At 44.4% G+C, this 72,089-nt stretch overlaps 2 long non-coding RNA genes across 2 annotated transcripts; one reads left to right on the forward strand and one right to left on the reverse strand.

Moving 5' to 3' along the window:
- Positions 1-26,242: 26,242 nt before the first annotated feature.
- Positions 26,243-34,441, forward strand: LOC123463580. Its single transcript, XR_006638994.1, has 3 exons — positions 26,243-26,276; positions 26,642-27,088; positions 33,542-34,441. It is a non-coding gene; the product is annotated as an uncharacterized LOC123463580 (long non-coding RNA).
- LOC123463579 lies at positions 29,781-33,676 on the reverse strand. Its single transcript, XR_006638993.1, has 3 exons — positions 33,598-33,676; positions 31,416-31,644; positions 29,781-30,065 (listed from the first exon to the last, which is right to left on the reverse strand). It is a non-coding gene; the product is annotated as an uncharacterized LOC123463579 (long non-coding RNA).
- Positions 34,442-72,089: the final 37,648 nt, after the last annotated feature.

Here is a 72,089-nt window from a genome sequence, read left to right on the forward strand (position 1 = left end):
GCATACAGAAAGGTGACATTTGAGAGAACAATTGCTGGGCTGTTTAGCTTCATTTGCTGCTATGAATGAGGCTTAAGAAAAGGTGTCTTTGGATTGCTACTAAAAGTCATCTTCATCATTCCTGCTCTCTCTCTCTCTCCTTCTCAGGTCCCTTATGAAATAAGGGCACACAGGTAATAAACAAAGCACTATAAAAGACCAGATTGAGGCATTCTGTGGGCTCATTCAGTGTCTCCAGCAAGCGTTCTGCACTCCATGCTGGCACGCAAAAGTGACTTGGAGACTGCGAGATAGTGGTGGGATTACACTAGACCCCTCTCTCCCTTCCTCCAACCTTGCTGAATTTAAAAGGACCATATCCTTGGTCAGGGCCACCATACCGATGACCACGGGACAGAGGAGCAGGAGGCAGGGTAGACCGCCTTGGGTTTGCCCCAGGGGCTTTTGGATCTTTACTGGAACTGTCTGTATCCCGGTTCCTGCCAGATTCAGGTGAGTAGCTGTTCAGGCTCAGGGGCTTGTCTGGCGATTCCAGTCTGTCTTTTCTCCAATTTGGAGGACCTGCCTATGATCCTAAATATTTTCTCTTTTTGCCTTGGGTCTCAGGCATTGGTGACCTCCTAGCGGAGGGTGGTCTGAGTGTCACCTAAGACAGAAGCAAGATGATTTTACAAAGTAATTTCCTGGAGCTGGAGAAATCAGGGAGGGTGAAGGGAGAGGACTCATTTGATTCTTGGGAATATCCCGCAGGGGATGAATCTGCTCCCCACAGGCAAGCTTTTTTGCCCCCGGACTTCTTAATTCTGGCCAGACCTATGCCTTCTGCATTCACCTCCTCTGCCATTCTCCTTTGATTTCAATATGCAGCCAAAGAAATTATTGGGGAGCATACAGCACCTGCCTCTTTGCAAATACAAGAGATGAGTAGCAGTGGGCTGTAGATCTGGTTTCCGAAAGTGTGTGGGTATGTAGTGCCCTTTTCTAGAAAGTTCATTCATGTGCAGGTGCTGAGGAGCTAGGCTCCCATAGGCTGAGCCTCTGTGGATGGAGAGGGGGATCCCAGGGATGGGGGCTCTTTATTATTCTTTCTTTGCTCCACTCTGCAATCTGGTCTCCGTTCCCCGGATTTTGAGAACCATTCTTAGGAATATTAGTATGTCAATAGACTTGGGTGAAATGTTCCAGTTTTGCAGGGAATCCAGGGTTGCCTTTGGACAGAAAAGTCCAGCTGAAAGCCATATACATGCTTCACAGATTTGCTCCACAAAGTCTCAAACATGTCTGCACTGTTTGCAGACAGGTGGCTTTATCTGCGTTCAGTGCTCGAGGTGCGGAGGAAACGCTTGCTGTGGCGGTATACATGCAGCTGTCTTTCTGGCACTGAATGACACACCAGTTAAATATGCTCTAAAGACTAAATTCACTTATGTCTACACACTACATTTAGTTTTAGGATTTTCGGGGGCTTTTTAAGTGATCTGTTCATTAACCTGCATTATTTAAGTGGAGAAACTATGTCACCAACGGTTTTATTTACCTTCCTGTTGTTACAAAAAAAGTGTTTTTGGGGTTTAACTAAAATCTTGGAGACTTCCCAGAGGAGAAACAGATGTGTGTGTGTGTGTGTGTGTGTGTGTGTGTGTGTGTGTGTGTGTTGTATTCATTGAAATGTACACAGTATGTGTGTGTATGAACACGATGGCATGTTGCTTGCTCTGTTCGGGTGAGTGCATGAATATAAAGTAGCGGTCTTGAAGAATATTATTATTAGGATTTGAGCTATTCATTATAAATTGAGTTATCATCACTTAGACTTGAGCTCTAGATTTTTTCCAGAAACATTTCTGATATCCTGCTGTGTGTGAAATGAGGGCAAATGGTACTAATTCGTAGGAACGGGGTTATGTTTGCTCCTTTATAAATGAGGCTCCTAGACATTTTCACTTCTTAACAATGATCAGTCGATGTTTGGAAGCTTCCTTAAATCAACACAGCACAAAAAAAGTGTCTCTTGATGTCCTTGGTTTTGTTGATTTTTTTCCCCGTGTCCGTGTTTGTTTGTAAGTGGTGTGGATTTCTCCAGAAATAAAGCTTTACATATGACTGTCAAAGAGAAATCTCCTAGACATCTGGAATCGACTGGTATCTGTCATATTAGGGATATGGCCATTGTTTGAATACCGAGATTATGTTTGCAGAGTTCCTGGGACTGGAGGTACCGATTTGAGTCACACATACCTCTGTGTTCACTTAGACACCCGGTCTGTGCTCTTGAGTGGAATTTTCAGATTTTTCATTCAACTGACAAAAACTTTTCTTAATGTCCCCTTTCCCTTATCAGTGACTAATATTTGCTCAATCAATTGATGGCTTTGATATTATGCAAATATATCAAGTACCTTTGTGTCTTTCAACTATCCTTCATATACCTCTCGCCACCACCCGTGGTGAATCACTACCTATGGGGGTAGTCTGTAATAAGACTGCTTTCTCAGAGACTGTAGCTTGACATATGTGGGTGGTATAAATAACCCCTATGCCAAGTTTTAGAATAGAATTGAATTCCTTTTCCCTTAACTTCCGAAAAGAGGCTTAAAATGTCCAGCTGGGCTAGTGCTAACGCAGTGGTCAAGAGACTGTTACGGCTGTAAAGGAGAGAAAGCATGCCATTGCCTGGGCGTTTCACAATGAACACTTACCACACGTCACAATCTATGGTTGTGTTCTAAAAAGCACTTTGCCCAAACGATGCTGGGTGAGGTGAATACTAGTGATGTCTGGCCCTGGACATCTGCCTTTTACAAAATTATGGGGGCACAGGGACCTGAGGCTCAGACACACACATTATTTCTATGTTTTTTTTTTCTTTGCTTATTAGCCTTGTGGGTAAGGGCGGCATTAACCATGAGCCTGGCAGCCTTTGGGAGCAGCATGGCAAAATTCAAGAGAACACACAGTCTTGTGTTCAGGGCTTTAAGAGACTCTGAGGTGACTAGGTGCTTTGGAGGATTTGAGAGCAGTTTGGCTGATAGCCATGACTGTTGGCTAATAATTGCACTGATCTTTTTCTTTTTGGTGTGTGTGTGTGGGGGGGGTCTGTGTGCATTTCCCCCTTCCCTCAGCCCTACAGACACAGAACAATGGGGGTATTGTGTTTCCTCGCTGTTCCATAAGACAGGTCAGGCTGCTACTGGGTGGATGAGGTCTTCAGCGGATGACCCTTCAGGTATGAGTCCTCAGCCATCATTAAGAAACCCAAGACCCCGGCCTTATAGCTTTGGGTGACTGAGAGGGAAATATTTCATTAGCTGAGCTGTTTGAACAGTAGCCGTGTTGGGGTGACCAGATCTGTTGACCTTTGGGGGATCTGCATAGCAGGCATGATGCTTCCAGAAAGAGCCTGCATTCCCAGTACAACCACTCAACCTTTTTAAGAACCAAGGGCATTACATAAATTTGGAGCACACACGCCCAGGAGAGATGCTCCTGCACCATGAGCCAGGATCACATGTTGTATAAAGCACATATGTGTCTTGAATATAAAAGGCAAGTGGTCAGCCCTAACATGAGCAGTTAAACTTGACGGCCACCGTGTTAATCTGAGATGGACATGCACCTGGTCCTCTATCCACCGGTTCTTAAGCCAGTGATTCAATGAACCTGGGATCAAATACATGTGAAAAAATATTGTGTGTGAGTTAAGCATGTGAAGATTTTTTTTTGTCATTACTATTATTCTCTAAGCAATACAGCATAAGAAATATCTGCATGGCATTCACACGGCTTGAGGCATTACAAGCTGACTAGAGATGAGGAGGTGTGAGAGAAGGGTGAGTGCTGGCTGTCTGCACTCATGATTCTGTCTTCTAGAAGAAACTTGAGCTTCCACAGATTTGAGTGTCTACCCAGCGTCCTGGAATTGGTCTCTTGAAGCAGAGAGGCACCTGTATCACCTGATGTACACATTGTTATTTGGATACTAAACTGTGGTCAGGACACATACTACCACTTTGTTTTATTTAATTAATTTACTTGACTTTGCATGTGTGTATGTGTGTGCACACACGCATGTGGGTAGAAGCGCACATGTTGGGTGTGGAGGCCAGAGATCAATCCGGGGTGTCTTCCTCAGTCATTCTCCAGCTTATTCTCCAAGACAGGGCATCACAATGGACCTGGAATTCACTGATTCAGCTAGACAAGTTAGCCAGCAAATGCTGAGAATACAGGCATATGTTGTGGTGACTAGTTTTTAATTTAAAATTTAAAAAATTATTTTTATTTATTAATTTGAGAGAGAGAGTGAGAGAATGGGCACACCAGAGCTTCCAGCCACTGCAAATGAACTCCACATGCATGTACCACCTTGTCAATCTGGCCACATGGGACCTGGGGAATTGAACCAAGGTCCTTTGGCCTTGCAGGCAAGCACCTTAACAGCTAAGCCATCTTTCCAGCCCCTAATTTAAACTTTTAAAAAATTATATCTTGAAAGAGAGATGAAGAAAGAGAGAATGGGCACATCAGGGCCTTCAGTTGCTGTGAATGAACTCCAGATGTGTTCGGCCCTCTATACACCTGTACGACATTGTGTGCGGGCATCACTGTGCATCTGGCTACGTGGGACCTGGAGATTCTAACATGAGTCCTAGGCTTCACAGGCAAGCGTCTTAACCACTAAGCCATCTCTCCAGCCCATGACTAACTTTCTACGTGGGTGCTGGGGATCCAAACTCAGGACTTCCTGTTTGCATAGCTAGTACTTTGTCCCCTCAGCACTCTTCCCTGCCCTACCACTTAGTAAATACTTGCTTAGCATAGACCAGGAAGCAGAAGGTTTCTGAGATTCCATGGGCAGATGAGCAAATCAGCATGTCTGCCATGGTCTGTATTGATTTCCTGTACTCTCCTGAAGGTGGAGAACAGCAAATATTCACTTTAATATTTTATTTTTGTTTATTTATTTATTTGACAGAGAAAGGGGGAGAGAGAGGGAGAGTGAGGGAGAGAGAATGGGTGCACCAAGGTCTTCAGCCACTGCAAACGCACTCCAGACACGTGCGCCCCCTTGTGCATCTGGCTTTACATGGGTACTGGGGAATTGAACCTCAGCCACCAAGGCTTGCAAGCAAGAACCTCTAACCTCTGAGCCATCTCTCCAGCCCTATTTTCTCCTTTAAATTTTATTTATTTCTTTGAGAGGGAGAGAGAGAGATAGAGAGAGAGAGAGAGAGAGAGGGAGGGAGGGAGAGAGAGAGAAAGGGAGGGAGAGAATGGGCACACTAGGGCCCCTAGCCACTATAAACAAACTCCAGATGCATGTGCCACCTTGTACATCTGGCTAACATGGGTCCTGGGGAATGGAACCTGGGTCCTTTAGCTTTGCAGACAAACACCTTAACCTCTAAGCCATCCCTCCAGCCCCCAAATATTCACTTTAAACTTCCATGTCCTTTCAATGACTTTTCATGGGGCAGTTGTTCAAATGTTACCATTAAGGCAAACCATGTCCTTGCTCAAAAGCCACTGGAATCGACAAGAGGAAATTCCCGTTCCTCTCCAATCCTCTGCCTCTCTGCTCCAGGTTTCCTAAGGGCCCCAGAGCACGTCTGTCTGTTGTCTTCTCTATGTTAGGGAGCTGCTAGGCTCAGCAGTGAGGGGGCTGGTATGGCGGTGGATGGAGCCCACGGTTAATGGTACATGGCCTGCTGTTGCATTTTTGCTCAGAAGGTAGCCAGAGCGAGAGAGAGAAAGAGAGAGAAAATGTTTCCATGAGGTGGCAAGCAGAGGGTGGATTAGGTGAGGAGGGGTTAAGCCCACGGCTGATCTGATCCTACCAAAGTCAGTTTCTCCAGTTCAGACCCTAGGAGTTCTCCAGTCTGCATTTTCCAGTTCCCCACGAACATTTCCAAATTACAAAAATAAAATAAAAATACGTGTGGAAAAGCACAGTACAAGTGACAGCACCCTCCCAGTTTCCGACAGTTCTGTTTTGACTTCACCATCAGCCAAACTGGAGCCCTTGAGTGGCTGGCTTAATTTGTCACCTTGAATTATTAACCGTTTCCCTACTTTTCTCAGTGGGTGTCCTTCTGGCTCCTGGCCCTTGGCTGGCTTGGTGACCTGTTAATCCTGAGTCCTCTCTCTTGGGCTTATGGATCTGACTATAGAGATGCCCTGTCACCTCCCAGGTGGCTTCTGCCAAGGAGTGGCTGAGTCCGAAGGGTGACTGGAGCGGGCAGGAAAGAATGACTGCAGTACCAGCTCTGGGGCAGGGTGCCCTTTAGAAGTTCAACTGTGTCGTGTGTTTCTCTTGGTTAAAGGCCAAAAGGCAGAGAGAGGCTCTTTCTGGAACTGGGGTGTTATAGAAGGCGGTCTACTGGGAAGTGGAGGGCGAGAAATCCCACCATATATTTTATTCCAGCAGAGTTACACTACGTGCACCCAGTCGCGCCCTTTGGATGATTTATCCTCGCTTTCCCCATCACCCCCTTGTGCACTACACACCCGCCGTCGTGTTTCTGGGGTGCTTCTAGTCATCTCGGGCAGCACCATAGATTCTGAGCATTACCTGAGGTTCTCCCTTTGTTCTCAAAACTCACATGTCCCTAATGCCATTCTCCCTGGATCCTTGTGCTTTTAGGTACTGTACTTATGGCTATGTGTTAAAAACCCAAAACCAAAACCCAAATCTTAATGTATTCTTGAAGAAGGCACTGGTTTTATGTGTTCTGGACACGGGTGTATTTCAAAACATCAACAGCTTGCATTAAAAATTCTGTTTGGGGGCTAGAGAGATGGTTTAGTGGTTAAGCACTTGCCTGTGAAACCTAAGGACCCTGGTTTGAGGCTCGACTCCCCAGGACCCACGTTAGCCAGATGCACAAGGGGGTGCATGCATCTGGAGTTCGTTTGCAGTGGCTGGAAGCCCTGGCGCGCCCATTCTCTCTGTCTGCCTATTTCTGTATCTCTCTCTCTCAAATAAGTAAATAAAAATAAAATATTTTAAAAAAAAGATCTGTTTGGGGGCTGGAGAGATGGCTTAGTGGTTAAGCGCTTGCCTGTGAAGCCTAAGGACCCCGGTTATAGGCTTGATTCCCCAGGACCCATGTAAGCCAGATGCACAAGGGGGCACATGCATCTGGAGTTCGTTTGCAGTGGCTGGAGGCCCTGGTGTGGGTACCTCTCTCTCTCTCTCTTTCTCTCCCTTTCTCTCTGCCAGGTATGGTGGTGCAAGCCTTTAATTCCAGCACTCAGGCTGCTGAGGTAGGAGGATCACTGTGAGTTCAAGGATAGCCTGAGACCAATTCCTGCTCCACCTGGACTAGAGCAAGATCGTACCTCAACTCCCCTCCAAAAATTGTTTTATTTCCATAAAATAGATATAGCCTATGCTTAAAGAAGCATAGTGTGTCTGTATAATTTCCAACTTAAAATATAATTGTGATTATGGTGAAAACATATCCTTTACTAACTTCGTTCCTTCTCTGTAGGCAACTGAAATGAATAATTTATTCCTCGTTCTTCCAAAGAGGTTTTATACACATGTGAACAATCAGTTTCTTCTTATTTTCAATTTTAATACATTTCATTTGAGAGCACAGTAGTTTATATCTAAAGAAAAAGCACAAAGATTTTTACAAAATTTCCATATGCATTATCACCCAATTCCCCCTTTTGTTAGGAATATACACACATATAAATATATCTATAAGAATATATATCTATTTTAAACTTTTTAAAAAATTATTTATTTATTTATTTGAGAGTGACAGACACAGAGAGAAAGACAGATAGAGGGAGAGAGAGAGAATGGGCGCGCCAGGGCTTCCAGCCTCTGCAAACGAACTCCAGACGCGTGCACCCCCTTGTGCATCTGGCTAACGTGGGACCTGGGGAACCGAGCCTCGAACCGGGGTCCTTAGGCTTCACAGGCAAGCGCTTAACCGCTAAGCCATCTCTCCAGCCCAAGAATATATATCTATTTATTTACTCAATTTCTTCTTATTATTGCTATTATTTTGGTTTCTGAGGCGGGGTCTATGCTGACATGGAACTTATTTTGTAGCCTAGAATTGGCCTTGAAACTCATGGCAATCCTTTTACCTCCTATCTGGACCTTTCCAGTGCAAAGATTAAGGTGTGAGTTACCATGTCAGGCTAGGTTCCTATATTTTGGGGGTATATGTGTCACATCAATAAGGAACAATTGTAATTTTAATGTTGGCACACTATAGATTAAATTCTCTAACTTACTCTATTTCTTTTGTTTTACCCCAGTGTCCCTTCTCAGACCCAGGATCTCACTGAAGAGACTACTTTAATTTAGCTGGCATGTGCCCTTGACCTTCTCTGGTCTGTCATAGTCTCTCAGACTTTTTTTCAGTGACTGCAGTCTCAGGAGAGCTGGTTGGGTGCTTTGTATAAAGTTTCTCATTGTGAGTCGGTGGATGTTTTTTTTCGTGGCTAGGCACAGGATATGAGTTTAGAGAGGATGACCTCAGAGGTGACAGGGTGTCAAGATGACAGACTTCAATTTGATCACCCGGCCAACACAGTCCATTTGGCCATAGCTTGTCAATTACCTAGCATGCCGGTCACCTGGCCAATGTAGTGTTTATCAGGTTTCTCGTGGTGACATTACTGCTCCTTTCTGTACCGTGATCTTTGGGAGAAAGTCACTGAATGAAGCCAGTATTTAATGGGTATGGAATTATGTCCCACCTCCTTCAGGACCCTTGCACTTTTAAAGACTTGTCTTCTCTTTTAGGCAACCAACTTTTGAGATTGCTTCATGATATTTCTAAATCATGCCATCTTTATACAGGTAGAGATTATCATGACCTCAGGAGCAGACACACACTCTCTGTTAATTCACATTTACTTCATGGATATATTAATATCATAACTGAATTGACTAATCCCTTTGTAATGGGAATTTAAGTGACTTCAATATTTAGGTATTATAAAAATTTCATGCGTAAGTGAGCTTGGTACACAATTCAACTGCATTCGCAAGATAACTGCCTGAAGATTGATTGAGTGGTTACTCAAAGGCTGGTTTGTAATTTCATGACCTGTTGCATATTATCGTTTGTAGTCAGTGAACCTATTTAGGACCCCTATTTAAGGATGTGCACTCAAAACGGTACAGTAGATGGACTTTCAGGTTGGAGGGAAGGTTTTAAAATTAGTGCCCAATTTAATGTTTTTGCCAATTTCCTTAAATCACAACACCCATGGAATAACTCTAGAACACCCCAAAATGGCCAGTGAGGTCTACAGTGTGTGCAGGCGTGTGGGCATGCGTGCAGGCACACATATGCCATGGGGTGCACAGGCAGGTTAGAGGACAATCTTGGGTGTTGGATCTCATTTTCCAGCTTATTTGAGGCGGTGTCTTGTTGCTCAGCACGGTGTGGGTCAGGTGAGCTGGCTCGTGAGTTTTGAAGGACCTTCTCTCCTGTGCCTCATGTCTCGCTGCAGGAGTGCTGGGTCACAGATGAGTGCTACTGCGTCTGGCCTTGTGTGGCTCTGGGGATCCAAACTCGGGTCCTTCTTGCTTGCATTGAGCATTTTTCTCACTGAGTTACCTCCACATTCTGGAATGTTCTTCGTTTTTCTAAGACGCTCACCTTCTATCATGGAACTATCATAAACTCATATTCCAGACTGGCCAATGTGGCTTGTTTTCATCTCAGCACCGATGCACTCCATCTATCTCCATTTTATTTGTCACTGAATATCGTTACTCAGCCTCTTAGGTCACTGCCGCACTGAAGGACGCTAATGCCCTCTATGCGTTTTGTGACTGTACCAGGTTAAAAGACTGTGTTTCACAATTCCCCACAGATTCCTGAGCCCCTATGAAGGGAATACCTAGGGTCAGTAGAGGTTTTGGCTGCCCCTCTTGCTCTCCCCTGCCCCATATATAGGAAAGAGATGCCTGATTGGATTCCATTGTTGTGGAGACATCTTCCTAACCTGCCTCCTGGGTGACAACATGACAGGAGCAAGTATTTTCTTTGTGACTGAGTGATGGTTTTTCAAGGGTAGTGGTAAATAGCTACGGAGATCATCAGAGAGATATAAAATTACCTGGCACCATTGCAAATCCCAGTGGATTAACCCTGGGCCGCAGCAGGTGGTGGGTCCCTGTTTATTTTGATGTGTAGTCCTGGGCTGCCATGAATGTCGCCCATGGAGCTACAGACAACACAGGTGAGGTACTGAACAGTATGGCGAACCGTTGACTTTTACTGGATGAGCTCACAAGCTGTTATACTTGAATAATTGATCTTCCTATATTTTTTTGTGCTATAATTTAAGGAGATTCTCCAAAACATTGAATAATTTACCAATCTGAAAACATTTACTTCACAAACCTGAGATTTACACTTATGCAATCATTCCCTCTGACTGAAAGGGCTACGCCTGGAAAGGCTCTCCTGCTTGACCACCCTGGAATTACCCTGGTTTTGTTTTGTTTTGTTTTGTTTTGTTTTGTTTTATTTTATTTTATTTTATTTTATTTTATTTTATTTTATTTTATTTTATTTTATTTTATTTTATTTTATTTTATTTTATTTTAAGACTGCTTGGGTTGCTACCATGAACTCGGTGACTTATAAACAATGGGCTTTGAGTTCTCATCAGCCAGGGAGTGAACACAAAGAAGACGCCAGTAGATTCAGTTTTGGGTGACAGCTTGCTTTCTGGTCCATAGATGGCACCTTTTCTGTGTCCTCACGTGGTGGGAAGGGTGAGGGGGTGGGGTCTCTCTGCAGCCTTTTCTATGAGTGTAGAAATCCCACACATGAGGGATCCATTACCTCTCAAATGTCCTGCTTCCTAACACCATCATCTCGAGGATCAAGATCTGTGGATCTGGGGAGGGCACACACACCCTGACCGTAGCACAAAGCTCCCTTTGGTGCGAATCCGAGGCCAGGCAAAATCCTCGGCTGTAACTGGCTAGTCTTTCATCTCCTTCTCTGCAAACAGCTTTCCTCCGATCAAGGCAATGAGAGGCCTAGCCCAGTCATCTTGAGTGTGGGGACAGGTTCATTCTCACCTTGCGTGTGGGGACGGGCTCTTTATTTCTGTGAACTTTCACTTTCTGTTCTCATTAGACCAGCCCCATTTTTGTTGGATCGGTTGTATTCCAGTGGTTTCTTACCCACTTAATCTTTTATTCTTATTTTTTTCAATTATGGGATTATAGAACTGGAAGGAATCTCAGAATCCCCAGGTAAGGGTTGCAAAGCTGGCTGAAGATGCCCAGCGTTGGCTCACACAGTCTCTTAACACCCACGAGTCAGAAGCCGACTTCCCTGTACCCCATTTCCTTCCTTATCAAAGCACCCCACCACCACAGCAGCACTAATAAACGCCGACGGTACAGCGATTGTCAGGAGCCTGCCACACGGTAAATGATTTATGTACCTGGTTTTCTTATCACATCTAAGTCAGACAGGGATCATTTTCTCCACTGAGTGGATGTGAATACTTAGGAAATGACCATTAAGTTACTTGCCCAAGAGTGTGACAACACACAGCTAAGAATAGGTGAAGCCAGGGTAGGCAGGCTTGTTTTTTTTGTTTTTGTTTTTGTTTTCCTTTTCCTTCAGAGAGCACACACTTATCTTTGATATTATGTCTTTCTTCACACATTACTGAGTAAAGTCACATAAGGAATGGGCAGGAAAGAGCAGGAACTGTTGTCTTTAACTTTGAGTTTTCATTCTAGTGACAAGCTGTGGAGGAGGCTAAATTATAGCACACCCCTTACACTCGGATTAAAGACAAACACTGAGCATAGAGCATTAAATATTGCTTCCAATATTTTTTTTTAATTTTTAGGGTAAAAAAATATTTAAGTATCTTTTTTATTTATTTGCAAGGAGAGAGAGAGAGAGAGAGAGAGAGAGAGAGAGAGAGAGAGAGAGAGAGAGAATAGGCACACCAGGTCCTCTAAACAAACTCCAGGTGCATATGCTGTTTTGTGCATCTGGTTTTACAAACCTGGGTTGTTAGGCTTTTCAGACAAGTGATTTGACCACTGAGCCATCTCTCTAGCCCATAGGGTTTTGTTTGTTGACATGTATACAAAGCATTTTGGTTCCATTCTGGAACTCCCTGCCAATTACCCTCTTTCATGACCTTCTCCCTCCTACCAAAACCCTCATTCCCATTCAATCTCCATTCCTATGTTCATGCCTATTGCATTTTGACCCACTGAGTTAAACTGTAGCCATTTTCAGGCTCTTGGGTGGGGGATTATTTACAGGAGAATGGGCAGCCCACCAGTGGCTAGATCACTGGAAGAATGTCCCCCTCCCCCAGCAATCACCAGCAGCCAGTATCTACTCTGGGAAGTGTGGAGTCTTGGTCTGCTGAGCCCCTCCCTCCCCTATGATGGAATACGGACAGGCTCAGTCCTGTCTAGGAGAACACATCCCTTGTGAGCTCTTGAGTGCAACGGTCATGTGGTATCCAGACGACAGCATTCCGAAGTTCCCTTCCCTTCCTCCTGCTCTTATACTCTTTCCCTATCCTGAGCCTCTGGAGGGTGTGGCTTAGGTGGCATGGGACATTCTTACAGTAAAACTTATTTTGTTTTTAAAATTTGTATAACACTATGAAGTAGTATTAAATCTGTCCAAGTATTTCATAGATCATAGTCATGCTAAAGACGTAAGCCAGGTGTGGTGGCACACCCCTTTCATTACAGAGCTTAGGAGGCTGAGGTAGGAGAATAACTATGAGTAACCAGCCTGGCCTAGGGTGAAGTCCAGATCAGTCTGGATGACAGTAAGAGCTTGCCTCAAGAAAAGGAAAGACAGCCGGGCGTGGTGGCGCACACCTTTAATCCCAGCACTCGGGAGGCAGAGGTGGGAGGATTGTGAGTTCGAGGCCACCCTGAGACTCCATAGTGAATTCCAGGTCAGCCTGGGCTACAGTGAGACCCTACCTCGAAAAACCAAAAAAAAAAAAATAAATAAAATAAAAAAAAAAAAAGAAAGAAAGAAAAGGAAAAGGAAAGACATAGGTCATTCTGCAGGGGAATATACATATTCTGGAAAGCATATTTCCAAGTTAATCTGAAATTCAGATTTCACTGGGCATCTTGCATAGCTATTTGCAAAATGAAGCAAATTCCCAAGTCCCCAAGGATAGCCCTTTCAGAAAACATTGACCATCTTCCTGTTCCTTAGTCACCAGGTCTCTTCCCTGGCTCTTCTCCCTGCTCTGTTTGCCCCTTCTAGAAGGCCTGTGACAGCCAGTGTTATCTGCCAGGACTGCTTCCCAGGCCACCCAGGAGCAGGCACCTGAGGTGTGTCCTGTGATTCCTCTCCTCTCCTCCAGGAACTCTTCCTTCTGGCTCTCGCCAGCTCTCCGCCCCACCCAGACATAGGCTTTACCAGTGTCCCCACCCCGCCCAGTGGTGCATGCTGGTCCCCTGGTGGCCATTCGCCTTCACCTAAGTCATGGGGTCCGACTGGAGCGAGGCAGCAGGGAGCTGCTCCCTGTGAGGAAGGCTTTCAGGGGAAGGGGTGAGGGCCCTTGGGGCAGGCTGGGCGGTACCGAGCACACTAGCTGCAGTCACAGCCTATGTACACTCTGGGGTGGGGGCGTTTCGTGTGGGCTATTTTAAGGCCGGACTGGTGAAGGTTGGGTTCCCCTTCGTTTACCTAGGCTTTCGATATTTTCCCTGGCACAAACTAAGGTGGTCACAGAATGTGGGAAACCAGGCCAGGGAAAAAATGAACGCTGTGGGATGACGCCCCTGGTAGCTGCTGCTAAATTCCATGGAAAAGCCGGGGGCTTGCAATCTGTGTCCCAAAGCTGTTAGCCGCGTTGGCACCCGCTCAAGTTCAGAGACATGGAAAATAGCAAACTGTCTGCAAAGTCGGTGCTAGGTCTGCCTGGCACCCTGGCTCCACCCCTTCCCGCGGGGTGGCTTTGCCCACTGTGAATGCCCCTTTATCATCAGCCAGCGATACTGACTTTTCGAAACACTGTAGAGGCCTTGTGTCCCAGATGCCTGTGGCCTTGAAGGGTCTGCTTCCTCGCAAGGGTGTTGGCTGAATAACTCACCCAGAAACCTGGAGGAAAATACCTCGCTTTGGCAACTGGGGAGGCTGAAACCAACCGCCTTCAGTTTCTTCGTCCACTGGCCACAAGTCAGTGGACAGTTATTATAAGGGAAAGAGGTGACTACAGTTCTGAGACAAAGCCACAGGGCACACCCCTAAGTCACTTAGAATATCATGAAGATTTAAGTTGTCACATTATGTGATTGGGTTTGAAGGAAGGTCTTGTGATGGTGTGTATGGATCAAACAATTTGACAGGACCTAGAGTTACCTGTGAGAAGTTATGTAGATGAGGTTAGCCTCTGGGCATGTCTGTGAAAGATTCTTTTGATTAGGTTAACTGAGGAAGGAAGACCCACCTTAACTGGGCCACAGTCCTGGACTGTGAGAGAGCTGGGTGAACCCCAGCATTCATCACTCTGCTTCATTGGTGTGTACTGATGGTGACCAGCTCCGCTTCAAGTTCCCACCACCATGTCTTCCCCACTATGCTGGACTGTAACTTGAAGCCATAAGCCGAGATGAACCTTTCCTGCCATATACCTATTTTTTTTGGTCAGGTATTTTTGTCCCAGCATCCTGAAGTGCAGGCATGGCTCTCTTGATTGGCACTGTCTTACTATGGGCTTAGTGGAATGTGAGTCCTTGAATGAGGCTGAACTGAAATGTATGGTTGAGAGTGTTTTGCATGGGTCAGTTGGCTAACACTTCCTGGGTACTCTGGACAGTCACCTTGCATGTGTGGTGACCTTCCACCTCCATGGCAGCACCATGGTAAGGGTTACTGTGCTTACCTTACAGAGCCAGGTGAAGCAGCTCGGCCCTGGCACCGGACGACGTCCAGCTGGTGTCTCTTCTGAGCTTTATCTCCCTTTACATCAAACCTCTGGAATAAGAGACTTCTTATATTGAGTTCTTGATGGCCCATCTGGTTTTTGCTGCATTCTGTCTGGCAAAAATAAGGTTCTATCTATAAGTGAGAGACTTTTCCTTCATTTGACTACACATTGATAATGGCTTTCTTCAGACACAGGACAAGGACTTTCATGACTCTGCCTCGATCCAGGGGCTGGGGAGAGGGCACAGTAGGTAAGGTGCTTGGTGTGTAACCGTGAGGACCCAAGTTCCGATCCACAGCTTCCATGTCAAATGATGGGTGTCCTGTTGCATGCCTGTACACCAGGCAGTCATGGATGAGAGCACCCCCAGGGCTCGCTACCTAGTAAGTCCAATCAAATTGTGAGCTTTTCAAGAATCAGGTGGAGAGATTGAGGAAGCCCCAGTGCCGACCCCTGGCCTCCACATGCATGTGCACACATGTGCCCACACACACACTTGAGCACTGTACCCGTTACTTCTTCACTGCTGTGAAACTGGCCAGAAGCAGTATAGCACAGAGAGGGCTTTATCTTTGGCTTACAGATTCAGGGAGTGGAGTCCCTGCCGGCAGGGAAGGCATGGGGCAGGAGCAGGAACGGAGCTGGTCACTGCGATTAGGAAGCAGGGGATGAACAGGCCGTGGGAATGTGTTCAAAAACCTCAAGGCCTGTTTCTTGTTACCCATTTTCTTTATTTTTTTAAAGATTTTATATTTATATATTTATTTGAGACAGAGAAAGGGACGGAGGGAGAGAAAGAGAGGAGAGAAGCAGATAGAGAGAGAGAGAGAGAGAGAGAGAGAGGGAGAATGGACACTCCAGGGCCTCTAGCCACTGTAAACAAACTACAGACACATGCACCATGTGCATCTGGCTTACATGGGACCTGGAGAATTGTACTGGGGTCCTTATGCTTCTCAGGCATGTACCTTAACCACTAAGCGGTCTCTCCAGCCCTAGTTACCCATTTTCTCCAGCAAAGCTCCACTTCCTAAAGGTTCCATAGTCTTCCCAAACAGTAACAACAGTTAGGGATCAAGCATTCAAATACATGAGCCTGTGGGAGTGTTTTCCATTTAAAGCTCAATAAACACACATACACACAGGCAGACATGCATGCCACACACAGACACGTGGCAGAATCTTTTTTAAACCCCACTTCAAAGCAGTTGCCTTTCTACCATATGATTCTATAGATTTAGCATCACTTTTTAAAAAATATTTTTAAATATTTTATTCATTTTTATTTATTTGTTTGAGAGCAACAGACAGAGAGAGAAAGGGAGAGGGAAAGAGGGAGGGAGAGAATGGGCACACCAGGGCCTCCAGCTACTGCAAACGAACTCCAGATGCGTGTGCCCCTTGTGCATCTGGCTAATGTGGGTCCTGGGGAATCGAGCCTCAAACTGGGATCCTTAGACTTCATAGGCAACCACTCAACCACTAAACCATCTCTCCAGCCCTAGCATCACTGTTATTCTTAACTGATCAGGAGATGGAGATAGGTAGCTATCTTCTCTAGGTAACTCACCTTGGGTGGTAACCCATCACAGGTAAATTACTAGAGGCCATTAAATGTGGGCCTGGACGTCCCTGAGATTCTCAAGAGAACTTTTGTTCCTGTGAGTGGAATGCCCAGTGTTCAAGCACTGAGTGTTATTAGCTCCCTAGTTAGAAATAAGCCTTGAGAAAGGGCCCAAAGTTCTTGGTATTTGACTAAATCCAGACACAGTGACAAGTTGCATTCTTGTTTCCTCCACCCACCACTTCCATTCTACTGAGGGCTTTCCTCAGTGAGGGCTCCTTGGACGCTTCCGCTACTCACACAGCAATGATTTTTCATTACGAGAAGGCTTAACCCCGTTGCTCGGCACTGTTTCACTGGGGCCTCAGCGGAAAGTGAGCTCTGTCATGAGTCTGAACTTCCCGCCGTGCTGGGATCTGAACCCAGGACATTGTGCATGCTAGTAAGTGCTTTCCCACTCCAGCCCAGCTTTTAAATAAGTTCTTGAGTGACGGGAAACTGGCTGAACAGCAGTTTAAGATGCTTGCGTGCAAAGACTGCCAGCCCAGATTCCATTCCCCAGATGTACAAAGTGTCGTGTGCAGCAGTAAGGGGTGCTGGCATACCTATCCTCTCTCCACTTCTCTCTCTGCTTGAAAATAAATAATTAAAATATTTAAATAAATAACTAATAAATAATTTCTTGACAGACCAGAAAGCTATCGACCTCATCGGCAGGTTTCCCATTGCGCCCTCCTCCAGCTCCTCCATCAAGACATAAAGCTGGCACCAGGTAAAGTTAGGAGAGGGGCTCCTTCCCTTTGTCACTTCACCAACCGACTTTGGAGTACGACCGACCCGTGGGCCTTTCCACCTGCTGTGTAGTTGGCGTACACGATCCTGAGTTCTCACAGAGGCACTTTCTTACTTCCTCATTTCAAGTGTGGACATCGAGGCTCCCCAATGCTAAGTGAGATGTTCAAGGGCACTCATTCATCGGTGATAAAACTATAGCTGGAATCCAGGTCTGTTAGAGCCCAACACCATGACCTTTGCAAATGTATCGTACATACTTTAAAAAAAGAAAGAAATAGCCACAGGAAGGGATTTGATGGGTCAGTAGATAAGGAGCTCCTGTGTAAGTGTGAGTTCTGATGTGCAGACACTGTGGCAAGCTTCTGCAATCCCAGCACGCCTCGGGTGAGATGGGATATGGGGACAAGTGAATTGACCAGTGAACAACAGCCAGGCAGAGGCCCTGCCTCAAACAGTGCAGACGGCGAGGACTGACGCCCACAGTTGTCCTCTGGTCTCCCCAACGCATCTCCCGTGACACACATGCTGTGGCACATATGCACTTGAACTCTGGCATGAGCATGCACACACACATACACATCATGTAACATACACCATAAAGAGAAAAGAAAAAGCCCCAAGATACCCACGGCCTACCGCAGAGAGTCAGTTCACACACTTTACCCTGGAACAAACAAAAGACAAAGAAACTCAATCTCTAAAGTGAGAAATTGGAGCTATGTCATCTGCCTCCCCCTCCCTGACCTTCATAATCTTCACTTCACTTTATGCTTGACAATTAATTGGTTAAAAACTCTGATGAGTACTAGATTCTGTTCAGTCACCAACATCTGCCTTTCAGTTTGCACACTTAGCAAGATGTGCTATGGAAAACATTCGCACCTTCAAAACAGCGTGATATCAAAGCACCCAGAGCAAACACCATTAGAATATACACGAACAATTTGGGGGAAAAGAAAACACTTTTGCAAAACCCAAATAAGCACAAAACCACACAAACAGCCAAGGGAGTGACTTCTGTTGAAAATGGCTCCTTCTTGAATGTCTTTTTCCTTCCTTCCCCAGGTAAGTGTGGTGTGTGGAGACTGCCAAGGGCAGTTTCAGGAGTCCCTTTCATGGCAGCAACCCCAGCGCTGGGGAATCTCTGCCCAGGGAAACATCTGTAACATCTCACAAACAAGAACTGAGGGGTAGAGCTAGCGCCCGCGGCTGAGCGACTCGGTGGCCCTTTGTCTTTCTGAGAAAGGAGATTTCACGGGGAGCTGTAGGTTTCCTGTGGTGTTGCTAGCACACCAGGGACTTGCCTCTTGTCCACTCTTAAACAGTGCAAAAATATAGATCTCAACAGGGCACAGGCGCTGTCACCATCGTGGGCGGATGATGCTCTCAGGAATGAGGATGGTAGTGTGTAGCATGAATGTAACAGTGACTAGATACTGAACACTGGGATGGGGGTTAGTGAGTGTGTTTGTGTGTGTGTGTTCATATGCGTGTTGGTGCACATGGGTGTGTATGCGTGTGCGTGCACGAGTGTCCATGCTTGCGGCAGCCAGAGGTTGACATTAGGTATCTTCTTTAGTATATGTCCACGCTGAGTTTTATGACAGAGCCTCACATAGAACCTAGAGTTCTTAATTGGCTAGACTAGCTAGTCAACGAGTCCCAGGAATCCTCTTGCCTCTGTGTCCCTAGTGCTTGGATTACAGGAGTGTGTCGCCACACCCAGCGTTGCTACAGGGGTGACCGGAACTCAGGTCGTCAGGCTTGCATGGTAAGAATTTTACCAACTGAGCTGTCTCCCCAGCCTTAGAGCAGTGGTCCTTAAACAGGGATGGTTTTAGCATACAGAGCACAAATGTAATTTTTTTCTTGTGATGATGGACAGGATAGTGGTCTGTATGGCTATTAGCTAATGGGTATACACAAGCTATCGATGCTGGGAGACAAGCTGTGCTTTAGATGACAGGGCCACTCTGCAGACTCCAACAAAGAATTAGTCCACCCCAAATGTCAATGGTGTTAAAAGATGAGTGAACTTACAGTAGCCAGATGCTTTTACACTATATTTTTAAAATATCTTATTCATTTATTTTTAAAAGTTTTATTTAGTTATTTGAAAGAGAGAGAAAGAAAGAGGCGGAGAGAGAGAGGGAGAGAGAGAAGGAAATGAACCCCAGATGTATGTGCCACCTTGTACATCTGCCTTATGTGGGTATTAGGGAATCAAAACTGGGTCCTTAAGCTTCACAGGCAAGTACATTAACCACTAAGCAATCTTTCCAGTCCCAACTTACTTATTTATTGAGAGAGATAAAGAGAAAGAGAGAGAGAGAGAGAGAGAGAGAGAGAGAGAGAGAGAGAGAGAGAGAGAGAGCAACTAGAAAGAGAGAGAATGAGCCCACCAAAGCCTCTAGCCACTGCAAATGAACTCCAAATTCATGTACCACTTTATACATCTGGTGTTATATGGGTACTGGGGATTAACTTGGGTCTTTAGGTTTTGCAGGCAAGTACTTAAACTGCTGAGTCATCTCCCCATCTCCTTTACACAATTTGAAAGAGACAGATAGAGGGACAGAGAGAAAGAGGCAGAGAGAGTATCGGTGCACCAGGTACCACTTTGTGCATTTGACTTTACGTGGGTACTGGGAAATCAAATCCTGGTCATCAGGCTTCATAAGCAAGTATGTTTAACCTCTGAGCAATCTCTCCAACCACCTTTTACTATATTTAGTCTTCCAACAGAAGAAGTATATATATGCCTTATTATTATTATTATCATTATTATTATTTATAGATGAGAATATTTAAGTCTAAAGAAACTATATCCAATTGTTTTGAGCTCTGGGCACATTCAAGTTTCCTTCTTGAGGTATATTTCATTCTGTGATCACTGCAAAACAATGTAGATATGTTCAGTGCCTGGGATTTGGTTCTTTTAAGAATCTACATGAAAGTTATTCAACTTAAGCTAACCCAACCCCCATTTCATTGTGGAATGACGCTAGCTAGCAGCTGGTGGCTGGAGCAGGGGCAGCAGATATTATATAATGTCTACAAAAGTAATGAAAAGTTGACTTCACTACTGAGATAAGTAAGCAGTGAGATAGAGAGTGAAAATTTACATGGGTTTATAAATATGTTTCCTCAGCATAGTATCTACACTGCTTCCCACATCCTCTGTTCTCTCATTCTAATGTCTGATAGTGGACTGGAATGCACTGTTGAAGACACAGGGCCCCGATACCATGAGAATCAGACAGAGCAGTGATTCCTATGGTTCCTACACCACAACCTTAGACAGAATTAGGTCACTGAATTCCAGGAGCCCTTGATTCCTTTGGGAAAAAAATCACTGGTTTTTCTTTATTTCTGGTCTGATAAATGCCAAGCTCTTTGCCAAAAATATTTATGATTAGAGAGATAGGAAAATCAAACTTTTTCTTTTGAGTTATTTCTCTGCATCTGGCTTGGGTATTTGACTATATCATCTCTTTGCTCTTTTTTTTTCTATTATTTTCTCTATTGTTTTCAACTTTGCACAGTTCTCCTGATTTCCTTTTTATCCACTCTTAATATAGCATTTCCTACTGTCTATGAAAAATGTGGAAGGAAGAAGCCAGGAGAATTGTCTAAATAATTAGACTGTTCTGTGCTGAGCAAGTCCACATATTTAGCTGAAAGACTTCTTGAATGTAGAAGGAGGCACAAATTTGAAGTCTTTTGTATGAAAACCCCCTGAATGGTTTTGAAATATAAGCAGAGTACAATGATTCCAACCCTTTTCCCCCATTCTCAGAATTAAAAACAAAACAACAAAAAACTTTCTGCTTTTACCAGCCACCTGCTTGCTATGCCTTACTCCTGATGCATATTGAGATATGATCATTATTACTTAAATTATCTGAATCAATAAAACTCAAAGTACAAGTTACCCTAACAAACATTTGTTAATCAGGGATCTGGGACCAGGTTAAATGTTGTATGCTGTGTGTATGTGAGAGGTACCAAGGTGAATACGATGTCACCTGTGCCCTGAAGAAGGTGGGAAAATGATGATTACACATCCAACTGTCATTATAGAGAGACTTGCTAGTTATCTACTGCTGTGGTACCAATTGCCCACAAACTTGCTGGCTTAAAATAAGAGATATTTATTACCTGGTGGTTTCTTGCGGGTCAGGAATCTGGCCATGCGTCTCTGGTCCTCTGTGTCAGGCTTGCTTAAAAGACTGAAGTTGGGCTGGAGATATTGCTTGGTGGTTAAGGCTCTTGCCTTTGAAGCCTAAGGACCCAGCTTCAATTCTCCATATCTCACGTTTGCCAGATGCACAAGGTTGTACATGCATCTTGAGTTCGTTTACAGGGCTTGGTGCACCCATTCTCTCTCACTCCCTGTCTATAACTAAATAAATTAAAACTTTAAAAATACTTTAAAGATGTTGAAGTCACCATTTAAGATGTTTGGTGCCATCTGAAGCCACAACTAAAGAAAGATTCTTTATAAAGAAGATGTGTATAGGGGCCATGTTTTACCCCTTCCTGCTCTATCATTGGCAGGAGCTCTATATTCCTTCCTTCTCTTAAATTCTATCTATAATCTAATAAACTATCTCTGAATAAAAAATGGAAAGAATCCACTTCTGAATATCTCCACTGGTGGTTTTCTCTCTCTCCCATTTAACAACAGGCAGAGTGGTGACCTTGGGATGACTCAGAAGGCACCATGGTGCTGGGAAGAAGTGACAGGAGTGCTCAGCACTGCAACATCTCTATCACACCTTCCATGGCTCAGGGTCCATTGTGGAAGAGGTGGCAGAAAGAATGTAAGAGCCAAAGGAAGGGTAGGACTCCTTACAATATGCTTCTCCAGACACAAAATGGCCTGGATATCCATGACCTCACAGTGCCTGACACTACCTGCACAAGACCATCATAACAGGAGGGAAAGATCATGACATCAAAATAAAATAGAGACTGATTGAGAAGTGGAGGGGATATGATGGAGAGTGGAGTTGCAAATGGAAAATTGGGGGGGGGGGAGGGAATTACCATGGAATATTATCTACAATTATGGAAGTTGTCAATAAAAAATAATAGAAATATTCCTTTCTGGGCTCACCTGTGTGGTTTTAGGTAGGATATAATTCTTAGATAGTTGTTGGTCTATGGGTCTTTGTCCTTCACCACCTCACTGCTGGAAGCTACCCCTGGCTCTTTGTCATGTGGGTATCAACACTGCACATTGCTTTTTCAAGTAAAGAACCTGGAGAAGGCAATAGAGCGAGCTTGCTCACAAAATAGAAGTTAGAACTTTGTGTTGACTGATGGGAAGTAGCAGTCACGGTCAGTGTGCGTCTTCAGTTGTTTAGAAGAGAGCCCTTTCATTTAGCCCATGTTCATAGAAAGTGTCTTCCTCCAGGGTTTGGGTACCAGGAGTGCAGCTTTCTGGGAGCCAGATCATAATCTGCCTTTTACAGGCCGATCAAGGGATCATTATATGGGTGCAAAGAAGTTGTGGTTCTGTGTAAGGAGGAAGTAGTAGAAAAAAATCTCACTTTTGCCAGTCTGGTGACCCAGGCCTGGAATATAAGTTGTGCAGGAGGCTGAGATAGTAGGACCGTAAGTTCAAATCCAACTTTGCCAATTTAGCAAGACTGCATTTCAAAAGTCAAAACCAAAAGGGGTGGGGTATACAGCTCAGGTAGAACAGTTATCTAGCGTGCACATGGCCCTGGGTTTAATCAACAACACTGGGGTAGGGAAAAGTAGTCTCATCTTAAAAAAATTTATTTATTTAATTGCATGCAGAGAGAGACAGAGAGGGGAGAAAGAGAAAGAGAGAGAGAGAGAGAGAGAGAGAGAATGGGTACAACAGGGACTCCAGCCACTGCAAATGAACTTCAGATGCAAGCTTTACTTTGCACATCTGGCTTTATGTGGGTGATAGGAAATTGAACCTGAGATATCTCTCCAGCCAAGTAATCTCATTCTTAAAGATGCAATTATTATTATTATTATTATTATTATTATTATTATTATTATTATTGTTTTGGCTATGCTGAGACTGAATTGTTTAGAAGCATTCAGCACCATCCAGGGAGTTGCAGAATAACCCCAAACTTACAGAATTTGTCAATGATCCTTAGTTGGTAGGAACTTCAAGTGTTATGCCTCTAATTGTGAGGAAAATGAAGTCTCCATATCCTTGTGGTAACCTTAATAATTGTTCTATTTAGTCTTTGTCTTAATAAATTTTGGGGCCTGGAGTAATTAATGGCTTAGTGGTCAGTGTGCTTTCCTGTGAAGCCTAGGGATCCAGGTTCAATTTCCCAGTACACATGTATACCAGGTGCACAAGGGGGCACATGCATCTGGAGTTTTCTTGCAGTGGCTATAGGCCCTGGAACATTCATTTTCTCTCTCTCTCTCTCTCTCTCTCTCTCTGCCTTCCTCTACCTGTTTCTCAACTAACAACAATATGTATATATATATACATATTGATATATACATATAAAATTAAAAAAAGAAGTGTTTGGAATTAAAGGTTATTTAATGGCATATAGTCACTCATTTTATGTATCTGTTAATGCTAGATAGCCAGTGAAACTTAAAGATGACTCTGCCTTTAAGGAACAAGATAATGAGACTAGATAGCAAGAGTTGATTTTGAGAGCCACTCCTTAGGTGACACCAGGGATGCAGGGTGGAACAGATTTTAAATCTTCCTCCATCTATCTTTGTTTTCTATATGGTTTTTTAAAATATTTTAGAGAGAGTAAGAGAGAGATATTGAGAGAGAAAATTGGTGCACCAGGGCATCAGCCACTGAAATTGAACTCTAGATGCTTGTGCCTCCTAGTGAGCATGTGTGACATCGCTCTTGCCTCACCTTTGTGTATCTGGCTAAGGTATCTGGAGAGAGATAAAAAATGGATCCTTAGGTTTGCAGGCAAGCGACTTTACTGCTAAGCCCTCTTTCCAGCCCTCTGTGTAGCTTCTTAATGTTTGAAAGCACACAACAGGAGAGTCATAGTTTGTGACACGTAAGGAAGACAGTTAGAGCTGTTCGGTGGTGTCCTGGACCATTTTAATGACACAAAGTATTTTGGTTCCCATCACAGTGATTTGGCCCAGATGACCTTTGGTCCTTCCAGGCACAACCTTTGTTATTGCAGTTTCCCTTCACATTGTATTGCTTTGATGACTGTAATTTGAATCAGAGCTGAAATAGGTCCAAAATAAAATATATTTTGATTTTAAAAAATTTAAAAAATGAAATTTAAATGTCAGCGCATATGAAGCATTATAGGAACTCAGAGATGCCCATTTGCACATATATTACTTACTATTATATTGATATATGTGTCTTGTTTGTTCCTGTGTTGAAGCCTAATTCCCAGGGCGGTGGAATTTGGAGGCCAGACCTTTAGGAGAGGTGATTAGAGCCCAAGAGGGCAGCTCTCACCACAGGGTTAGTATGCTATGAAGCAGAACTCTAAAGGCTTGTGTCTTCCTTTCAGCCATGTGAGGCACTGTGAGACGTTACCACCTAACAGCGCAAAGTGGATCCCTTATCAGAAACGGCATCTGCCGGCACCTCGTTCATGTACGACAGGCACCAGAGCCGTGGGGACAGGAACTTCTGCTCATTTTTATGCCACCCAAGCTATGGCATTCCCTTAGAGCAGTCCCAATTACAAAGTCATTGCTTATGGTTTTACTGGGAAAATGGTGTCACCAAAGTCTAGAATATTTACGATCTGGCCCTTCTGGAGAAAATGTGTCCACCTCTGGTCTACACCTGCAGGTCTGTCTAAAATTTTGACCTTGTGATAATCTACAAATTTTGTGCACCAGACCCATGGATTCAAGTTCAAAAAAAAAAAAATCTTTTAACATTTGAAGTAAGTTGATGATGACTTTGTGTTGGGTCATCATCATAGCTCTCCTGGGTCATCTGTGTCCTGCATGTTGTGGGTTGGACACACTTGGTGGACAAAGATGGACACAAAAAGAACGCTTAGTTTACTGTGCCGAGAGATGGGCTACATCAGCAGACAGGCGTTGTGAGTACACATGCGGTCTGCAGGCTTTGTGAAGGACAACCTGCGGACATGCAGAAGGGAAGAAAGGACACTGTGTTTCCTGGGCCCCCGAGTAGGCGGTCATAGATGTTGGGGAGGGTAAAACGCTCCCTGAAGTGTGTTGATGTGCACACGAACATTCTGTTCACCCCCCACCCATTGGAGGGCCATCTCTTCCCACAGGTTTTTAATGGGTTAAAGGATCACCAGTGAGACCAGTTGCCACGTCCCAGGGAAAGTCATAAAGGTCTAGTTGAGAATCATGTGCTTATAGGGGGTCAATGGTGGTAACAGCGGTGAGAAGAAAGAAAAACAAAAACAAAAAAAAACAAAACACAAAACAAAACAGATTTCTCTGGGTTGCAGAGGGAGAAGAAGCTACAAAAATGTCCCGAACCATCCGAAGGATGAGCCCAAGCCGGGATGGAGCCGCAGTCTGAGGCTGACTCAATACAGAGTAAAGCACGAACTAGTCCAAGATGATTGAAGGGAGCCAAGTTCAACAGATTTGATCTTGGCTTTCAACTGGCTTCCCCATCAAAAGCAGCCAATGGAGAGATGGCGAGGTAAGCACTCTGCCAGCCCACAGAGAGGCAGTGGGTTGGCAATTCATTGTGTTAAAGCTAGAAGAGCCGGCCAGACTCATTAATCAATCTTTGATCAAAATCCCATCCCAGAGCCCCCCTTCAAACACAAACAACGTTGACTCACTCTGCCTCTGGCCCTAGGAAAGTCTGGCCAAGCAGCCAGCGTCCCACACTAAACCCAGACCCCTCTTGAGGAGGGCTGAGTCTTCATGCTGAATTATGCCACGGGCACACAGAACAGCATGGAACTCTCTGGAACCGGCTGTGGGAGAGCTCCTAGGCCAAGAAAGGAGACTCTGACATGAGGTGCGTGGGGAGGTGGAACAGAACGGAGAGGTAATGGTTTTCATGGGATTCCTTTTTATATTTTATTTAGATTAAGTTCTGCTCAGCGGGGTGATTTCTTAATTAGAGCCGCCCAGCCAGGCAGCCCTCCAGCTCAGACCCCTGCACTGCCTTCTAAGGCTTCATGAGGGACCTTGTCTTGCCTTATTTCCTGAGTTCTAGTATTTGAACAGTATGCCGTGGATTTCCATGGGAGGAAAAAACATGTAATTGAATCATCCTTATTAGATTTTGCCTGTAGATAGGGAGAAGAGGAGGATGAGGAGGAAGGAGGAGGGACATGGGTCTTCTCTGTTAATTTTATTTTTTCTCTAACTTTCTTTTAGTGGTAATAGAAGCAAGAGAATGAATCTGTGCCTCTCTGCCCCCACCCTTCTCTTTTTGGAAACAGAGACTCTAAATGAGAACATTAAGTCCAAAAGGAGAATTACATACCAGGACTGTTCAAGGTCTGGTGGAGCCATTCATATAAACAAATTATGAAGGTCCTTTTTAGGTGACCGGGAGTCTGAGGGTGAGCTTGATGGCCCTGTAATGTAGCCTGCTGCGATTTCCATCATGGCCGGCGCTGTCAACAGAGCACAGCAAAACCTTACCATGAGGTCCACTCGGCCTTCTCCACAGCAGTGCCATGAAGCAGCACTGCTCTGACCACCACCGAGGACCAAAGATCTACCCCATGGGAGTAGAGAGCAGCTAGCAAAGGTGGGCAGCCCCCTGGGGACAGGGGATGCCTCTGGTGAAAGGGGAAGATGGAGCAGCAAGAGACCAGAGTAAGTATAATGTTTTGTAAGGAGAGAGACAGAGAGAGAGAGAGAGAGAGAGAGAGGGACACAGAGAGAGATAGAGATAGAGGGGGAGAGAGTGATTTTGCTCATCAAAGAAGAAAAAGAATTGTCACAAATTTTTCCAGTTTTCCTACGAAATGCCCCCCCCCCCCCCGCTGACTCTCCAGATTATAATCTCCTCCTTGTGTTTCCTTCTTTATTTTTTCCTTATTGAAACTGTCAGCAAAGAACTTACTCATTTGAGAGTATTCCAGGCTCCATATTCCTGTTTATTCCAATGAAACAGGACCCAGACTTTTCAGACAGTTTGTAACACAGATAAAACACAAACGTGGAACGTTTTTTTCTGTAGATAGTGTTGTTTTTTCTTCTTCTTGACTTTTGTTTCTAAGCAATTATAACCGTAAGATTGTTAGGAACGTCTCATACGGGGGAAGAGTAGTTCATCGAAATTCACTGAACTATAATGGGGGGGTTATGATATACCAGCTAGGAAAAGCCCCAAATGGTATCAAGACAGTTGTCCTCAGCTCAAATGATGGTAGCATAAATTTATCCGTGGAACCCAGTGCATTGGGGCTGGGATGTTCCTTTTGGTTTGAAATACTGAAATGGCAAATTCAAAGACAAATTTGGCTGACAAATTGTCATAGGAGCATCCCCTGGATTGCCGGAAGACTTCTCCTTCCTTTCTGTGCCTGCCACATGCGGTGAGGCTGGTAGGAGGGCAACAGGTCTTGTGCTGCGCTGGCGCTGCGGGACCAGACTCTGCGAGGGTCCCAGAGAAACGGGAGCCAGTGCTCTCAGGAGAGGATGGAGCAGAGGACGGGATTCCTTTTCATGAGGATGTGTGGGTGAATATGCGCATTTAGGTATGTTCGTATGGATGGAAGCAAATGTGTATGTATGCTAACCATACAGATGGAGGTATACATGTACACATACTGATCATATAAATGGAGGTTCACGTGTGTGCATACTGATCATATAGATGGAGGTTCATGTGTGTGCATACTGATCATAAAGATGGAGGTTCATGTGTGTGCATTCTGATCATATAGATGGAGGTTCACGTGTATGCATACTGATCATATAGTTGGAGGTACACGTGTATATATACTGATCATATAGATGGAAGTACAGGTATATACATACTGATCATGTATATGGAGGTATACATGTATACATACTGATCATATCAATGGAGGTACACGTGTATACATACTGATCATATAGATGGAGGTTCATGTATGTGCATACTGATCATATAGATGGAGGTACACGTGTGTGCATACTGATCATATCGATGGAGGTTCACGTGTATGCATACTGATCATATAGTTGGAGGTACACATGTATATATACTGATCATATAGATGGAAGTACAGGTATATACATACTGATCATATAGATGGAGGTACACATGTATACATACTGATCATACAGATGGAGGTACACCTGTATGCATACTGATCACGTAGATGGAGGTACACATGTATGCATATACTTGTTAAGGTCAGAGTTTAATGTTTACTGTCTTTCCCAGTCATCCTCGGCCACATATATATTATGAATTTTTTTGAGTGTGTGGTGTACATGTGTGTGTATGAGCATTCCAGGGCTTCTTGCTGTGGCAAACAAAATCCAAATACTCATACTACTTTTTGTATCTGGCTTTACTTTGTTACTGGCAAGTTGAACCTGGGTCAGCAGGCTTTGCAAGCAAAGGCCTTTAACTGCTGAGCCTTTACTAAGCTCCTGCACCTTACTGTTGAGACAGGGTCAGTCACTGAACCTGGAGTTCACTGACTCAGCTAGATCAGCTAGCCAGCAAGCCCCAGGGATCCTCCTCTCTCCATCTCCCCACACTGGGATTGTAGGTGTGCACCACCACCCCAGCTTCTTTTGTGGGGTCGGGAGATCTGATCTCCGGTCCTCTTGCTTGTGCGGTAAACAGTTTACCCACTGAGCCATTTCCTCAGCCACAGGGAATGGGATTTTGATCTAAGAGTGATACATGGACATCACCATGAGGTGTACAGAAAGTAAAAAGTTAGGCTATGTGAAGCTAAGTATGTGTCCATCATATTTGGTTTTGAAAATATACTAATAATATATATATTTAAAACATGGGTCAGTGTTTATGAAAGAGAGAGAGTGTCCATTACCTTATCAAGCAAGCACATTTGTTTTAGCCGCCGGGTTTGATGTACGCCTGTCATGGAAATGGAAGTGAGCTGTAAAGCCTGCGATAGGTCACAGTGAAGAAGCGAGGGACCTGATGGACATTAGGAAAACTGAGATAGGAAGAGAAACAACCCCAAAGCATCCCTACATGTGGCCTGTCCATTAGAAAGAAATGTGGGGGAAAGGATGCCATTCCCCCGCAAGATAAACAGCTGCAGGAAGGCTTTGGTTCAGCACCCTTCATAGTGACCCTACATGGAGGAACACTTCGATGCCACCAACATATCCCAGCAGAGGTGAGATGAATGAGACTGACGTCAGGAAAGTAGAGCCTGCCCCGGGCTTTGTCTTCGAGCTGCACTGTCAGCCCTTTAGTCTCTCCAAGATGACTGAGCCACGCTGCCTCGCCCGCTCATCCCACACGCCTTCATACCTCCTATGCTCACTAAGGACTCGCCATGGTAAAAATATAGCTTCAGGAATCCAGGGCAAATTTTCTCTTTCCTTTTTAATGGTAATTGTGATGTACTCATGGCCTGACATTGCACCAGGTCTGGCTTAGATTAGTCCCTGGCTGAGAGACCGTGCTAATTTAGTGCCTGCAATTATGCCTGCCTCTGGTGGGGCTCTGCTCGTTGCCGGACGTGCCCTTTGAGTTGTTTGTTTCAGATTGAAGCTGTGGCTGTATTGGGCTATCTGTGCTTTCTGGCCCCAGGCCTCTTGTGACGCACATGAGTGAGACAACTGGCCAGGCTCAGGGGTATGATCTGTGACCCTGAAACAGAGTGAAATTAATTGGCAATGAGAGGGTTGGTCCTAGGAAAATAATAAGCACGGTAAGCACTCTAATATATGATGACCCTCCTGCACCCGCTGTCAGAGTCAAAGAGGAAAACAGACCTTTGATTTTTTTTTTTGTGTTTTGCATGTGTATGGGGTGTGTAGGCTTAAATGTGTGTGCCATGCATGTGTACATGTGATTGTGGAGGTCAGAAGTGTGTGTTGTGTGTCTTCCTCATTTCATCATCATCTTCTTCTTTTTATTTATTTATTTAGAGACAAAGTCTTGAACTTACTGAGCTCATGAACGTGGCTAGACTACCTAGACAGCAAGCCCCAGGCTGCTCATGTCTCTAACACTTACCCTGAGCTGATATTACCAGCACATGCCACCAAGCCAGCTTTTATGTGGGTCCTGGGGATCCAAACTCAGTTCCTCAAGTTTGTGTGGCAAGCACTTCACACACTGGACCATCACCCCAGCCCCACAGACATTTTCTTAAAGATACAGTGGTTTTTATTCGGGGTCTCGCCTAGCCCCCGGGGCGTAGAATTCAGGCCAGTGAGAACCGACAGTGGTCAGCCTGGAGTTTCACTTTGTGGAGGTTGGTAAGCCAAGGGCTAGCAAGACAAACTACCGTGTAGTTATAAATAAGTGTGGGCGGTTGGGTGAATGGGTAGGTCTCCTTCTCCAGCGTATATATGCAGCTGGAGCTCAGGTTTGGGGTTTCCATTATAGTTTGAACTCAGAGGCAAGCAGAAGAGACTGAAGATTCAAAATAAACCAGTTTCAAAATATATATTAAAAGTGCTTTCTCGGGCTGGAGAGATAGCTTAGCTGTTAAGCACTTGCCTGTGAAGCCTAAGGATCCCGTTTCATGGCTTGATTCCCTAGGGCCCATGTGAGCCAGATGCATAATGTGGCGCAAGCCTCTGGAATTCGTTTGCAGTGGCTGGAGGCCCTAGCGCACCCATTCTCTCTCTCTCTGTCTCTCTCCCTCTTTCTCTGTCTGCTGCTCTCAAATAAATAAACAACAACCACAAAAAAGTGTTTTCCTGGCCTGGAGGGATGGCTTAGCGGTTAAGGCGTGTGCACAAAGGGGCGCACTCGTCTGGAGGTCATTTGCAGTAGGTGGAGGCCCTGGCGCGCCCATTCTCTCTCTCTCTCCCTCTTTCTCTGTCAAATAAATAAATACATAAAATAAAATAAAAGTGCTTTCCTGCAACAACACCTGAGTGGTAACAGAAAGCGCAGCAGGCCGTGGATGCCACCCGCTTTCTGTGGGCCACTCTACACTTCTAGGTTCACCAATACACGTGGGAAGTAACTGCTGTGGGTATGTACCGGGCGCTGAGGTTATAGAGGAAAGGCTGCTTGCCCGTGAGCGAGTTTCATTTCTTTCTTCCTGAGTTGGAGGTGCTTAGCTGTGAAGCCACGGGAGGCTAGGTCGATGGAGGTTGAGGGCAGGTGAGGAGGAAGTGAGCAGCTGGCTGATCCCCAGGAGGCCTCCAGGAGAGCAAGCAGTTTCTTCACTGGGAGCAGGTGGGAGTTTGCAGTGTGCTTCTGGGGCAACCTGCAAAGAGACGGAGGAAAGTGATTTCCGGCAGTCTCCGGCTCTCCCTCCTCCTGCCTGCTTCCCTCCTGTCCTTCGCTGCTGATTGCAGAATGGAGCTGAAGGGAGGATGAATCAAACTGAAAGAAGAAAGAACCCCTGCCAGCCGCACCCTGACCTGACTCTAGGAGGCAAGTCAGGGTTGACGGTTTTCTTTAAGAGAGAGAGCTGAGCGCTGCGTGGCTTCCATATCAAAGGAGAGGAGAATGGAGTCTGGCATTGAATCAGGTCTTGGGCTAATGGGAGAGGGGTGCAAATGGGAAAAGTCCGTCCAACACCAGCCGAGTTTCTCCACCCCCTTTCTGTGGCCCTTCTGAGCAACTATGAAAATAAAACTACAGACTGAGGAGCGGGATCAGCGGGTAAAGGGCTTGCCTGAGTTTGGATTCCCAGAACCCATGTGTGGTGGTAAGAGCCTGTAGTAAGCCCATGCACTGGAGAGAGAGAGAGAGAGAGAGAGAGGGAGAGAGAACATGTGTGAGAGCGCAGGAGAGGTGGATCTGCTAGTCTAGCTGAATTGGTGAGCTCTACGTTCAGTAGGGATCCTGTTTCATACAAATAAGATGAAATGATGGAGGAAGACATCTGATGTCAGCTCCCGGCCTCCACATGCACTTGCTCACACATGTGCCTATATGCATCTGAACACGCATGCACAGTGGCGTGCACGCTACACACACATGCAGAGACAAGGCTAGCCTCCTACAATTAGCACAGGGGAGAGCAGAGCCAGGGCAAGGGCTCAGCAATCTCTATGTGCGTGGCTATTTTCTGTTTGGCTAGCCTTGCGCTTGTCTGGAATCCCTGGTGTGGGAGAATTGGGTCCTTTTCAGCACAAAGGATGAAGGTGGGGAAGAAAATGTTTGGAGAAGGCACCCACACTTATCGGCCATCAAAACTGGGTGCTCACAGTTGTGCAGAATTGGGGCACAGCTGCCACCCCACTGGCTGCATGCTTTTCATGCCCATCTCTTTCCACATACCTGGCACAATTTAGCAGCTCAAAAGCAATTTTTTAGCCCCACTTTTGATGCAGAGTAAAAGAAGTTAGGTGGACATTGGGTTCTGCTTGACTGGTAAGGATGAACGAGCATGCTACTCCCTGTGCATGGTCTTGAGACTTGCCTGAGAGAAGTCTGAGCAGATGTGTCAGCGCTGGTCACTTCAGAAGCTTGTTCTATTTCTTGCCTTGGTTGACAATATTTTCCCAGTATGCATAGAACCCTGAAGGCCAAGGATTCTACCTCTTTATTGTGACAAATTACTCAACTCTGTTCCCATATGTGTGTAATATATGTGTGTGTGTGGTATATGTGTGTGTGTGTGTGTGTGTGATATGTATATATATGTGTGTGTGTGTGTAATATACATATATATGTGTGTGAGATATATACCTGCGCAGCAAGAGCTCTCACCAAGACACCTGCCCAGTACCCGTTTCGTGTCTTCTACCAGGTGCTTCCCCTTGGAGAGTTGGTGGCCTCGGGCAAAAGCTCAGAAAATTGAAGGAATCCTTAGTTTGTAATTTTTGGGGAGCCTCATTGCTATATAGCTTCTCATGTGCAAAATCAAGATGTCCTCTCTCTCTCTCTCTCTCCCTTTCTCTGTATGTGTGGAAAGGGGTAGAAATTGGAGAGCAGAAAGCTATTTGAGGCGTAGACAGTTTGCTGCCTGCTTCAGTCCTTTACTTTTTGGTCATCTCCACCAATTTCCTGTAAAATAACTAGCTTATAGTTACTCATTCACAGACTCATGCATACATACAACAAACACCTAGAAAACGCCTCAGTAAGAACGAGGCCGACTGCTGTCAGTACAAGGTATTTTGCTCTCAAGCTTGCCGGCTTTCTCCTTCCAGGTCCTGTCAAGCTTTGGAGAGAGTGATTCTCGGGGATGAAGATGAACCAGGCTCACATTGTCCGCGGGAAGGGAGATCTCTTGGTTCCCATGCTTCCTGAGCTAGAGGTTGTGGAAAGCCTCCTCCACGGCACTGGGAACTGTGAAGTCACCAAGAGGGGAAGGAGGCTGTGAATCTTGACAATAATAATGATAGTAATAAAAATAATAGTAAAGTCAGCTCATGTGAAAATAGCTCATCACGGCTCCAAGCATGCTTGCTTTCGTGGACTATGGTACAATGAGAGTTGGCTTGAAGACCGTCAGACTAGAGAATAATGGTCCTTTCGCAGCCCTGGACACAGGTGCATTTGAAATACCTGTGACACACGCCCCTAATGTGACAAGTGAGGACTGCTTTGAACCCTTGTTCATGTGTTCTCTCCTGGAATTGCTGCTATGGTTTGGGTCTCCAATGACCCCCAAATTACCACGTGTCAAAAACTTTATTCCTGCCTGTGGAGCTGTAAGGGTACAGTGGAACTTTAAGGAGGTGGAGCCTACTGTGAGGAACTTAGGTGAATGGGGCACTCTGCTTCTCTTGGCTTCCTGGCTGCCACGCACTCCCACCGTGATGCTCTCTTGGCCTTGTCACAGGCCCCAAAGAGATGGAGTCAACCACAATGTAGGTGTGGTGATGCGCACTTGGGATCCTAGGACTCAGGCACAAGAACCACCAAGACTCAACTGAAGAAGCCCCCGAGAGTGTGGACTGAAGCAAACCTTGACTCCTTTAAATCAACTGCTCTTGGGTGTTCGTCACAGGGATGGAGAGCTGCCTTAAGAGCTGCTGACCTGTCATTCATTCACAAAACTAAAGAGGACAGAGGTCCCCCACTAACTTAACTCCCCCCCCCCCAAGGTAGGGTCTCACTGTAGCCCAGGCTGACCTGTAATTCGCTATGGAGTCGCAGGGTGGCCTCGAACTCACGGTGATCCTCCTACCTCTGCCTCCCAAGGGCTGGGATTAAAGGTGTGCATCACCACGCCCCGCTTTCACACTAAAAATGAGAATATTTGTGATCCAGAATGGAGTCTGCTGGTCTGCTGTGAGTTTGAGATCACAGATGTTGTTGAATTGTAACTTAACTCTTACCAAATGTCTTCCTGCCTTCTCTCTTCGCCCAGCCCTGCCTCAAGCAGTGTAGCAGGACAGCATGACAGCCCCAGCCCCTTAGAGACCTTGGACTGGAGGCCTTCTTTTTATTTATTGTTTTTATTGACAACTTCCATAATTATACTTTATCTCCCATTTTCCACTCCCTCCTAGGCTCCTAGCAGGGAGTCTGAGCCACATGACGTAGAGCTGCCCTCCCCCCCTTCAGACTATAAAAATAAGATCACTCCCTGTGTTCCTGGGGTTCTTGGAGCCTGTCCCTCCAGCTCTGGACTCCTACCGGGCCACGTTGGTATGATGTTGTAACTCCTGATGAAGCTTCAATTCTGAAAGGGCATTTCATCTCAGTGCCTCTCATTGAACCAGACGTTCTCTCTTACTGCTCTCTTTTATTATCGATTGTTAGGATTTTTGTTTGCTTTTGTTCCTATGGATATTTCATCCTAATGAGCCTTCAACACAGAACAACAACAACATGAAAAATAAATACCCGACTGGTCCTCAAGACACGACCCTGATGTCACAGATCATCAAACATCTTGCAATCCAAAACGACAGGGCCTAAAACGAAGTTAGTCTTTAAAGGAAAAATTGTAACAATTCTGTTTTCAGGAGCCATTTAAAATCGAAATAAACTGTTGACTTATGACCTTCTGTGCCTTACTTCATTAAAAAAAGAAATAGACAATAGGGCCAGCCTTCAGTGAGCAAGAGCTGGATGTCCTGACGTCCTGGCTCTTGCTTCTGCTGAGACCCACACATAATGACCAGGACTGGTTTATGGTCTCATTCAGCTTGATGCCATCTGGAAATGTTCCTCCCTCCATGATAACCAGCATCCTGGGTGGTAAGGGAGGGCAGGGTGTATGACAGACCAGATCAATCTACACTCACACATTTTGAGATTGAGAAAACTAGACATTCTGAGCCCTGAATACTTTTTCCATTAATTAAAAAAAAAAAAAAAAAACCTTGCTGGGTATATCAAGGGAAATTTAATACATAGAGTTCTGATTCATTTAAACTTAAATCATCAAAATATTGTTCTGTAAGAAGCCAGCGGTGTCCAAGAAATCTTAAGAAACTTTTCATTTCAATAAGCTTTTAAACTTTCTCAAAACATTAAGAAACAAAATCTGTAGTCTCCCCAACATGAACAGGAGCGAATCCACGGCGGGGGAGATAGGAAGACACGGAGGTGGAGGACGGTAGGGAGATGGTGCCAAGACACACTGACCTCAGTCCCCAGGGACATGAACCAGAGCCCAGAACTTTCCAGTCCCCACCTAGCAAGTGGTGCCTCACCCAGAGCCCGGGGAGTCCTTGACGAAAGTCCTTGATGGAAGTCTTCACTTGGAAGGTAAGCTGCCGCAGGAGTCCAGTCACGGGCAAAGAACACTCCCAAGAGTTCTGCAAAGAAGAACGATACAGACTGCAGCGCTTTACTTCCAGGCCAGATCCCTCACCCCCACCTCCCATTTTCTCCCTCAAAGAAAGTACTCATAATGTGCCTGCTCAATTATAATTTTATGGAGGCCTCGATTGCACATGTAAGGAAAGTGGAAAAATTCTACGTTGTCGGGGATGCTTGGCATCGCTCCCACTATACTAACTGCTGCTTCTCCCCGGCCCCCACCGCCATGCAAAGTGGTTTCAGAGCAGACAGGGACTTTTCAGCGACTGCGTTCCCCAAAGGGTGTGTGTAGGGTACATAGTATACACCTTTAACGGTCACTGACAATCACCGTGCAGCTTCAGGAAGGCTTTTGCGCTTCTTAATATTATTATTTGGCACAGGGGAGACTTGTCGCTACCGTGCTTTTTTTTTTTTTTTTTTTAGGTACAGTGTCACTGTAGCCCAGGCTGACCTGGAATTCTCTATATGGTCTCAGGGTGGCCTCATAGTGGTACTCCTTTTTTTTTTTTTTTTAATCAATTCTTCTTATTTTTTTTTTTTTTTTCTCTTCTTGAGTTAAAGTTCTGAGAAAGAGAAAATCAACTGATACTAATATTTCTGGCACTTGTTAAATAATTACCGTGAATGAGTTCACTTTATGCTCATGGCATTAAGTTGTCTCACTTGCTAGGCTTATGCAGCAAGAGATTTTAGCCACGGAACCTCCTCCCCAGCCCCTATGGTTCACTGAATTATTTTTTATGACTTCTCATCATCAAAGGTTATGTCCATCTCCAGTTACTTGCTCCTGATCCACTTATTTAATGAATGCTGGCTCCTGGATGGAAAAGGCTAGAGAAAGAAGGATAAAAAGATGAAAATTGACTGGAGAGATGGCTTAGCTGTTAAGGCACTTGTCTGCAAAGCCCAAGGACCCTGGTTTGATTCCCCAGTACCCATGTGAGCGAGAAGCACAAGGTGGCACATGCATCTAGAGTTCGCTTGCAGTGGTTAGATGCCCTGGCATGCCCATTCTTTCTTTCTTCCTTTCTATCTCTCTCAGATAAATAAACAAATAAATGATTTATCTTTAAAAAGGTGAAACATCTAACTTTATAGATATGACCTACTAGGGAAAATCATAGAGAAACATGTGGAAAGCCAAATAAGCAGGTGTAACGCCTGTATTTTGCTCAGCACTTGGCACCAGTATCTGCTTTGAGCATGGAAATAGTCCTCTTCATGTGTTCCTTACACACCATGTAATGAAGGGTACAGGGAGTGAAGAGCTTTGCTAGTAGGTTAGACACCCTAGAATCCCCTTTACTTCTATCCCATAAACGTTTCTGGGGTTTGCCCTCCCCCAATATTAGATCACATCAGTTCTTGCTGTAATTCCTATTTCACTAATATTGGATGCAAAATATGCATTTCCATTTTCAGTTCCTTCATAACTATTAAGCACCAGAAGAGAGGAGAGCCAGTTCTTGGTTTACTACTAATTTCTACTTGCAGATTTGTGTGTGTGTGTGTGTGTGTGTTTGTGTGTGTGTGTAGACCAGAGGTTGACATCTGGCATCAGATATCTCCCTCCATTCCTCTCTATCTTAATGGCTAAGGTAGGGTCTCTTCTTTGAATTAAGCACTCACTGATTTGACTTGCCTGGCCAGCCAGCCTGCCCTGGGAATCCCTGAGAATCCCTTCTCTCTCCTGAGCACTTGGTCTCTCAGCAGCCCGCCATGCCCATGTGGTAAGAATTTACGTGGGAGGTGGGGCTCTGTACTCTGGTCCTCATGCCTGAACCCTCTGTCCACCGAGCCATCTCCCCAGGCCTCTGCTTGAATTTCAAAACCTTAATTATGACCTTTTTTTTTTTTTTTTTTTTTTTTGTTGTTGTTGTTCTAGACTTACATTGTGGCTTTAGCAGTGGAAGAAACGTCCCTTTCCCCAGTTGTCCTCTTTAGGACTGTCACACCAACAGTGAGCACTAATTGACCATGAACGTGAGGCTCAATGATCATACGTCGTTGCACTTTATGTTCAAAGAACTGCGTCAGCATCAACGGACTAATCAGCAAGTGAAGAGCACTTCTGGCAGGGCCCTATCTTCTGCCAATCCAGGAGGAAGCTAGGGGATTGCCAAGGGGCATCGGGTGGTTTTGTGCATGTCTGTGTTACTCAGTTTTCATCAGCAGGTAAAATGTCCAGATCTGAATCCAGTAGCCTACTCATTGCATTCATTTACAAAATTCTTATTTTTAAATATCTGAGCTGTATAATAGAGGAGGAGATGGAAATTAAAAAAAAACATATGAATAACCAAAAGATTGCCTTTAATCTCAACCTTAAAAAGGTATTTCCCATGTACAATGAAGTTAAGCAAGTCTGTTACATGACATGAAGTAGGCTGTTCCCTCCCTTTCTCTCTCTCTCTCCCCCCAGTGAATGTTGTCTTCTTTCCAAAATGTAATTGCTCTGTGTGTGTATCAGGCAGAAGGCAGAAATTTAATTATTTCTTCAGCCTGGGCTATTCTGCGTGGTAAGGATTTGTGATAGGCCAGATTCTCAATATGTATTGCTAAGCTGAATGACAGAAATTAAAAAATATATATTTTGGGGATGTAAATGATTCATTCACTCAATCACTCATTCATAAGATTTTAGAAATTCCTTTGTACAATGGATTAATGGGATTAATGAATCCAATATATGTTTATAAATTTATCCTAAAGTTATTTTTAAAAAGGAAATAAAAAAAGAGCCAGGATCATGAGAAGTAACAAAAGAAGATAGATTTCTGAAAGAAATTTCTAAAAGAAGGTAGCTGTCTAAAAGAAGAAGATTTCTGTTGCCCGTCTCTTCGCATGTAAATGTTCGCGTGACGAGGAGCTGCTCAGTCTTGGTAATCAAGTGGCTGCTTCCCTGACTTCCATGAAAGATAGCCAGTCTCTCTTGATTCAAGACATAGATGGACAGTCAAGTAACTCAAGGTTCTGTTTTGGGATGGTTTGCAACCTGCTTATATTCAATAACAAACCTTCCCTTCCTCATTCAGAAAGACTAGCTTGACTGTGTAAATTGTTCACGGGGGAACCCTTCCTCCCATTCATTTTGATGAAATTCTGTAGCAGAGTGCTAATTCAGATTAACTTTTCTCTTTTTACTTAATCACAGTCAATTAAGGGGATGGCCTGTTTTCCACTTAGAACTCGGTCAGTGATGTCTCTGGGAGCAGTCAGTTCATTTTCTCAGTGGGTGTGCGTGGCATCCACCCTGCGAAGGCAAACACAGGCTTAACCATGCCACATGGGTGTTCCGACAGAGGCTTGGAAAATGGGGATCATGAGTAAAATTAGAAAGCAGGGTTCACAAGGTTGAGCAGAGAGTATCAGAAAGCATGCTTAGAAAACAAAGAAGAAAGCAGAGAATAATGGGCTGATGGAATCAAGCATAGATGTCCACAGACACCAGAGAGGAAAACCGTAGCCTGGAAGACTTCTGGTATTTAAGGCGTTGCTCTCTCCAAGAGCCTTCTCTTTTTATTGGAATCAAGATGTCTTTCTACACTCTGTCACTCCTAGGCCTTTAACCCCAGCACTCGGGAGTCAGAGGTAGGAGGATTACCATGAGTTCAAGGCCACCCTGAGACTACATAGTGCTTTCCATGTCAGCCTGAGCTATAATGAAATGCTACCTCTAAAAACAAAACAAAACAAAAGTAGCATGAACTTTATCCAACACTTTGTGACTCTCCCCATTGAATAAATTAAAAACCTTAATCATCTCACACCTAGGGATATTTTGCATGTTTTAACATTATAGAGACAAAATGACATAGACAAAATGACTCATGTAATAACCTAAAACCACCCAAAGAGTCACTGTTGCTTGTGATTAAACTAAACACTGATTTTTCATGTCTGTGTGGTGTGGGGGCAAGCGCGTGTTGCGTGCGTGCATGTATGAGGAGGCCCGAGAGCAAGGTCAGGTGTCTTTCTCAGTCGCTCTCCACAGTTGTTTTTGGTAGGGTCTCTCACTGAACCTGCAGTTTGTGAGTTGAGCCCAGCTAGCCATCAAGTCCTTTCTCAGCACTGGGATGACGCATGTGCACAGTGTGCCTGGTTTTCCACAGGCACCGGAGATCCAAACCCGGGCTCTCCTGCTTGCATGGCAAGCGTTTTGCCTACTGAGCCACCTCCCTCTCTCCAGCCTTGCAGTTTCCCAGAAGCCCCACCCAACCTACCGTGATCTTGCTCTTATAGTCACTGGTTCTTCTCAAGGAGACGTAGGCTCTGGCTTAAGTAAATCCATTCATGGTCCATTATTGGGGATTCTGAAGAAACTTTTCTATATGGAGTCTTTCTTCAGAGGGCATCCTCCTTCAGAGGATGCTTGGTTCACATTGCAATGTGCACCTGCCTTGGTGAGTTCAGTGTAGCGCTCACATGACAGGTGCTGTGTAGCCTTTGGAAAGCACATAGCTAAGAAAATGCCCTTTGAGGGTTACTGGGGGTTTCTGGGATTATGATTCAAGGACAGTCGCTGCCAGCTAAGATTTCCTGCTACAGGGCAATAGACAAGTAATCTACAGGTTACGTATCCCCTACCTGAAAGCCTAAGGACAGGGAGCTCTTCAGATTGGGGAGGTTTTCAGATCTTGAAATTGTTCTATTGTCTTTACCAGTCGAGTACCAGTGCATTCCAAAAGTTTTGGATTTTGGACCATCTTGGAGTCTGTATTTTCAGATTAGAGATGATCAATTAGTGTGATGGTTAATTGTCAGTTTGACAGGATCTAGACTCACCTCGTGGGTGACAAATTTCTGGGCATGCCTGTGAATTTCTAGATTAGGTTAATTGAGGAGAAGACACCCACCCTAATTGCAGATAGAAGCATTCCATGGAGGAGGGGCAAAAGGCCAAACATATCTGAGTGCAGGTCTCTGCTTCCTGACTGTGAAGGCAACGTGACCACCGGCCTCAAGCTCTTACCACAATGACTTCATCACCAGGATGGACGGTCTGTCCCCTCAAACTGTGAGCCCCAATAAACCCTTCCTTCTTTAAGCTGCTTCTGTCAGATACTTTGTCCAACCATATTTACTTATTTATTCACAAGGAGAGAGAGAAAGAGAGAATTTGAATATTGGCACATCAGGACCTCTTGCCATTGCAAATGAACTCCAAATGAATGAGTCACTTTGTGCATTTGGCCCTAGGTGGGTACTGGTGAATTCATTCCTGGTTGGTAGGCTTTGCAATCAAGCACCATTAACTTCTGAGCCATCTCCTCAGCCTAGTAATAGCACTTTTTAAGAACTTGAGACTTTATTATCTCAGAGTTGCTAATGTTAACACCATTAGTTTTCTTCTCCAAAAGACAGAATGGCACTGGTTAGAACATGTATTAATGAGCATTTCAGAATGCTCTAACCCCTTGTAAGAGCAACAATAAAACCAAAAAAAGAAATCCACAAAAAAACAGAAGCCAGCAGAGCATGGTGGCACATACCTTTGATTCCAGCACTCAGGAGGCCAGAACAGGAGGGCTGCTGTGAGTTCAAGATCAGCCTGAGACTACATAGTGAATCCCAGGTCAGCCTGGACTAGAGTGAGCCTCTATCTGAAAGAAAAAAAAACCGCATGATCAACAAGAGGACACAGTCCAGGAGGCTCTGCAAGCTTTGTACTAATGAAAGGAGAAAGCTGGTTTCACTCATTTGCAGATAGACTATAATTTTCTCCCATCGGAGAAAAGCTCTTTGTGGCCAGCACTTAACATGGTTTAAATGCCCGGGTTAGAAATCCTGTCTATCCAGGCTCACCGTATGGCCTTCATTCCTCATGCATTTGCTCTTTCACTTGCAAACTGGGATTGTAAAAAGATCCACTTTGTCAAGGGGGACCAGTTGTCCAAGGGTGCCCAGGACTCTCCTGGTTTTAGCACTGGAGGCTCATCCTGTAAGTCCCATGTAAGTCAAGAAAATTAACTGGTCACCTGAGTTTTGAGAAACATAGGACACAATATATGCAACATACATGATGTAGCGCCTGGCACTACAGGGGAATGAATCAGGGGCTCAAGGTCCTCCTGGTCTACATAGAAAGTTTGAGGTTTCCCTGGACTACATGAGACCCTGTCATGAATGGATGAGTAAATAAATATATAAATAAAATACAGAAACACAAAAAAAGAAAAGCTTACCTTATCTTAAACACTATTAGACAAATTAGAAACAATCAAATTTGATCCTTTTTATTTGCCATGTTTTTCCTCCATACATTTTGATGTGCCTATCTTTTCAAAAAATATTTATTTATTTGACAGATAGATAGAGTCAGAGAGGGAGAGATAGGGAGGCAGAATGAATGGGCACAGCAAGGCACTAGAGACCTCTGTGCTACTTTGTGCATCTGGCTTTATGTGGTGACTGGGGAATAGAACCCGGGTCTTCAAGCTTTTTAAACAAGCGCCTTTAACCACTTAGCCATCTCTCCAGCCTTGAATGTACCTTTCAAAAAGAAGCAGGATATACAGCCTTCCATGACCAGGTTTCAGGCTGAGCCACAACCTTCCTGATGACCTAATGTGACTTGGGTCAAGGTGTCATCCACTTTTCTGAGGGACAGAGGAAGCAGTGGAGATGAATGGGAACTAACAGACACAAACCAGGGCATGTTGAACTTCTCGAACTCTCTGAGCTGGGTACTTTCAATCCTGATGCCTATAGGTCCCAATGTCTTCAATGCTCTGTCTTTCCTTAGGGTCACAACAGCAAACACCTTCCAAGTCACAGAGGATTGCTCAACATGTTCACACTTACCGACTTATGAAACTGACAATTCATGATGTATCAATTATTGTTTTTTTCCTATTTTCTGGACAAGAATGCCAAAAATACAGAGTGAGGGAGGCTTGCCTAGGGTTTGCATGTGATTGGACGTGAACCAGTATGCAAATGAAGGTGGGTGCAGCTCTCTCTGCTTGCCTCACCTGTAAAACAGGCAAATGGGCAGCACTGTAGCGGTTCCCTTCTCATGGCTGGGATACAACATGGACCAGAAAGAGCTGACGGAATGACAAGGTTTACTTGTGGCTTACAGTTCATTTCAAAAGGAACTTCCATCAAGGTGGGGAAAACATGGCAGGCATAGGAAGCTGGCTCATGTCACCACATACAAGCAAGAAAGAAGGAGAGAAAGTGACATCACTTAGTATGGCAAGTGGGCCTGGACTATAACACCCCAAGATTTGCCCCCAGTGATGCACCTCCTCCAGCAAGGTGCTTCCTCCCAAAGGCTCCGCCAGCTGGGATTAAGGATGAGGCTTAATCACAAACCCATGGGGTTATGGGGGAACCCTACTTTAACACCACCACAGGTACTAACTGTTCATCTCACTGACATGGGCATGGAGAGACTCGAGGATTTTGAAGATGGGAAAGTAAGCTGAGAGCTTTCAGGTATTAGTCATCATGGGTCTACCTGCTCACTCTCATTGTCTGAAACCAGAAGCATTTTGAGAGATAATAGACTGCGTGGAGTAAGTAACTCCCATCTGTAATCAAGGACACAAAGCCTTATTTCCTTGGATTCAATTCCTTGGAGATGAAACGTAAAGCAAAGAATTGTCCCTGGCTTCTCCAGTCAGCAGTGGTTCTGCCTTTTTGCCCCTTTTATATGAGATCGCAAGAAATGTGAACCCTGTGGCTTTGAAGACTGGAAACCATTGATAAGGTTAGGCAAGGATTGAATTACCATCTCACAGCCTCAAGCCGCAAATTAGTGAGAATCCAGGCCTGTTTCTCCAAAGCTAACGTAACAACGATGCATCCCCAGCGCACAAGATAAAAGGAGTTCCACACTTGAGCAGGAGCTCCCAGCCAGGGGGCTGCTCCCTGCACATTCTTCTCCATTCTCCGTTTAGCACAACACGCCCCCTTATTAGTAGAAGCTGTAGAATCACACTGACATTGGCAGCATTGCGGCAGAAGCCTTAGAACCTTCTCCAGGTGTGGCTGATTTATTTTCAGGTGTGGACAGGATGGTCATTGAAAACACAGCCTGATTCCATCTCCTACCTAAACTCAACACCTCCACCGCCCCACCCCTGGCAGCATTTCTGGGCCTGCAACGCTGTCTTTTCCTCATCGGGCATGCAAACCATTCACTCATCAGAGGCCGAGAGCATGCTGGAAGGCTCAGACGTGTCAGTATCCGTAAGCTAATGGAAGCCATGTGCTCCCAGAATGGAAAAAACCTGGCCTCTCAAGCATCCAGACTTGGCTTGCCTTAAATGGGTTTAAAGCAGAAAGTCTTGGTGTCTCTTCTCTTCTTAGTAGGTTGTTTGCCACCCTGAGGAGGAATAACTTGATAATATTACACCAAATCACCCCATGCTTACGGGTAAAGGACCCATTCTCCAAGGTCTAAGGAATTAGCTAACATTGATTGAATAATGGGCTGTGGTGGTTTGATTCAGGTGTTCCCCATAAACCCAGGTGTTCTGAATGCTAGGTTCCCAGCTGATGGAGATTTGGGAATTTACGCCACCTGGAGGCAGTGTATTGATGGGGGTGGGTTTATGGGTATTATAGCTAGTTTCCCCTTACCAGTGTTTGGCACATTCTCCTGTTGCTATTGTCCACTTTATGTTGGCCAGGGGTTTATGTCCACCCTCTGCTCATGCCATTGTTTCCCCCTGCCATCATGGAGCTTCCTCTGGAGTCTGTAAGCCAAAATAGCCCCCCTCTTTTTTTTCCAAAAGATGTTCTTGTTCAGGTGATTTCTGCCAGCAATGTAAACCTGACTGCAACAGGGGCCATACAATGTAATAATATAATAATAATCAAAATGACTATAGAAACTGCTATGCACTTAGCAGACATCCTTGCCAAGTGTCCTGTGCTAATGGGCTCAGGCAATCCTGGGCCCATGTCAGGAGAAAGGCATCTAATTTCTATACTGATAGACACATTTCCATAGGAGGGCTGAGAAATACATCAGATGGTGGACAGAAGGGGATTAGAGTGTAACTCTACTTTGTACTTTCTTCCCTCCTCTCACCATAGACCAATGATCCAGAAAGAGGAATCATGATGCTAACTTCACAGCGAAGAATGCCAAGATGCAAAGAGTTTGAATGAAATTTCCAAGGACATATAGCTGATAAATGACAGCAGAAGCATATGAAAAATAGCATTTAAAAACCACTATATGAGGCTGGAGAGATGGCTTAGAGGTTAAGCAGCTTGCTTGCCAAGTTCAAGGACCCAGGTTCAAATCTTAAGTATCCACGTAATCCAGATGCACAAGGTGGCACTCATGTGTCTGGATTTCACTTACAGTGGGCTAGAGGCCCTGCTGTGCCCATTCTCTCTCTCTCTCTCTCTTACTCTCTGCCTCCCTCTCAAATATATAAATATAATAAAATTTCTCTCTCTCTTAAATACATAAATACAATAAAAATTTAAAAATATATAGTATATACTAAAAATCAGTGCAGTCTGCCCTACTTTACCCAGCATAGGATTACTAAGGTGCGAACAGCCTGGTTTCTACCAGATAGACAGGGCTCATGTTTCATGCATCCCATAATGGCATCATGGTAAACAAAAAGGGGGGAGAAGCATCTTGGGAAGTATTTGTTTACTTGCTGAACTCCAAATGATCTATGCAGTCATTAAGGAAACAAACAGAAATATTTTAGACTTCTTTATTGTTTTATATCTTTGTGACTCCAGCAACCACAACAAATAACCAAAATATCGGTTGTTGACAAGGAAAAAAGTGTGTTGCGTGTTTATATTACACATGTGCTGTGGGTCAGCCCAAGCGAGCAGGTACGGGATTTTGGAGTGGGTGATCTGGCCTCCCTCTGTCCTCTCACGGCAAGGGTTAGAGTTAACTTTGCATTGCTGGCATGAGCTTCCAAACCAGGCACAAGTTATGGGAGGAAGGGATTTACTGATGCTTACGGATCCAGGGGAAGTTCCATAATTGTGGAAGAAGCTGGCCTGCCTTCACAGGTCCACCCAGAGAGACATACCATCACCAGCACCATGAGCAAGCACACTCTGCGAACCCCAGGCACAGCTCAAGCACCCTGCACACCTTTATTCCAGAATTCCAGATCCATTCCAAAACACACCTTAGGGCTGGACCCTAGGATCCACCCATAGTGACACCTCTTCCAGCCTGGCAGCTTGACATCCAAGAAGCTTTAATGAAGTGGAATCTATTGGGGTGGGGGGGGGCATCCATTCAAACCACTACAGCACGTGAGCCCATGGGCCTTCCAGTGGCTGGGATGTTCCTGAGCTCAGTGACATGGAGGAGGTGGGTGGTATGAGTTTTTCAAATCTGCCTGGAAGTGTCTCATCTGTTGCGCTTTCTCATTCCATTGGCCGAAGCAGTCTCAGGGCCTCAGAGAGTCAGGGAGGGCACTTCCCTCATGTGCACTGGAGGAGAAAGTCCAGAACATTGGGGAATAGCTGGCTCGTCACCATGAGGCCGATTAGCGACAGGCAGGCTTGGGGCTGAGAAGGACAAACACTGCTTCGGAGTTTAAGGCTTCTTCACGTGTCTCAGTACCTGTGGCACTTGCTTTCTATTCTCAACTTAACTGCATTTAGAATCACCACAGAAACACACCTCTGGGTGTGCCTGTGAGACTGTTCCTGGAAAGGTTCAGTTGAGCAGGGAAGGCGTACGCAGGATGCGGGTAGCCCCATTCCGTGGGCTGGAACCATGGACTGAGGAAGAGCTCTGGCTGAGCATCAGCGTTCATCCCTCTGTTTCCTCACCTATTATAGACGTGATCTATGACCTGCCACCTCACACTCAGGCTGCCATGCCTCCACCACGAGGGGCTGTCCCCTCAACATGAGAAACCCTTCCTAAGTGGCTGTTGTCAGGTATCCTGTCAAAACAGCTAGAAGAGTAATACCATGCCACAAGGAGCAGAGGAAAGGTTAGAAGCCTTGTGGTAATGTGAATGTGATCATGTCAATATATGGTCCCATGGATTGAGACGTTTCATTAAAATTGAGCCGGCAATATGAGTCCCTGGCAGGCAGATCCCTGCTACAGGGGTGTGTGTCCCTGTGGGCAGGTCCTGGAGACCAGCTGTAAGGTGTGTTTGGGGACAGATGCACGTTCCAGCCCCAAGGCGTGTGGAGAGCGGCTTGAGCCCTGCTGCTGGAGTCTGCTCGCTCGTGGTGCTGGCTGCTGCTGTCTCTGCCTCGGCACATGGAGGTAAGCAGCTTTGATGCCACCAGTGCAGACTCTTCTGGATTTGGTAAGCCTTCCTCTGTGTTTGGTTGGGTGTTCATCCCAGCAGCACGGAGCTAACTGCAACAAGCCCCTTCGTGCATTTGTACAGAAGCAGGCAGTGCAGTTCTCCCACCTCTAGACCTTTCTTTCTCCTCTGCGCTCCTTCCCAGCTTCACTCTCAGGGGAATTTGTATGCTCCCAGCAATAGGAGTGGAGCTCCTGGCCTCCTTCCATGACAGGTGCTGTGAGGCTTTATATATATATATATATATGAATTTATTTTTTTGAGTGAGAGAAGGAGGGATATATGTGTGTGTGTATATAGATAGATAGATAGATAGATAGATAGATAGAGAAAGAGAGACAGAGAATGGGTGTACCAGGTCCTCCAGCTACTGCAAATGAACTCCAGACACTTGTATCCTCTTGTGCATCAGGCTTACATGGGTCCTGGAGAGTTGAGCCATGGTCCTTTGGTGTTTGAGGCCAGGTCTGGGCTATAGAGTGAATGGTGGGCAAACAAATTGGCTGCAAATCAAGCTGCTTTCAAAAGTAAAGACTAGAGTGGATAATGAAGATGTGGCACATTTATACAATGAGTTCTACTCAGCGGTAAAAAAAAAAAAAAAAAAAAAACGAAGTTATGAATTTGCAGAAAAATGGATGGACCTGGAAAGGATTATACTAAGTGAGGTAACCCAGGCCCAGAAAGCCAAGCGCCACATGTTCTCTCTCATATGTGGATCCTAGCTACAGATGATTGAGCTTCTGTGTGAGAAGGAAAATACTTAGTAGCAGAGGCCAGTAAGTTAAAAAAGAGACATAAAGGGGAGAGAAAGGAAGGGAGGAGGGTACTTAATAGGTTGATATTGTATATATGTAATTACAATGATTGAGATGGGGAGGTAATATGATGGAGAATGGAATTTCAAAGGGGAAAGTGTGGGGGGGGCGGAGGGAGAGAATTACCATACATAGGATATTTTTTTATAATCATGGAAAATGTTAATAAAAATTTAAAAAACAAAAGTAAACTAGGGGTGGGGAGATGGCTCAGTGGATAAAGCCCTTCCTTGGTTATTCTGAGTACCTGAGTTTAGATCCCCCCACAAGCAAGTTCTGTAAACTGCATAGGCTTTTGTTACCCCCAGTGCACTTTCTGTGAGAACGGAGGCAGAGACAGGCTCTTGTCCCAGGTACTTCCAAAGGGAGAGATGAGCAAGAAACCCTGACTCAGGGCTGGAGAGACGGCTTAGTGGTTACACACATGAAGGCCTGCGTTTGACCCACGTAGAGCCAGATGCACAAGATGGAGCAGCAGGAGCCTAGAGTTTGTTTACAGCAGCAAGAGGCAGCACATTCTCCCTCTCTGCTTTCAAATAAATAAGAAAGGAACCCTGTCTCCAGCTAGATGAAAGCCAACGACCAACCCGAAGACCCCAAAGGCTGTTCTCTGACCTTCACACACATACACACACACACACACACACACACACACACACACACACACACACGCACACACACACACACCCAGCAAACAAACAATATAAAGCAAGAGTAAAGTGTGATTTAAATTTTTAAAGAACCACGTCTTTTGCTTTTATATTTCATTGTTATTTTCAGAATCTTTCTCTGTCTCTCCCCCTCCCTCCTTTATTCTCTTCTTGTACTAAAACTAGAAATATGTCGTCCTGGCTTGCCAAAATGATTCCTATCACACAGTAAGAAAAGAACTTACTATTTCCTGAAAATTCATGTTCCCACCCCCTTTCTAAAACACACTTTGTCCTGGGGATGCAGTCCGGTAACCTGATAAGTAGTTAATGAAAGCAAATGAACTCTGCCAGGAACAGCCTGGCTTCTTATTTATCTCCATCGCTTTCCTGAACGTAGCACTTTCTTGGTGCAACATTGTTGGAAAGTCAAGGTGTTTGGAGGAAATAAACAAGTGCATATGATTTTCCCACCGGAGCTAAGTGATTATGTATGTGTAAATGATTCAAGTAATTTGGGGAGGGGTGGGAGAGATTTCATTTCCCCACATCTGGCTAATTGCAAATAAATTGTCATACTGACCCTCTGTTGTGTGGACAATTCACAATAAATGCCAGAATGAAGGGTGGGGATTTTGAATAGTGTTTGCATGACAGCTGCAAAAATAGTATTTTAACCATGTTAGGTCCCCTTCTGGACCAGGCTTGTGCAACAGCAGGAAAGGGACTGTGACCTTCCTTCCTTTGTCCCCTTTCTAGGCTATGGTGCTTCTAAGGATAGAAATTGCTCATTCCAAAATCTTCCCCAGGCATGGGGAAAAATGGTTAAAGCAGACAGATTTCTCTCTTCTTGCAGAACTACTGAATAATGCCAGGGCCTCCAATGACTAGCCTGGAGCTGTGAATGACCTAGGCAGGCACCCCTTTCCCATTTACATGTACCAACACATCCTTTGGGTGGCCTATTCTATTAAATGCATTCTGTCTGAATTCCAGCCTCTTTTAATGAGAGGTAGAGATTAAAGGTAACGCTATAAGAAGATTAGAATAAAACATTGGGGGACTTGCATTCAGGTCTCTGACTTACTACTCATCAAGTATATAACCTCAGCAGAGCTATAGAACTTCTCTGACTGTCAAAGACTTTCAGTGTGAAAATGGTTAAAATATGACACAGAATGTAGCTATGTCACCCTAGTGTACTTCTTTCTCTTAATAGAAGTTTATTATAAAAATTTAGATATCCCCTAGCCACAATATTGAAATGAGAAGCTATAAATTCTTTTTTTTTTTTTTTCCTGAGGTAGGTTTTCACTCTGGCCCAGGCTGACCTGGAATTCACTATGTAGTCTCAGGCTGGCCTCAAACTCACGGTGATCCTCCTACCTCTCCCTCTCAAGTGCTGGGATTAAAGGCGTGTGCCACCTTGCCCGACTGAGAAGCTATAAATTGTTATAGTCAAATATAAATAGCATACTGGAGATAGGCTTTAAGGTTGTCCTCTCACAGCTATTTCTCCTCCCCAAACTCATCCCATTGTCATGCTGTTTGGATCTCTTCTGAGATTTATTCATTTGTGTGTGTTCAGGTGCATGTATGCGTGTGTACAGGTATGCATGCACATATGTGTGCATGTTTGTGGAGGAAAGAGGGTAATCTTGGCCATCATTCCTCACACATCATCTACTATTTTATGAGACAGAGGCTCTCATTGACCTGTGAGCTCAGCAAGTAAGTTAGACTAGTTGACCACATAGCAAGAGGATCTGCCTGTCTCAGCCACCCAGGACTGGGATAATATATGCATGTGCCACCAAACTTGGCTCTTTTGTTTGTTTGTTTGGTTATTTTGTTTTGTTTTATCTTACAAGGGTTTCAGGGATTAAACTCAGATCCTTACATTTTCAAAGGCAAGCACTTTATAACTGAGCTACCCTCAGCCCTATGCATTTAATTTTTTAAAAAATATTTTTAGAGAGAGCAAGAGGGAGAGACAGAGAGACAGAATTGGCACCAGGGTCTCAGCCACTGAAATAGAACTCCAGACACTTGCACCAGCTAGTGGTCATGTGCAACCTTGTGCTTGCTTCACCTTTGTGTGTCTGGCTAATGTGGGATCTGGCGGGTCCAACGTAGTTCCTTAGGCTTTGTAGGCAGGTGCCTTAACTGGTAAGCCATCTCTTCAGCCCTGCATTTTGATTATTAAAGGTACTTTTTGCCCTCTGGAACCTTTGATGTTTGCCTGTATTAGGTTTTGGATGCTGCTGTAACAACTTCCAAATTTAATGATCCAAAGCAAGAGAAATTTATCATCTTATAATTTCTGTAGGTAGAAGTTCAACAGACATCTCACCAGGCTCACACTGAGATATCATCAGGGCTCTGAGGAAAGGGTCCTTTCCACCTCATCTAATTCAGTTCTTAGGATGGAGGACCCTCCTCCCTTGCACATGGAGCCAGGTCACCTGCATTCTGGGCTCACTCTACCAGCCTCTTTCACTACCAAGTCAAACAGGAACTCATGTTTTGATCTTCCTTTGACTTCTCTTGCTCTTACTTCTTCTGCCTTCCTTCTCTTTTAAGGGTTCCTGTGATTTTACTGGGCTCATCTGAATAGTTTAGACTAACCTCCCAATTAATTAATTAAAGACTGCCAGAAAGAGGCAGAATACATGTGTGTGTGTGTGTGTGTGTGTGTGTGTGTGTGTGTGTGTGTCTGTGTATGTGTTTGAGAGAGAGAAAGAATGGGCACACCAGGGTTTCCTGACACTGCAAATGAATTCCAGGCACCTGCACCACTTTATGCATCTGGCTTAATGTGGGCATTGGAAAATTAAACTGGGGCCGTCAAGCTTTGCAAGGCAGCATATTTAACAGCTGAGCCATCTATCCAGTCGTGTTCTTTCTTCCTGTTTTAAGGTTGGCTGATTAATAATATCAGTCACATCTACAAACCCATCTTATAGCAGCACCCAGGTTACTGTTTGATAGAATAGTCAAGGAATGGAAACTTTGAAGGCAGGGTAAGTCATCTTTACAACTCTTGACATAGCATCATCCCACAGGGTAACTGACAGATGAACCTATCATCAGTCATTAGCACGTTTGTAGAATTAATCTGGTGGGTGGATTTCCAGTATGAATGCCTGATTAAGGGATTAATATTATTTATTTATTTTTCATTAAGAGTAGACTTTTTTCTTTAAAGCCTTTTAACACAATAATAGGCAATTGCTTCTGTGGAATCAAGGCTTAGAAAGTTTTGGCATAGAACATGTGAGCACAGGAGGAGAAAATATTCCTGTTGTAGGAAAAGCCAAATAAGTAGGCAACCTAAACAGCTTATTTTTAAGGGAGAAAGCATCATTTACTTAAGTTAATACTCTTCTGATGCATTTAAGGTTGAGAATTACCTCCTGATTTATAAATAACAAAATGTCTTTGCGACATACATGTCTATCACTTTTAAAATAAATAAAAATACTTGGATATTTAAAAAAAATATTTGAAGAGATTTACAGAAGAAATCCTCCCCTTCTCCCTGTCTATTCTTCAGTATTTAAAAATATATCAGTTACCACTTAAGCCTAGTTATGTGAAATGAATTATACATAGTTACTATTTAAGTAGTCTTATGATATAGATACAGGGATATGAATAACATTACCAAAAATCACTAGGAAATAATAATCTATTGACTTGACCTATACATAACACAGATCTATTATACATCTATGTGTGTGTAATCTCATATATATATATATATATATATATATATATATATATATATATTAGATCTACTGATAGACTAATAGAGCCAAATACAGATATTTATGATACATCCTCTTTCATCATTACATGGACATGAGTACAAGACTGTACCCTTGAACAAAAGCAATTGTAGTGTTGCATAACAAGCACAGAGTTATTGCAATTCTTGTCCCACATTCCATTGCTATAGGATTCTTTTTCATTTTTCAGTGACTCTAGGCGGATGATCTCTCATGCAGATATCCACCTGGAATGACTTCCATGCAAAGGTCCTTTCCAGGCAATGGGAAATGTATATCCTTGCATGCTCAGAAGGCAGCCATCAGAATTTCCTTCCTTGGACTTCCTGTCAGTCCCTCTGGGCTCATCTTGGCCTGTGTTTGCAGGTATGATTGGATGACAGCCTTGCTTATGGTAACGGTGTATCATTTCATCAGGTCAGCTACATCCAGAGCTCTACCCACCCTTGGAGCGATACCTGGGGTTTTTCAAATCATACATTAGTCTTTGTCAAGTTGACCATTGTCCCCATGTTCTGGCCCTTGGCTGGAAGAAACAGGGCTGAGGGAGAAGGGAAATCACATCCTGTCAATAAGCACCGAAAATATTTAGTGTGGCAGGCTCTGTGTTTTCTTTCATATGAAAAGCTGATTAATATTCAGTGGTTGAAGGTTAATACCCTATTCATTTTATTCACTTTACATCCTGCACACAGCAGTGACTGTTCCAATTTCAGCTCCGAATTCATACAAGTCTGGTTCCAATCAGGAGATTAGTAGCTTACTGCCTAAGCAGAAACCAATCACACAATCACGCGGCTTACCTCTCGGACATGCGCACACCCTTGAAATGGACTTGTTCATGGACACACTCGGATGCTATGTACAGACCAGTGATGCTGAGTCCCTGTAAGTATATATATATATCTATATATATATATAGATATATATATATATATATATATTAATTTATTTGAGAGCGACAGACACAGAGAGAAAGACAGATAGAGGGGAGAGAGAGAGAATGGGCGTGCCAGGGCTTCCAGCCTCTGCAAACGAACTCCAGATGCGTGTGCCCCCTTGTGCATCTGACTAACATGGGACCTGGGGAACCGAGCCTCGAACCGGGGTCCTTAGGCTTCACAGGCAAGCGCTTAACTGCTAAGCCATCTCTCCAGCCCCCCTGTAAGTATATTTAGAAAATTTCATTTGCGATGTCAGCGTGTGAGGGAGACAGATAGATAAAAGTGTCATGAGGGAAGCAAAGCATTCACTTGCATCATGGTCTTTAAGCTTGCTCACAAACCATGTCTCCATGGAGGTTTCTCTATCATGCATATTCTTTTTTGTGTGTTTGTTTTGTTTGTTTGTTTTGAGGCAGGGTCTGACTCTAGCTCAGGCTGACCTGGAATTCACTCTGTAGTCTCAGGGTGGCCTTGAACTCACAGTGATCCTCCTACCTCTGCCTCCCTAGTGCTGGGATTAAAGGCGTGTGCCAGCATACCCGGCTATCATGGATGTTAGTATGTGGAGTGATATTTCAAATAGAATGCAGTGTCATGGCTAACAGACACCTTCTGCTTGGTCCTTTTTCAGGTTCTAGTGTTCTCCAAGGTTTAGAACAGCACAGTTTATTTCTCTATACAATCATTTTATATATTCCAATAGTTTTAATATAATTGAACCCACCACTCTTCATTCTAAAGGAGGTGAAATTTCAGGAGGATAGACAAAGAATGATCATAAGGGATTTTTCTGACCATGTAAGTAAAGGTCACCAAAAGGAAGGGGTGCCCGTTTCCCATAAAGATCTTTTGAAATTTTATCATATTTGTCTGGAAAGGGTTAGGGACAGACTGGCAGGTTCAAGTGCTTAATTTTTGACTTATCTGATTTATTTTGCTTATGGGAAAGATGCATTTTAAATAGCTCTCTGCAATCTGATAGACGGGGAGCCACCAGGAAGTTTGCATTGCAGATGGTAGCATATGATACTTGACTTAAAGATTCATCATTGCAGTCAGTGTCCATGGAATGATAAAAATCACTGGTGCAAGGTTCTATATGTTTTTATTATATTTATTTCATGTATATTCAACATGTATGTTGTCCTTTTAAAAACAGATATATGTACTGGAGTGATGGCTCAGCCATTAAAGGCACTTGCTTGCAAAGCTTGATGACCTGGGTTCAACCCACTAGAAACCACATAAGCCAGATGCACAAAGTAGTGTTTGTTTCCAGTGTCAAGAGGGCCTATAGCACACGTACTCACTCTTTCTCTCTCTCTCTCTCTCTCAACAAATAATATTTTTAAATGATGAAAATGGATATAATGGAATCAAGTAGAGAGCCTTCACAGTTGACAATGATGGCTTTGTTTGGAGATAACTGAATTTGATAGTGGAAGGTGGTACACTGAGTGTAACAGCCATCGTCATCAGAGCAGCCTGAACCCTCACAAGAGATGGTCAAGATGGGACCTGTTGGTGTTCCCTCCCAGAAGGAGGGGATGAGGATGGTCCTCAGAACTCTCTTGAGATCCAGCCACACCCTTCTCTGACCACTGCTTCTTATTCAGCTCCAGCTACAAGTGGTCTTATGAGGTGCCAGGCAGTATGGAAAGTGGAAGGTTAACTGAAAGGGGGGGGGGGTCCATTTATGTAGCTATGGGAAGTCATCCATGCTGTGGTGTGGGGCATTTTGGTGATGTAACTGTTTTTGGGTCAGGCATGCTCCTGGGGACACTCAGGTTCCTGTGAGTCACCCCTCACCCATGCCAGATAAATTCATTGTAAATAAGCCAGATGAACTCATTGGTCCAGCAAGTGTGACTTGGGTGGGTTTGCTACTCTGGTTTATCCTTGATGCCTGTCTGGGACAATCACATGTCTCCAGGACAGTTCATGCAACAATATTTCATACCCAAAGGATGTTTCCCCATGTCTTGGAGGGGAAGGAGTCAATGAGATTTTTTTTTTTGTTTGTTTGTTTTGCTAAATGGTAACAAAATATAGATATCATGAAGTTACTTCTATCTTGACCACTTTTATTTTATTTTTGAGTCAGGTCCTCATTCTATCGCAGGCTGATCTGGAGCTCACTCTATATGCCCCAGGATGCCCTTGAACTCACAGGGATGATCCTATCTCAGCCTCCTGAGTGCTAGGATCAAAGGCGTATGCCACCATGCCCGACTTACCTTTTTTTTTGTTGTTGTTTGTTTTGTTTTGTTTTGCTTTGCAAGGTAGGGTTTCGCTGTAGCCCAGGCTGACCTGGAATTTACTATGCAGTCTCAGGGTGTCCTTGAACTCATGGCGATCCTCCTCCCTCTGCCTCCCAAGTGCTGGGATTAAAGGTGTGTGCCACCATGCCCGGCTTTCCTTCACCACTTTTTAACATGGTGTCTGTTGGCATGTTACACCATCACTACCACGCACCTGTGGAATCTTCATCTTGCAAACCTGAAGCTCCATCCCCACTGAAGACAGGGCTCTGACTGTCTTTTCCTTTAGGCACTGTCAATCCCCGTGAAGTTGAGCCCTGGAGGAACCCAGTGATAAGTGACATCATCCAATATTCCTTCTGTGACTGGCTTATTTTGTTATGTCCTCGAGGTTCATCCTGGTGGCCAGGCATGCTACCTTTCCTGACAGGAGGGTGCGGCAGCTACGGTCTTCAGGGACCTGTGGAGGGTGTTGGGGAACCAGCAGTCTGTTTGGCAACTTCCCTGGGCTTTCTGGTTACTGACACCAATCTGAGATGAGATGGCTTTTAGCTTTTCTCATAATGGCAATGACAAAGCACGACGGGCGGCCCTCAGCTCTCCAGGGCTTTAGACAGCATTCCAGGCGGGGGAGGTACAAGAACCCGCTGTGCAAACCTGCGGAGCTGAGCTCCGATCCCAGAACACAGGTGAAGCTGGACCTGGACGCGGCAGCAAGCGTCAGTCGCAGGGCCCTGCTGTTGCAAGACCGAGGTGGACACCGGAGAACTGCAGGGAGCTTGAGGACCAGCCAGCCTGGGGAACACAGTGGTGGAGAGAGAAGCCCAGCTTCAAACAAGGCGCCAAGGGCCGAACACCACCTGAGGTCGTTCCTCGACCTCTGCACACTCACGCACAATTGTGTACATGTGCATATACGCAGCCGTGTACACGCATGTACACATTCATTATACACACATCCCAGCCACAAAAAAAGATGGCAGTGTTGGTAAAAATGACGCCCGAGGAAAGAACTTCAGGGGCCCAGCGCTCCCAGCGCAAAAGCACGTGCCCAGAACTCTTAGAGCTCTTCGCAGGAGGCCGCAGCTTGCTGGGTCTCCGGAGGTTCCTTGGGGTCGGGAGGAACTTCCTCCCTCTCTCCCTCCTCGGAGCTGGGCTTGCATTAGGTGCTCTCAGCTTCCATTCCATGGGCGCCACCAGGAGGGATCCTTTGGTGTGTGGAAACGACTGTTTTCTCTTCCTGCCTTTGGGTGACTGTAGGAAGCAAAAAATTAAAATAAAATAAAATTAGAAAAAAGTAGAGGCCCAGCTTGAGCGCAGCTCCTCACCCAGGGTGTCTCGCCAAAATGCAAAGTCCCTTCGCAGCGCACAAGCAGACACTGTTTTTCGAGCGAGGGAACGGAGCGCGGGGCCTTTCAGCACCTTTCCCAGCACTTCTTTAAAAAAAAATGATTTAAATTGGAGGCAATGGCATTGAATGCTGAACATCTGACACTCAGACGAGACCTAATGAGTCATGCACTGAACATCACTCCAGCCACTTCGCTTGGCACCCATGGCGATGTTTTTTTTTCTTTCCACAAAAACATTTGTTCTGCAGACCGTTTGCTTGTCAGCAGTGTCCTGGGTAACTCTTTGCCTTCATGGCAGGGAAAAGCAGAAGACTGGAATTCCTCTTCACCTCCTTCCTTCCTTAGATCTGAGTTCCCCAGGGAAAGGACAACTGAGCTTCTCTGAGACCAGATATGGAAGCGCCTTCCGTCTGTCCATCCATTGAACCTGTTGCATAATATTTCAACCTATACAGCCAAATGTTCCCAAGCCCACCCCCTCCAGCATCGCTGTGTTTAAGAGGTGAGTGGGGGGCGGTGGGGGGAGGGAACACTATATACATGGTTGAAAGTGTCAAAAATACTTACTTAAAAAAAAAAAAAGAACAAAAGGGAATGCTTTTGTGGGCTGGAAAATGCCAGTATTGGGGGGAAAAGTTCTCATGTCTAAGTACTGAGTCAGAAGCAGTGTTTATCTTTTGTCTCCCAAATTATGCCTCTCAGGGGGATGGACTTGAAACATGACAGTATGCTTCATGGCTTTCCTAACAATTGAGGGACACCCGCAGGATGAACCCGGCTGCTCAGCGTTCTTTCAGTTTCCTGTATTGGGGTTTATCCACCTTCCTGATGGTGGCTGTCTGGTCATTACTCTGCAGACACCCGGAGCCATCAGCTGGGAGAGTGGTGGGACACCTTTCCTCTGTAGCCCAGCAGATGTGAACAATTTAGTCTCCCAGTCCAATCCTCATTGTACATGCTTAATATAAACCTGACGTTAACACGAACCTCCTGGCAGGCAAAGCTGGCTTTCCATCACGTTGCAAATCAGATGCCCTTCGCAACAGAAGCTGGGTAGAGCTTCAGTGATGGCAAGATTTTCCTTCTGGGTGACAGGTGTGCTCACGTGCACACGCCCAGCTGGTGTGGGGGACCAGCCAGCCACTCACAGGCGCTCACTATGGTCTGCCTGTTCCAAATCCTTAAGGCTCATCACTGTGACTTGGCTGATGTCAGAACGATGTGATGGGCAGAAAGGGTCCAGTCCCAGTTGTGAAGGGGCACTCCACTGCAGACAACTCCCGGGCTGGCAGCCTCACCTAGGTGGCTAACTAGCTTAGGTGGCTAACTAACTTAGGCAAAACTAGGCCCATAGTCCTTTTCTTTCTTCCTTCCTTCCTTCCTTCCTTCCTTCCTTCCTTCCTTCCTTCCTTCCTTTCTTTCTTTCTTTCTTTCTTTCTTTCTTTCTTTCTTTCTTTCTTTTTTTGGTATAGCTATAAGCTGTAAATTGTTTTTTCCTTTTTTTTTTTTTTTTCCTAGGTAGGGTTTCACTATAGCCCAGGCTGACCTGGAATTCACTCTGTAGTCTCAGGGTACCTTTGAACTCACAGATCTCCTCCTACCTCTGCTTCCCAAGTGCTGGGGTGAAAGTTGTGCATCATCATGCCTGACCTGTTTTTTTTTTTTTAATTTTGCATTTAAGAAATTTGTGTATGTGTACATGGGTATGCATGTAGAGGACAGAAGACAACCGCAAGGCTTTGGTTTCTCCGTCTCCCTTGTTTTTTGATGGGGTTTCTGTTGTTCACTGCTGGGAAAGCCTGGCTAGCTGGCTCAGGAGCTTCAGGAGTCCTCTGACTCCATTTCCCACCACTGTATGCCTGTTGGGATCACAGACGCCCGCACCACTTTGCATCCAGCTTTATATAGATGCTGAGGATCTGAACCACAGGAGGCAGGCTTGTGGAACAAGCTTTCCTACCACTGCCAGTCTCCTCAGCCCTTCTACTTTTCTGTTTGCCTTGATACAGGGTCTCTAGTAGTCTCGGCTGGATTCCAACTCACTGTGTGGCTGAGGATAACACGGAATTCCTGACCCTCATTCCTCAGCTTCCTGAGTGCTAGGATTACAGGTCTGCACCACTATGTTGTTTTTAATTGGTTTTATATTTTTAAATGACTGGGGAAATATTTGATGACACATAAAAGATGATATGAAATTCCACTTCAGTCTCCATAAAGAGTTTCATTAGAACATAGCTGTGCTCGTTCATTCATGCGCTGCTCACAAATGCTGTGTGCTGCAATGGCAGACTACAAGGATAATAAGAACTCAGTATTCATTATTCTTATTTATTTATTTATTTATTTAAGAGCGACAGACACAGAGAGAAAGACAGATAGAGGAAGAGAGAGAGAATGGGCGCACCAGGGCTTCCAGCCTCTGCAAACGAACTCCAGACGCTTGCGCCCCCTTGTGCATTTGGCTAACGTGGGACCTGGGGAACCGAGCCTCGAACCGGGGTCCTTAGGCTTCACAGGCAAGCGCTTAGCCGCTAAGCCATCTCTCCAGCCCAATCATTATTCTTATGTGTCTATGCGTGTGTGTCTGCAGATGTGCATACCCCTTGCACGCAAGTGCAGAGGCCAGAGGAGAATGACAGGGGCCTCTATTACTTACTCACATCAATTTTGGGGATAGAGTCTTTTACTGAAACCTGGAGCTACTATTTTTGGTTAGATTGGCTGACTAGCAAGTCCCAGAGATTCTTCTGGTCTCTGTTCTCCACAGAACTAGAGTTATTGGTGTGAGTGGCCATGCCCAGATTTTTATGTAGGCTCTGGATATGTGACTAAGGCTGTCTGTGACCCTTGCGCTTCCATGGACAGTGAGTGCTCTTACCTACTGACCTGTTTCCCCAGCCCTCATTCTTGTTTTGCTCTATAGAAAACGTTGATGTCAGTAATGGTATCAGTGGCAATGAGGATATATTGATAATGGTAGCTAGCCATTGTTAATTGAGTTTTGATATCTGCATCTTTTGCACATGGCATCTTGTATGTTAATTTACCCCTTTAAAGTTGTATTTTCTCTGACCTCACTCTCCATTGGAGAATTTGCTTTTCTTTTTCCGATGGACACAGAACCCGAGGAGACAATCAGCCCATCGCACCCCACCAGGGCACCAGTTGAAACCATAGAGCTAGTGGGGTAGTAAGCAAGAGTGCTGCTTTCTCAGTGAACCTGGTATCAGCGCAAAGGCAAAGGAGACAGATACAGAGAACACTCAACTCCTACCAAACCACATATCCAGAGACACAGAGATTCCCAAGACCTCGTCGAAATAGACCTAAAATGAACCCAACGTGTCTCAGCGAAATTTGTGGAAGAGGGGGCGGAACTATTGTCAGAGCCATAAGTTGGATCATTATGCACAGAGACATTGCCTACCCCCAATGATGATGGCCACCCCCACAGTGCAGCACCCACAATCCTCATGGGGGGAAGACAGGGAGAAGGCTAACAGTGGTACCATTGTGGCTGTATACATACTATATACATAACTAGTAAAAATTGTATTTTCTGAGTATTTATGACATTGTCACCCATCTTGGTCTGCATTAGGCTTTTTCTACATGTTAATGGTGGCTTAAGAGGCAAGTTAAACAGTATCTTTGACATTTCCTGATGTTTGATGCTTTGTCAATTGCAAAAGTATTTCAGGAATCTGGTTGATCGGCAGGACCATCAAGAGGGCTTGACAGGTACCTGAGCTAAACACAGCAGTCATCTGAAGATGGAACCCAGAATGTGTGCATGTTTGGCTTTTGTCTTTAATTCCCACCAGCGATGGTAAGGAGCAGGCTGACTTGTCAATAAGTAGTTAGGATAATTCCTCTGTTTTACACTTTTGGGAGAGAAATGGCTTGTATTGTATATAGATATCACTTCATGTGACACTCCTTCAAAGTAAAGCAACTCCCCCGTCTCTTATACCTCATACCTACAATCCCTAGTTCTCCTCAACCCCTAACATCAGAGAGGGTGCCAGAGAGCTTTGTCCATGTGACCAAATAGATATCATGGCTCCTAATAGCACATGCTGACTTCTTTCTTCGCTTCAGCTTTAGGAAAGGATTCTCCAAGAGGATATCAACTGTACCGAGCATACTGGACTTCTATACAAATATATATATGGAAGAGTCTGGGACTTGCCCAGGTGACAGCAATCCTTTTGTCCCCAGTTAATATTCACAAAGGGACCAGAATGACATTTAGACCTAGAAGTACTATTTGGCCTTAATGTCAACTCTTAGGAAGGTGTGGAGGAACTATCAATAGATTTAATATCTGCACTTTGATGTTGTTGCCATGGTGTTTTTCCTCCAAGCTTTTAGGATGAATTTCCCTTAGTTTATGGACTGCAGGGGAATGTTCCAGGGTCCCTTTGGCCCTTCTGGATGAAATAACTAGCTAACATGCTATCAAACACACCAACTTTGGCCCCTCATTAGTTTCAAATCTCAGCTTAATTTCCAGCTGCAATAGTTCAGCATTTCCTGAGACTTAGCAACTGAATCTGACCAACCACAGGGGTTCTCCTACCTAGACAGCTCTTTTCTGGGTCTCCTGTCCTCCTTGCTTCTCCCTTCATCCAGTTAGATCTCCATAAATGAAGCTTGCTTCCTCCGAAATGATGTAGATCACAAATCATAAGTCAGAAATGCTCTCTTTCTAATTCTGGAGTTTGACTTGTAACCAGCAGATTTCTGGAATCTTTTCCTTAAGGCTACAGGTAGGGTGTGGACATAACCCTAGAATCAAGATCTGAGTGGTTAATTCAGGAAAGGAGAGCTGGCAAGATGGTTCAGCCAGTAAGAGTGGTTCTTGTGCAAGCATGGGGATCGGTGTTCCATGACAGCCCCCGTGTAAATATCTAGGTGTTGCGATATATGCATGCAACCCTGGCGCTGAAGGGGTAGAGACAGGAGGATTGCTGGGAATCCTTGGTCAGTCAATCTAACCAAACAAAATGGGGAGCTCCAGGTTCAATGAGAGTTTCAGGGAAGCAAGGTAGAAAAGTGATAGAGGAGGACTCCCCAGACACCTAATATCTCCTTTGGCCTCCACATGTGTGCACTTGGGAGTTGCACATCTGCCCAAATGTGCAAATCACACACATACACACACACACATGGTGCTAATTTATACTACTTATTAGTTCAGTGATAATAAATGTAAATATTAGTTTTGCCCCAGGTATAGTATACTTGAGGGCTCTACCCTTCAAAACCTGTTCTTTTTGGGTTTCAACTCTCATATATATATATATATATATATATATATATATATATATATATATATATATATATATATATAAAATCATTATATATATAATCATTATATATATATATATAATCATTATATATATATATATATTATAATATATATATATTATGATTCTGTCCAGCCTGGAAAACAGATTGAAAAATGACTCTGAGTCCCATTTTTAGCACCATTACATAATAAAGGTAGAAAACAATGGGTTCTCAAATGTAAGGTTTCTTCTGGCACTGAATTTGGCTCTTGAAAGAGAAAAAGATAGAAGTAGAAAGCTGTTGCCTCCCCAGAGGTCTGCTCCAATTGCAGGAAGTCAGATTTATAATGAAACCAGTGGCTTTAGAAACAGACTTGTGTAACCTATTCTTGCCTGGTGACTGAAAGATTATACAAATTGGGAGAAGTAACTTTGGTGGATTCTGCCTGGCTATTCAAAACGTTTTAGAGGTGAGGTTACAGCTGGATTTCAGTTGACAGGCTAACTCAAGTTCTTTTTCCCTCCACATAGGATTCCTCATTGAAAACCTTTCTCCCTCCATGGAGTATTCCCATTCTAAGTTTTCTTTCTTGATTATCTGCAACCCAGAGTCATCACCCTTGAAAATTCACCAAGGAGGGACTTGTGTGAAGACCTTCTGATCTGGGGCTCAGGAAAGAGAACATCCTGACATTGCTGTTTTTACTACTAGGAGTTATTAAATCATACAATAAACCTAGAAATTCAGGTTTGATAAGTTCTGTTACTCAGAGGTGGTCTTTAAAGATTTGGGTTCATTCTTCTCACTTTGTTTTCCTTGGTCTAATGTCTTTGTCCCTCTTGGAATTGAAAGGAGACTGCTATAGTTTTTCATGGGTCCCATTCAGGTCACCTGGCAAAATAGGGGTCCTTACCCTTACTTACTTTCTCTCTCTCTCTGTCTCCCTCCCTCTCTTCCTCTCCCTCTGTATGTGTATGTGTTTGAGAAAGGCAATCTTTCCCTGAAATGTCTTCCTTTCAGGCTTTCCTACTCTTCATTACTAACAATTGCTCCCATGTTCTTTTCTGCTGTGTTTATGTGTGTATGTGTGTGTGTGTATGTACATGCATGCGTATGTGTGCACATGCATGTGGACGCCAGAGGACAATCTTGAGTAGTGTCCCTTAGGTATCATCCGAGAAATGGTCTCTTACTGGCCTGGAATTCATTAAGTAGACTAGACTGACTGGCCGGTGGGTCCCCACTTCCCCAGCACTATGATTATAAGCACACACCACCACTACAGTTGGTTTTATTTTTATTTTGATTTCTGGGGACCATCTCAGTCCTCCTGCTTACAAGGCAAACACTCCACCAAGTGAGCCATCTACTCACCGCCATCTCCTTTTCTAAAATCAATTCTCCTCAGGAAGGAAAAGTTGGAGACTGGGGAGATAGCTCAGTGAAAGTCCTCGCTTGCAGAGCTTGCCATCCAGGGTTCTAATCCCCCGACACTCACATTAAGCTGGATGTATAAACATGGTGCAAGCCTCTGACATTTGTTTGTAGTGGCAAGAGACCCTGGCACACCCATATGCACACATGTATAAATAAATGAAATGTTTTGGATTACATGTAGCTGAACAGAATAAGGTTAGGCCAGCCTAGAGGGGTGAGGGAGACTTGCGCGAGCAGACAATCGAGGACCGTGTCTGCCATGAACAGTGAACTTGGAAGTGGCATTCACTGAGATAAGTTTAAGAAAAAAAGCTAGAAGATGACAAGGGTTGAGTACTTCAAAGCCAGCAAAATATATTTCCTGAGATATTCAGAGCTATGCTTTTAGGTAAATGGATTCCAAATTCCATATGATTTGATTTCAGTGGTCTCTCTTTATATGACAAGGACACTGATTTCCTAGGCATTGCAAATTTTGTATTCTTTCTAGTTTGTGCTGGAGTCTTATTTCCAATAGATGCAGCAAGAGTAAGATAGTGTAAGTCTTGCTTTGGAACTTGAGTTTGAGTGAATGCCAAATTCTGAGAAAGAGAAAGGAGAGAGTGGGGAGAGAGAGGGAAAAGAAGTAGAGAGTCGAGGAAGGGAGAAAGGAAATGGAGATAGAAGTTTAGACCTCATATTGAATTGTTTTTATTGGACAGAGTAATATGTGGATTATTTGCCTTTTCATGGAACAGGACACAATTCTGAAGAATGGCAAAAACTTTATTATTCATTAGAGGCATTTGGGAGCCATTGTTTGCACTCTACTGGAATACAGCTAGTCTTGACTTGGTTGCTTTAAGAAATGCCAAGTTTTCAGGGCAAAACTGATTAAGGGGTTTTAGTTCCTGTCTGATACTTTGTTTGCTTTTCTGCTGGTCACTATTGCCTGGAGATAACCTCAGGACTATTCAGGTTGGTGTTGAGTGTCATTCAGAAATTAAAACTACTCTATTGAAGTGTTATGGCCATTCATTATTTCTCTCAACTGTTTACCTGGCAAATATTGATCATCTTTATGGTAATTTTATTATACTTTCCTCTACAAGCCTATGAATTTACAGTGAAATATGTGCCTGCCTGATTGAATCTTTGATACTGAACACACCTCCTGAATAATGAATACTCAGTGAATATTCAGTATTCCAATAGTTTATGACTTTTGAATCTAGGAAGAAGATATATCTATATTTTCATGTAAATCACAAATAATAGCATTCTTGGAGGATCTGTGATTAGAGGTGAATAGAGATTGATTGAAATTTTTTGAGACAGGGTGTTATGTGTAGTTTGGCCTGTCTGCTACTTGTAGCTTAGGTGAACCTCACACTTTGATGTGATTCAGTCCTCCTGCATCAGCTTCTAAAGTACTGGGATTATAGATGAATTCCATCATACCTGGTCAGTTTGAATTGCAAAGAGAGGGAGTGATCATTGATAGTACATTTATTCATGTTTGAGGTAAAGATTCCATATATCATTTAGCTGCTTAGAAAGCATACTTTCAACACAATTTTTAAAAATGTAAGCCAAATAAATAACTTGTTGCATAAATATCTACAGGGTAGATATATTGAATATAGTTTTGTCTGTGTTTGCTTACACTGCTTTTATTTAAAATACAACCTAGTGGTCATCATGGCTCAGCAGTTAAAGACGCTTGTTCCCAAGACTGCTGATTGGAGTTTAGATCCTCAACACACACATTAAACCAGACACAAAGTGACAACCAAATCTGTGGTTACAACAGGTTTATGACCACGGGAAGTGAAGCTATGAGGATTCAGAAGCTTATGGGTCAGCTAGACTGGCCTACCCAGAAGCAAAAGGGGATGCAAGACAGATCTTGTGTCAAAACAAGGCGGAAGTAGAGGACTAACGCCCTGAGGTTGTGCTCTGACTGCTACACAGGTGCAGTGGCACAACACACCCATATGTGTATACACATACAGACACCATACCTACGAAGTCACACAAATAAAACATATGTAGGCATCTACAGTACCCCCTCCCAGGTAGCAGGCAGCTGGGTCTTTTCTATCCAATGAGAGAAATCCTCTAACTTGAGTAACTAGATTCTTGGCATGGAGAATTGTGATTGACTTGGTGATGTGTAAGTCAATCACTTTGCCATTCCATCTCCTATTTGTTTCTTTCTGTGTCTTCTAATTGTGATGATCTGGTGAATATTTTTACTCATTGATTTTATTTCATCTGATAGCTTTTTAGCTATGTCTTTGCTACTTTATGTAGTGGATACTATGGGCTCATAAGATCATTGCTTAGTTTTTATTATGGTGTTCTTAGAAGTAATGTATCATTTCATCCTTCACATGCCAAAACCTAGGAACTTTATTGCAGAATAATTTCATGTGTCCCACTTCATCCTATGTTATACTTTTTACTTATATAACACATTCTAGATTGGATATTATTATTTGTGTGCATTTTTGTTATGTGTGCATGCATGTGTGCATATTCAGTTGTGTGTGGGTACGCAGCTTGTGTATCTGCACAAGTCAACACTGAATGTCTTCCTTAATCTCTTAGGACTAATGCTCCTAGACTGTGTTCCACCTCCCCAGCCCCTTCAAGCACTTACACAAGTCGACCCTGAGTGTTTTCCGTCATCTCTTTTGACCTTACTGTGAGACAGCGTCTGTTGCTGTTGCCTTCACGTTGCTGGGACAAAGCCCCCAATCAAAAGCAGATGATGGGAGGAAAGACTATGTTGGCTTTCAGTGTTAAGGGGGAACTCCATGGTGACAGAGGTCAGCATGGGCATGAGCTAAGGATGGACATCACCTCTGCTATAGCAAGTAGCAAATAGCAGCAGGAGAGGGAGCCGAGCTCTGGAAAGGGGGAGCCTGGCTATATCACCCCTAAGCCTGTCCCCAGTGACACACTTCTTCCAGCAAGGTTCCACCTCCCACAATGTCATTAGCTTGGAACAAAGCATTCAAAACGCATGAGTTCATGGGGAACATCAGACCTCAACCACCGCAGGGAATCTTACACAGCTTAGAATGACGACCACCTGCACCTGCTAGCCAGCGTGTCCTGGGGACCCTCCTGGCTGTGCTTCCCCAGAGCTGGGATTAGAGGTGTACACCAATATGCCTGGCTTGTTCCATGGGTGTTGGAGATCCCAACTCAGTCCCTCATGCTTGTGTGGCAAGCACTTTACTGACTGAGCAACCTCCCCAGACCCTTTAAGCACTGATTTTTAAAATTTTTATTTATGTATTTATTTGTGTGTGTGTGTGAGAGAGAGAGAGAGAAAGAGAGAGAGAGAGGGAGAGAGAGAGAGAGAGAGAGAGAGAGAGAGAGGGAGTATGGATGCATCAGGGCCTTCAGCTGCTGCAAAACCTCCAGATGCATGTGCCACCTTGTGCATCTGGCTTACTTCATTTTGGGGGATTGAACACAGGTCCTTTTGGTGTTGCAGGCAAGTGCCTTAACCGCTAAGCCATCTCTCCAGCCCTAAGCATTGATTTTTCTTTTCAATAAAGGGAGACTTAAACATTTAAATATGTTGTTATATCCCATACATCTGCCAATTTCAGGAATTTCCTTCCTCTCTGTGGATACACACTGTCCTCTTATATCACTTCACTTCACTTCACTTTAGGTTGAATAAATCTCTTAGCATTCCTAATAATGTCATATTGATGATGTCCATATTGACCATCATTTTCAAAGACTATTTTCATAAGGGAGATAATTACGGCACATCCTTATTATCTACTTCACAACTTTAAATCTGTCATTCCAGATGGATGGTAAGCACACTTGCTGCTCAAGCGCGGGGACCTGAGTTTGGTCCCCATCACCCACATAACAAGCCAAGCATGTCCGCACATGCCTGTTACTCAAGCTCTGGGGATGCCAGGAGACAGAAGGAGACAAAACGGGGTTCCTCCAGTCTAACTGAGAAAGAGAGAGCTCCAGGATTCATGAGAGACTTTGTCTTAGGGAAATGAGGTAGAAAAGTGACAGAGGAAGATGCCCTTCACTTCCTGGTCCCCGCACACATGCTTTACTGAAGTCCAAGGGCCTGATGGCACGTGTTCTAGACCCATAGAACTGTATCTTTTGGACTGTTTGATGGCACTGCTGTGACATGAAAGCAGTCTCAGGCTCATGTAGGCAGGCCTGGGGAGATGGCTCTATTCATGAAGTGCTTGCTTCACAAGCATGAGGAACTGGGTTGGAGTCTCAGAAGTGACATTACAATGCTGCGTGTGATAGAGCACCCCTGAAATCCCAGGGCTGGGGAAGGGGGAGTCAGGAGGATCCCTGAGGGTCCTTGCCACCCAGTACAGCCTAATTGGTGAGCTCCAGGCCAGTGAGAGAACCTGTCCCAGTGAAGACGGCTGGCGTTCCTGAGGATGACGCCTGAGGCTGCCCTCCGACCACCACACACATGCTCACACATGTGCCCCTCCCCTCCACATGTAGTCTCGCAAACATAAACATTTAACTAAAAAATAAGGAAATAGGCAGACTTGTATTCTCACAGAATTCCCTTTGGTCAGAAGATGGGTCATGGTTGGCTCTGCGATGTAGGTCACGGCACTTATTCCTAAGGAACAGCTTCTGCAGCTTTGGGGTATTCACAGTATCTGTTTAGTCTGGGTGGCATGAACGTGAAGGGTCTCCTAGCACCATGCACTCTGTGCAGACTTCGTCCCATTCTCAGACTTGATGCCATCTCTGCTTACAAGGCCTTTCAGGGCATGAATGGAACATGTGCAGCCCAGTTCTTGATGCTGCCTTACCGACAACCCCGCCACCAGACCCCTTACTTTCCCAACCCACACACTTCTACCCTTTCAGTGTCCTGCCCTGAAGTCCCCATTTGCCTTGGTGTCACTGAGCCTTAATTTCTACACCCTCAGTCCAGTAGAACCACTGAGGGGTCCAGTTCCCATGCCACTGTTGGAAAATTGTCTTCAACATAGGGTATGGTGACCATGGAGCTTGGAGCTTATCTCAACCATGTCCCTTCACTCAGGGATTTCAAGCTGGTGCTGCAATAATGCCTGAAAATGGATTCCTTGGTCCAGTTTTATCATCTTTTATAGACAGCTGTACAAGCTGGGCAGGAGGGCTGGAGCAGAAGCATCATCTCATTGCTCAACATTTAAAAGCAAACAGATTCATAGTCTGAGGAAGCCTGAGCCCATCCAAACGGCTCTTCCGATGGCTAAATTGAGACTCAGTCAGAGTCTGCTTGGGTGTGGCTCTATCCCATTCTGCTGTGATTACTGGAGCCCAGCCCAAAACAGATGCTCTTATGGGAGCTGTAATCTTTTCAGCATTTCAGTGATGGCTCCTAGTCAGAAGCCAATATGCCAACAAGGAATTCCAGAGGACTCTAACTGCTTAAAATTCACCACAGGGCTGAGCTGGCTCAGCGGGGAAGAGTGCTTACTGTGTAAGCATGGTGAGGTGAGTTCGAGCTCCAGCACCCACATGAAACACCAGGGGTGCCCAAGCCTGCCTGTAGCCCCAGAATTGAGGGGGTTGGAGACAGGAAAATCGCTGGGACTCACAGGTCAGCTGGTCTCATTAAAAAAGAGAGCAGCAAGCTCCAGGTACAGTGAGCAATCCTGTCTCAGAGAAATAAGGTGAGAATGCAATAGAACAGGACTTTCAATGTCACCTTGGGCCTCGGCATGAATTCACACAGGGCACGTGCATCTGCCCACACACATACTTGCACAGACCACACACATATATACCGCAACATCACACACACACACACACACACACACACACACACACGCACTCACAACTTACCACATTTCTCTGTCCTGTCTTTAATGAGATGTCTCTACCTATTAATTCAACATGAATAAAATTTTTAGGGTGCTAGCTTCCATGCTAGAAGCTAAGATCATGAATTAAATTAAAATAATCACAGTCCTTAAAAGACCTCAGAATCCAAGATAAGATAATTAACATATAAAATAATTAGTATAATAATGAGGAAACAAATTCTATAGTGGGGGGTGATGGGGGAAAATGCACATCAATGTATCTAGAGAATTTAGAAAATCCTTGAGCTAAGCTTTGACTAGCTCATCGCAATTTATCAGATTGTGCATACTTGAGTGTTGCTCTGGGCAGAGGGAAGCACCAGCTCAGAGCCAGCCAGGAAGCACAAAGACATAGGCTGTGTGCCTGGCCTTCGCAGGTATGGGACAATGGAGGAAGAGGCTGAATTAGTAAGTTGGAGCTAGCTTGGAAAAGACCTGACAGAATATGGGGCAACCTTACACAGTAAGAAGTCACAGAACTGTTGTTGGAAGGGGCAATCAGTGGTCATATTTGGGTTTTCAGAAAATATAGGTGGTAAACTGGAAAAGCTCAAGCAGCTCACAGGGTGAGGGTTCTTAGTTACTTTCTCATTACTGAGATTACTATTTTGGCTTAATTTTTCTTCGTATATTTATTTGTTTATGAGGGGGAGAGAGCGAGAGAGAAGCTGGGCCTGTAGCCACTGCAAAGTCCACCTTGTGCATCTACATAAGGTTTTACGTGGGTACTGGACAATCGAACCTGGATCCTTAGGCTTTGCAGGGAAGTACCTTAAGTGTTGAATCATCTCTAGACACCTTTCCTTGGACAATGCATGTGTGTGTGTGTGTGTGTGTGTGTGTGTGTGTGCATACACATACACATAATTTGATTATGGCAGGGATGTCAATACAGGCCAGCTCATCACATTATGGCCAGAGTAAATAAACAGAGGAAGAGGAAATTGGGCCAGGCTATAGAATCTCATGGCCTGCTCCCAGTGATACACTTTCTCCCACCAGGCTCTGCCTCCTAAAGGTGCTACAACCTTCCTAAACAGCATCACCATCTGGGGACCAAGTGTTCAAAGCCACAAGCCTGTGGGGGACATTTTGCATTTAAACTACAACAGAGAGGATTTAAACCCAGAGGAGATGAAGTGGTGGACAAGCAGGGACACTTTCATAGATCAATGAGCTCTAGACAGGAAGAATTACAGTTGACAAATATTTAGGAAGACATTTTTTTGTGTGTGGCTACTTTCATGATGGATTTAAACAGGAAGGAGGTGTGTAGGACGAGCCCCAGAATCTTGGTTTTATTAATGGAGGGAATGGCAGTAACATTTGCTAAAGGAAAGATGGAAGGAACGGTTCTGTGTAGGTGGGGGCTAATTTATGGATTCATTCCTTATTCAACTATGCATGTTCTAGGGAAGCAGTGACTGGGGTAGGTGAAATTACTGTTTTCATGGTGCAACTAAAACATTTAAAAAGTGCCTAAGAAGTTTAGCTATACAAGATAATAACTCATTGTACAATGAATGGTAGAGAATGAAAGTGATTCAAACAGTAGCCTCTTAGAATAAGAAAACCCTCTTGGAGAGTCTTACATGTCAGCCAGTGCATGTGTGACTATCAGAAATTACTTATGCAAAAATTACAGAAGCATCTAGAAAGAGTGATCAGCAAGTGTACATTTTCTGTAGTCAGTAGTTGAGATGAGTTAAGTTCTTTAACGCAATTGAAGTCCCTTGTACTTGGAGTAGAATGAATATGGGAGAGGGTAGGAGAAGAGAGTGGGTTTTGTAAGATGTAATAGCAGAGAATAAGGGTTTAAATGTGATGTGAATTTCAGTATTTCCTTAGTCTACATGTCACAAGTTCCAATTCCCTTTGCTGTGATCATGATGATTGTAGTTTTAGGGATGATTGCATTTTAGGTGCTTACAGGCACTTAAGAGGAGATGTGTACCAGATGGTCAGTATAATTCAGTAGACACATAAGGACTGAAAAATTAGATCTAAAAGTTATCAACCAACAGGATACAGTTGACAGTTGAAGTATAGGGTGTGGAAACATGTTCCTAGCATGAGTGTGCAGAAGCAGTTGTGTCATATGTACAATGTGAGGGCTGGTATGTTTCAGCTTTAAAGGACAATGCAAGACTCCATCCCATCCTTGGTTATGGCTTATATAACACAGCATTTCTCTTATACTGGCTTGTTTTATATGTTAGGAGGATGCACATACCTGCTGTAGGCATTGAGTTTGGTGAAGAGAAGTAGGCTAACAGCAG

Source organism: Jaculus jaculus, chromosome 9 (assembly GCF_020740685.1).
Source record: "Jaculus jaculus isolate mJacJac1 chromosome 9, mJacJac1.mat.Y.cur, whole genome shotgun sequence".
Taxonomy (NCBI): Eukaryota; Metazoa; Chordata; class Mammalia; order Rodentia; family Dipodidae; genus Jaculus; species Jaculus jaculus.